At 39.1% G+C, this 71,498-nt stretch overlaps 6 protein-coding genes and 1 long non-coding RNA gene across 7 annotated transcripts in view; 5 read left to right on the top strand and 2 right to left on the bottom strand.

The window, feature by feature from the left end:
- Positions 1–17,480: 17,480 nt before the first annotated feature.
- LOC116249505 (growth-regulating factor 6-like) lies at positions 17,481–21,220 on the top strand. Its single transcript, XM_031622620.2, has 4 exons — positions 17,481–18,157; positions 18,772–18,996; positions 19,191–19,548; positions 19,954–21,220. Exons 1-4 carry the CDS (start codon positions 17,782–17,784, stop codon positions 20,762–20,764), a joined length of 1,770 nt encoding a protein of 589 aa, XP_031478480.1. The 5' UTR covers positions 17,481–17,781; the 3' UTR covers positions 20,765–21,220.
- Positions 21,221–24,690: 3,470 nt separating this feature from the next.
- On the bottom strand, positions 24,691–31,371 carry LOC116251418 (zinc finger protein GIS2-like). The gene is made up of 5 exons (XM_031625677.2): positions 31,217–31,371; positions 30,589–30,817; positions 25,711–25,803; positions 25,040–25,615; positions 24,691–24,954 (listed from the first exon to the last, which is right to left on the bottom strand). Exons 2-4 carry the CDS (start codon positions 30,693–30,695, stop codon positions 25,069–25,071), a joined length of 747 nt encoding a protein of 248 aa, XP_031481537.1. The 5' UTR covers positions 30,696–30,817; positions 31,217–31,371; the 3' UTR covers positions 24,691–24,954; positions 25,040–25,068.
- A 3,860-nt stretch (positions 31,372–35,231) lies between these two features.
- LOC116250423 (putative leucine-rich repeat receptor-like serine/threonine-protein kinase At2g24130) lies at positions 35,232–39,648 on the top strand. Its single transcript, XM_031624048.2, has 2 exons — positions 35,232–38,213; positions 38,818–39,648. Exons 1-2 carry the CDS (start codon positions 35,627–35,629, stop codon positions 39,279–39,281), a joined length of 3,051 nt encoding a protein of 1,016 aa, XP_031479908.1. The 5' UTR covers positions 35,232–35,626; the 3' UTR covers positions 39,282–39,648.
- A 3,218-nt stretch (positions 39,649–42,866) lies between these two features.
- On the bottom strand, positions 42,867–43,983 carry LOC116251417 (EPIDERMAL PATTERNING FACTOR-like protein 4). Its single transcript, XM_031625676.2, has 3 exons — positions 43,701–43,983; positions 43,542–43,585; positions 42,867–43,425 (listed from the first exon to the last, which is right to left on the bottom strand). Exons 1-3 carry the CDS (start codon positions 43,816–43,818, stop codon positions 43,198–43,200), a joined length of 390 nt encoding a protein of 129 aa, XP_031481536.1. The 5' UTR covers positions 43,819–43,983; the 3' UTR covers positions 42,867–43,197.
- Positions 43,984–56,015: 12,032 nt separating this feature from the next.
- Positions 56,016–56,839, top strand: LOC116251055 (bZIP transcription factor 2-like). Its single transcript, XM_031625117.2, has one exon. The coding sequence runs from the start codon at positions 56,166–56,168 to the stop codon at positions 56,637–56,639; it is 474 nt and encodes a 157-aa protein (XP_031480977.1). The 5' UTR covers positions 56,016–56,165; the 3' UTR covers positions 56,640–56,839.
- Positions 56,840–65,775: 8,936 nt separating this feature from the next.
- On the top strand, positions 65,776–68,706 carry LOC116250199 (uncharacterized). Its single transcript, XR_004171347.1, has 2 exons — positions 65,776–65,986; positions 68,490–68,706. It is a non-coding gene; the product is annotated as an uncharacterized LOC116250199 (long non-coding RNA).
- Positions 68,707–70,731: 2,025 nt separating this feature from the next.
- The window catches only part of LOC116250198 (probable xyloglucan endotransglucosylase/hydrolase protein 23), a 1,682-nt gene continuing 915 nt past the window's right edge, over positions 70,732–71,498 (top strand). The window contains exon 1 of the mRNA XM_031623685.2: positions 70,732–71,096. Coding sequence (XP_031479545.1) covers positions 70,803–71,096 — 294 coding nt within the window. The 5' untranslated portion in view covers positions 70,732–70,802. The remainder of the gene's footprint in view (positions 71,097–71,498) is intronic.

Genomic DNA, 71,498 nt, shown 5'->3' with positions numbered 1-71,498 from the left:
ATGAATTAATAGTCATTGCTAACTTGGAACTTGTATGCATCCCCTGGAGTCATTGGTAACGACAACCATTCAATTCATGATGTAAAGGATTCCTTTAATTCGAATCATCTTGCACATTCTTGTACTTTGAGTCAGTATAATAGTTTAGTTGAGAGTATAATCAATGCGAGATTCAGATACACGAGCGATTCGCTCCGTAAGATCTTAAACATTTATTTATTCTTTTTCGTGCATTTTAGAAGAAAATGACGTTCCAATCTATGTAAGAGCCTTCATCTGTGTCCACGAAGATGAGAAGGTGATATCCGTTTATTTTGTGTGTACAAATTGTGCTTAATGAGCACGACCGTCAGCAACAGGTTCTATTGTCTTTTCGCTGCGAACATCATTGCAAATGCAATATATATGCAGCAGTTTGTGGACAAATATGCCAAATGCAGACAACTCTGAATGCACTTACTGAACCAAGGATGTGAGGAGCTCAGTCTGTCTTTAAATCAAAGTTTGAGCTCATAAGGGCATCAAGCCAACCGAGCCAATCCAGATTTGACTCATTTAATTTACAGCTAGCTTAAATATTCGACTGGATTGTCCAAGATTGATTTGGAACTGAGAAGCCAAAATGACAAAAGATGAGCTACAAGCGATTCATAAAGCATTTACAAGTGATCGAGCTTGTTAATACACCCATTTTGCTGGCAGCAAAGATCCTTTTTAGTTTGTTCTTTTCTTCTTGTAATTATACTTTAAGATGCTTCAATTCACCTGCATGCATGATGTCTCTCTCCGAAACAGAAATTCAGCATCTTTTAGCCTATGTAGGGAACTTCAGATCTTCGCTTATTTTCCTCTTCAAACGAACATGTGGGCAAGTTCTAGTTGCTAATAGAACCAAAAGTTTCACTGGTTGGTTGAGGAATATTATATCATCAGAAATTACGACTGTTTGGTTCATATCTGGATCTAGCCGACCCCTTACATGCAGTTTCACATATATATATATATATATATATATATATATATATATATATATATATATATATATATATATATCACAGTTGGTAGGTCCACCCTTGCGTGGCCTTGAAGCAGGACAAAATGACAAGCATAAAAGGACATGGACCCCTCCACCGCCTTCTCCATGTGCCATCCTTTCTTTCATCAACACCGAGGAAACGGTGGGTCGGAACGAATTTAAGCGGGACGCCGTCTTCCCAGCTTTGTCTCCCGCTACTGAACAGTGACCAATTATATGAGAGAGACAGAAAGGGAAACCGAACGGAAAGGACTCGAGTTGGGATAGAAATTCTTATATGAGGTTGGCTCGTGATCAGATATATGTATATATCATTGGGAAAAGGTATGATAGGTTCAATGAGTTGAGTTGTTGCGAGGGCAGCACACAATGTGAATGTAGCGAGAAAGCGTGAAGTCATTCGGCGGATGATATGTATCATCATCATGTTACGAGCTGGACCATCGTCTCTCCAATCACATCGGAATGGTGCTGAGACGTGAAGTCCTGTCGTCCTGTGGCTCATCGTCCTCCCTCACCAGCCAGGCCTTGACATGACCCATCAGCATCCACCTATATATATCTCGACTTCCTGCTTCCTGTGGCAAATCGCACCTGTTTATTGCCTGACTTGTAACGGCTGCATTTTGGGGGCGCTGCTCTCCATTAATGCTCTCCCTTTCCCCAACCCTTCTGCAAAGCAATTCATCCTGTTCAAGCAAGGCCAGTGATCAACCTCTGTCAATCACTTCCCATCACGCACACGCGACCGCGTTACCACCTTTGTTTTCTTTTTGCCTTTTTAGAGTTCACCATCTGTCTTTCATCCATTTTTCTTCCTGGTGACTCAAAAACGGAGATGCCAATCTACTTTACTGAGAATCCACACGAGTTCCTCCTGCTGCACAGAGAGAGAGAGAGAAAGGCGGCTGGTAATTGCCCATGGTTCCGGGTTGTGGCTGCCTCGGGGACAAACGTTTACGGAACTAGCAGAAGCAAAGCCAAAAATAAACAGGAGAAGCGGTACTGCCACTGGAAGAGAGCCAGTGACGGAAAGCAGCAAGTGTCGAAAAACGAGCTGAGCGATTGGCGAAATACTTCGAGAGGCCACGCTAAGACTTTGTAAAAGTTTTCATAGGAAACGAGAAGCCACCTTTCCTTTGCTTTCCTTTGCTTGCCTTCATGGAAATTCAAATTCTATACGCCTGCCAGTCCCATCAGTTAGTAAACGTTATTTAACAATGAAATGAAAGGAAACGGTTATCAAGAGCTGGTTAAGTTGATGAGTGGAGACCTATCTTATATCAAAGTCTTAAATTGCGTTTGATAGCTTAAGATGTTATATTCCATGCTGTATAAAAAATATTTTCGAGAAGAAGCTCTGTGCGAGAAGAAACTCAATAGCATGAATTTAAAATTCATGTTACATGTTAAAAACCATAGATCTAAAGTCACATGAGGTGGTGGTTTGTTTTTAAATGCATGGATCTAAGTTCCTAAGATCTCACATCACCGTGGATCTAGGCGGTGAAACAAACACAATCTTACAGTATTGTTTCTGTAAGACTTTGTGATTTACTGAATAATGAAATAAAAGGAAAAAGTTATAAGAGGTTAAGTTGATTGGAGACCTCAGATAAAAGTATACTACAGTAGCTTTTTGTAAGACTGTGATTGGAGCCCAGACTTAGTTGGACAAAAAAAAAATTGATTCAAAGAACTTCATTAATAAGAAACGATTCAGATGCAGACAGTGGGATTTGACTCATGTGGAATGTAAACTCATCACTCACGATTTGAGATCCCCCCTTCTCCTTCCGAGACAATCCCCATTTATTCCCCCAAATAGGGCTTGGATCCACGGGCCTGGAGTTTTTAATAACAATAAAAACTCCATATATTTTTTGTTAAGTTTTCTTTCATTTAATTGCATTTTTGACTTGATAGAAGGGCAAGTCCTATTTTCCTTTTGATTAGTCTAGCCAATGGTAGATTTATTTGTTAATTAATTTGTAAACAGCAGTAAAGGATTATTGGATTGGATCCAAAACTTGGATCCATGCTTTTTACCATGTAATGCCTATTTGACATCCACACAGCTGAAATGCAGTATTTGTTTACAGAGTGGTTTCCATCGGACGTGGGTTTTTCATTACAATCAAATATGAGATATAAAATCAAAGCTTATCAAACACCAACATAGAGCCGGAATGGTAAGTCCATCGGGTTTTGGCAGACCTGGCGAGATAGATGGATCAACTCAGCCATAATTCTGCTATACGCAGAAAAAAATAAAGGCAGTTTTCTATTATATTTTGGAAGACGAGAAGGTGGATATATATATATATATATATATATATATATATATATATAGACACACACACACAACTGATAAACATAATTTGTAAAAGGGGATTTTAAAATTTTTCCATATATATATATACATATCATATGGATTAGTCTTTTTTATAAAGAACATATAAAAATTTTACATTTAGTTTTCCAATGATGTCTATCTTTCGATTTATGTTCAGAGTTGTACTTATAAAATTAAAGGTAAGAATATTTTTTAGTAAAATTAATAGTTCCTACTATTTAGACTAACTTTTACCTTAAGGGTTAGTTCATTCACTAAGAAGGGTATATTTTGGTTTTTTAGCTGCACAAAAACATGGTTCAAATATGAAATTGCAGGCTTTCATCCTTGCAAATCAATCTCAAGGACAAACCCAAAAGAAAAAAAGAAAAGTGAACCGCAAAAAAGTAACAACTTATCAATGCAGTGAGGAAGAAGGTACATATTACTAATTCATCTTATGTTGAGTGAACAAGAGAAGTATAAACCGTTACCCATCCTAGCAATCTCTTGAGGAACAGAGTACCTCGGGTTAAGCACATCTGCTATCCTTCAACTTGCATGTCAGTGTTTCCCTTTTACAACACATGAAGTTGATGTCCGAAAAATAGAAACAAAGTTTGGCCACCTACCAGCTTTCACCCTGTCAGTTGTGCCAACCCTTTTAGGATTTCTTAGTACATTTTTATGACGAAAAGGATGCTACAATCTAACAGACTGCGTAACTTAAATCAAACCTGACGTAGTCATATATGATCGTTTAAACTAGTGTTGTCGTGGGAATAAAATGAAGAAATCATCAGTGAACTAATCTTTTACCATTATCTGATTTACAACGTTACGGTACAAAGAGGCAAAAATTTATCTTTTTATATATTTGATAGGCCAAGTTAGACAGTGTTCATGGTAACTTAAATATCACAAATACATAGTGTATGTACAACTATTTTCTCCAAATTAATTTAACTTTATAAGGATCAATACCAGGATTGCTCAATTAAGATGTACAATTGAGTGTTTACCAAGAATCTGCATTAACAATTGGTGCCTTTTCATCCAAAGAAATAAGTTCGCTTTCCAATATCAATTTCACAACTATTTGCCATCATTTTTTAATCAGTTTTTGCCATAATAATTTCAATAGAAGTGGGTGTCTATCCTACCTCACAAGTTAGACAGTGTTCATTATTTGCCTTTTGTTTTAGTTTTCGATCCCCTGCCCAAGCCACTTCCTATATTGAATCCCATGATCACAAATCACCTTTGGGACAGAAATTGGATCATCGCAAACTCTATGACCTCTTCTATTCAAATCTAAAGTCTGTCTTTCTAAAGGGGTTTTATGAATCACGTAATCCAGGTGTTCTTTTAATTTTTTCTCCAATTTCTGGCCCATTTTAAATTTAATTCCAATAAAGTCAAATTCAATGAATTTCAAATGATTTTCAAATTTAAGTCCATAAATTGCCAACGCTTTCCAAAACCAAGTTCAACAGATTTTCCATTGACTCTCGTATCAATTTCAAGGGATTTTCATGTCAACCTCAACAGCCAAATTTTTTAATAGATTGAACGCATTTTTGCCTCGATTTCTTGACTTCTATATGATAAAACTTCTCTCGTTTTTTGAAATAATTTCAAGTAAATCCCATGAATTTTTCTCTTGAAATTCAAGTTTAATTCAAAGCAACTTCCTCAGCTTAACTTCATTCCTATCTTGAACCCAATTAAATTTCATCAGATCTGAAATCAGCGTCCTTTGAATTTCATCGAATTCTAGGTGAGTTCAAAATCAATTTAGATTCACCTGAATTTCACATAAATCTCTTTTGAAGTTTTGATGCCCCAAAATCTCATTTCATTTGATACTTTTCCTCTCAAATGTCCGAAAATCTCTTTTCTTGTTCACCAAACCAAACACTTCCATAGGTAGACCTTCAGCTTTATATATTATAATTAAATCACCACGGTGACAAACGTTACGGAATTACCGCATGCAACAGCCAAATAAATGGAAGAAGCAGGCGGTACAGGCGAGGTAGATGGATCGACTCTGATTCGATGTAAATGACGATACTTTTTCAGACGGGGCAAGAGAGGAATCTGAAAAGACGAAGTAAATAAATCTGCAACGAAACGTATTTTATTCTGTGGTGGTGTGTTCCAACTTCCCATCCCGAAAGCAGAGTCAAAAACATGGAAGGTACATGAGAAACGACCAGGAAGCAAACAAGCATGTGATTTCAATCCAAGACGCATCGGAAACCGCACTTCCCATGGAAAAGGAACCATTATTTTGAAGTGTTTAAGACGCAATCGTCGAGCTTTCATCTTTCTTTTACGTTATTTTCTTTCATTCATTCACATGTTGGAGACTCACTAAAAAAACCATGTTTGCTTCTTCTTCTCGAGTTGGTTGCTGGTTTTCTCACCCTTGATCTTTTGAAACTGTACAAAGGGGACGAATCTCCTGGTTGACTTCGATCTCCAACACTTACCGACGTTGACAGCACGGAAGTGGAAGTGGTGCTCCTTCTTCAACAGTTGCGATCTAAACCCGATCGAGAACGCAGGAATATTGAGAACCGGGAAGATGGCAGCGGCGCAAACAGTAGCAGTGATGCCATTGGCGGAATTCCTGACCCGGAGAAGATCAAAGTGTGAGTGTGTGAGACTAGATCGAGCATCCCCAAAAAAAGAAAAGAAAAAAAAGGAGATCTTGCAGTACAGTATATCGATATTTACACAGCATTCCACTGTTTGTACACGATCACATTGGAGGGTGTGCATGGAATGCTGGTGAGGAGGCCCGAAGAAGACAAATGTATTACTCCAACGCTCCAGTGGGACGAAGGTAAGAAGTCTGCCGGCGCGGCAAGAGGAAGACGACAAGCGAAAAGCTAACCTCTTTAAGGGCGTCACGCCGTCACCGGAATACGGCAAAGAATTTGCAAATAGCACGCTCAAAAAAGTACATTCTTTGGGATCAAACTTTTATTCCAGATGTTCACTTTAGGGTGCTGCTGATGTTCAGCATCAACGATGCTCTTGGATGGTCGATGCCTTTACATAAGAGTATGTTACTATTTTATGAATATGTTTGTTATTGTTTTATTAATCTATCACATCTTTGGGGCTTGAATGGTAAAACACTATAACGCAATTATTTAACCATACCAAACTGTTCTCATTGTGCCCTTTCTAAGGTTACGTCATTTGAATCAGTATTTTGAGTATAAGTTACAGTATCTTAATTGAGTAATTCGAGTACCTTTTCTCTATAGTAACACGGTAATGAGTAATTAGTCCATATTTTTCATCAAAGGAAAAGTACCAAAGTGTATCTATTTTCATTCTTATCTTGAAGGACATTGTAAATAGATTTCTTGAAAAACTAATATTTAGTTTCAGGTAAAAAAAAATGATCATATTTAAGAGAAATAAGGAGTTTTTTACTGGTGAGTCTTGATGCTAATTGTACATATTGTGTACGTGGTTAGGTAGATCAACTTCAGGCAGCTAGTGCCCTAAGAGAAGTTTACAGTTCAATAATCAGATTATGGACTCCCCACAATGTTCATCGTAAAGAAAGTGCTGGCCTTACACATGCCTCATAAGTCAAACATTTAATAGTTCTTTTTTTTTTCTTTTCAATTTGGAACATTAATACAAGTGTACATTTATAGTCAAACGCCGTAAATTTGATCCGGAATAAGATAATTTGAACACTTAAAATATTGGCATTTCACAATGATCTAAAATAATGACTCACACATTTGATATTTTCAAATGTAAATGAATGATTAGTGCATAAATATTGGTATTTCAGTGCGATCTAAAACAATAACACAATTGGTATTTTGAAATGTAATTGAGTACTTCCACTCATGTTAATAGGGTAGGACCCGTATACCGGTTGATAGTTGACGTGGATTAGGGCTCACTTGACACTAGGCACCATTGCGGCCCTGGACCTTAGGACCAGAAGGGCTTCAACTCTTGCCTGGGTAGCGGGATACAAGTCTTGCTCAACCAGAAATTACATATTTTTTTCACAATTATTATGGTCCTCGTCTTCATTCTCCATTTATTGTGCACTTTGTGCAAATTTAAAAGTAGGGAAAAGTTGTCTCATAAGGAAGGGACAGATATTATGGCTTTCACTTTTTTATCAATGGAGAACTAAAATGAGGATGATGAGCATCTAGATTTTGTTGATCAAGTACTCAGAATACTGGAAAGGTTGTTTAGCTTTCCATATTTGGTTAGAGTTATGCTATCTTCACATTTCTAATAATCCTTCACATCAGGCATAGCATTAAATAAACCGGATTTAAGTTTTCTAATTGTTCTAATAAATGAAAGTTGTGCTCCAAGAAAAGAGAAAGGAAAGTTATTGGTGCCACGTTCAGGTTCTTTTTGGATGACATAAACCTGTTGTATGGAAAGTTGCTAACCCGCATGAAATGCAAAACTAACCAATCGACAGATTATAGCCTTAAAAGCACGAACAATATACTCCTTACAAGATGAAGAAAGTAAAGTCAACTGAAATCACCTGCAGGTTGTCTTTAGATTACAGAAACTCATTGTACGAGACGCATATTGATTACGATGATTAGCTGCTAATGAAAGAAATTGTTAAGCAACCGTTTAAATACATTTGCCTTCAAAGGACAAACATTCAAAATATATGCAGGATGCCGGATGCATAAAATTTTGAATTTATTGCTAAAAACAGTCATTACATTGACATCAATCTGGTGCAGAGATGGTTTATGGTAGTTTTAGCAATGATTTATGTTTTTCTTACCAAGAACTTTTAGATGTTAGCCATCTGACAGACCATATATATATTTATATATATATGAAAACTGATAAAACCCCAACTTTCATTTGATAGATAGATTATTGATTCGAAAGAGATCAAACAATGGAGGTTCACATGAAGAAATGAGATTCATGCTGTTATTTTAAGGAGGAGGAAATACACCTCAAAGGAAGGAGAGATTTTCATGAAGGGAAACTCATTTATCTCTCTCACTCTCCCAAGGAAACTTACTCGTTGCAGTCGCATCGTTTGGGCTCACATCATCTTCAACCATCAACGGAAAGAGATCCACAGCCTACCCTCACTCTTAACGTACCCAACAATTAAAATGCTCCCAGTAACAAAATTTCTCACAAGCATTTCATCAAACATCTGGCGCGCTTCTGAGTTCAGAAAGCCTGCGGGCATGCTTAATTAGATCTACTTCATTTGAAAGTGACATACATTTGATTGTTTCGGATTTAAGATGAGAAGCAGCAAGATAACAAAATCGAAATGATCAAATCCTTTCCTCTAAAGATGAATGAATAGAGTTGCATGCTTGTTAGACCTCACGACTTTAAATTCATGAACCTCCAGTTTGAGACTGCCACTCCAACTTTAGTTGAAAAATATAAGCTATTGAAAGAATGAACTTAAGGTGTGCGCAGCCAGGATCGGGGTTCATAAAAGCCCTCTTAATTGTTCTTCCGACCCAGGCCATTTTGGTGCAACCACAGGGGTTAGGCCGTTGAGATATATAAATGCGAAGAAAGGATGAGAATAATGCTTGCTAAGTCTGAGTTGACAGTGAGAAAAATAAATAAAAGAGGGGCCCATCCTCGTCGATATGTCCAACCTAATCTGAAAGCAAATTAAAAAGCGTTTTTATGTTACTGAAATAAAAAATATTTTATATATGCATATATTTTTATGTTACTAAAATAAAAAATATTTTATATATACATATAATAGAGTAAGTGATGACTTTGGCTATCCAGAATCACTCAGCCATCTAATAAGGGTCATTCATATGTTAAATACAACGAAAAAAGCAAGTATGACCCGATACTAAATGATGAAAATGTCCATCGTATTTTTTTTTATCAGACAGCCTTGATAAAGATAACTTAGTGACTCGAATATATATATATATATATATATATATCAACACACCCACACATAGAGATAAGTTGTTGAAAGAGAGAAATGGATCAGTAGGTGATAGATCTAGCAGGGATAATGTCAACCATTGAAACTGAAAACAGAAAAAATCATAAACCAATGTTAAATGACCAAAATGTTCACCTTCTCTCCATGTCAACTCTAGTCATGTTATTATATAACTAATACAATGCACACACAAGTTGATATTATATAACTGAACATGCATTTAGTTAAAATAGTTCCTTAAATGAATAATATATTATGGAAGGATAAACTATGAACATATGCCTACATCAACCTTTAAATATCAATTCATGAAGAATAATCACAGCCGTTGAAAGTATCCACATTTATGATTAAGATAACAAGAGTTGAACACTTAATTGCCACTACCAATTTTTGAGGAGCTAAAATCTGTTCGGCCACCATCGGAAGGTCTGTTCAATAGCAACTGCTTAATGCATTGAATCGAACGGGTTTGATTACGCCTCTTTAGCAGCATGACTTGCACAAAAACATGTTGATCGTTGGTCTTTGCAAGATAAAATGGTGAGATCAAATCAAAGAGAAAAATGAGATAAAATATTTTTTAGTTTTTTTAATATTAATTAATGAGTTTTTTCCTTGATTTTCTTTCAGTCTTTCATCTTGAAATGTATAACTAAGCACGAAGAGCAGCACTGCAATTTTGTCAATGCAGGATATCAGGTGTCAGGATGCCCAAAAAATCTTCAAAGGCAAAACCCCGAATCATAGATTTGTCAACAAAGAATGAGTTGGATCCGCTCAAAAGCAAAACCAGCGTTGAAAATATTCGTCTGATTGGCTGGAGGTTTAATGAGATCCGTACTGGCATAAAAAAAAATTGTTTTTTTTTTAATTTTTTTTTATTTATCGAAAACAAATTTTATTATGAGAAAGTATGATTGTCAAGATTATCCTTTCTTGTTCTATAATTTGAAGATAGAGTTGATTGAACCAAGTTGTTTGTTATGACTTTTTTATACACAATGGTGAAAGACAGTGACATGCCGTCAAGTAGTTGGAGTTTTTTCATCGCAGGTGAAAGAGCATAACACAAGTCACCCTCAAAAGTTCATTAATTTGAAAAAACTGAAAATATTAGTCTTGATGTCTTTTTTTTTTTCCAGTTATTGGCTGCTACTAAAAAATTACGTTTTTTTTTTCCAGTTATTCGCATTCAAGTTTACGGATATACACTTTAAGCCTTTATTTGACAGTTGTTACATAAAAGAAAAGCACGACTCCTTTAAAAGATCATAAATAAACAATTTTCAAAATCACAAGCGTAAAGGCAAACCGAATAAGAGAAATAGATAAAGAATTTTCAGCTGTGACAGGGACGTGATAAATATACCCAACATTGATTACTTTCTTATTTTCGAAAATGCCTTTCTGCCCTTTTAAAGTACAAAAATTATAGAAAAACGCATGTGACGCCCTATGTACACTACAACTCGCTATTAGTGGCAGGCCATTAAGAGCTTGGGGATGGAAGGGGCAGATCAATCGAATTTAATTTCAAAAACCAAAATAAATGAGAGAAACTAAATTCAATACTGATATGATATCAAGAAGAATTTCAAACAATTCATTCATGTGCATTAAAAAGAAAAGAGAAAAAAAAGCGAGATGCAAAAAAATTGGGCGAGGGTGGCCACGAGATAAATGAGGAATGTGGGGGGTGAGGTGAATTAAAATTGGGCTTTAAAGTGGAATATTTATAACAGAAGTGAATGTTGGCTTAATTAAATGGGAGGGAGTGAGCGAGTAGTTGTAAGCCGCCCAGTGCTCACACCGGGATTCGAACGGTGGTCCAGTGTGATTGACCGCTAGCTAAGTTTCCCGGTCATTTATTGCCGTCAATTCAAGTGCCCACCACCTAATTTTCCAAAAACTTAGTTGGGCACAATAAAAGCTTGGTTCACCATATTCAGGTTTTTTTTTTTTTTTTTAAAAAAAAAAAGAAATTCACATGCTATTTCACTTGGATTTGGAACTCGGGTCACGATACAAATGGATTTGGAGCGGTTCCGATTGGCCTGCATCATTTAAGCAACTATTTATCCAAGTGGGTCAAGTGGGCTCGGTTCGGGATCACAAGACTCCCACCAACAACGATGGTCAGTCAATGGCCATCTCGCTTGAAGACGACAGTACAAAAGCAAGTAGTTCACAGCGCTGGGTTTAGACCATTTCTTGAGGCGAAAGATGGGAAGATAATAATGCATGGAAGAGCTTTGGTCCCGCATGGTCAGGCCAAGTTGCCGGAGTCTTGATCAGCTTTATGATGATGTAGTTGTAGTTGTACCACATACAAGGTGGATGTGGACCTCCCCCTGTGTCGGTGGAAGAGGAACACCAACGCCATCTCTCTTCCTCTCTCACAGGTCCATGAATTGCATCCGCATCAAAAGGTTAGGCTGGGCGCGCAGGCAGAAAGAGTGCATTGAGTTGGAGTCTCTCCGACAGGGGAAGGTGTTCGCATTCATGCAATAAGCCAGGAATTTTTTTAAGGACGGGCCGAACCATCCCCGGGTCGGGCCAAGAGGAGCGACGGTAGGGCCAAGAAGAGCGACGGGTGGGCCAAACTAAAAAAATTTGATTTTTTACATATAATTTTTTTTTTTTTTTTTGAGCTCACCCGGGCCCCCCCTCCCTCCGCCCCTGATAAGGGCGGACGCAGAATTTCCGGCAACGGAAATGCAATTAGAGTGATGCGTAAGACATCTTGTGAATTTAGAGCTGCATGGACCACCACTGAGGGGTTGGATCCAAGTTGCGGGAGTACGGCGTTGCATCTACTGGGGCAAGATGTTGTGAAATGGACGTCTCCAAGCACCCATTTACCTCCAACCTACAACGGGGGACACCATTTGGAGCTGCCACCCTTTATGAGGGAAGGAATCAATTTAAGATTCATAACCCAACATGGTACGAACCATGGACCTACTTCTGTCCTCACAATATCCGGCACTAGGAAAATTAAAAGCAGCCGGCCACCGGATGCTGCCGGATGACCAAATATTTGAAATCTGTCGTCAAAAACCCTTGTTTCATCATAAACCCCCTCGTTAATATTTCCTAGTTAAAGTTTTTTAGAAGATGAATTTTGAAAATTTAATCAATCGGCAGGGCGGCCGGAAAAGTAGTGTGAATGGGGCGGGCGTATGGAGAGGGGACTGTGCTTAAATTAAAGGAAGTTGTTGGATGCAATGTGGGAAACTTGAGTCAATGTCTCCCGCCGTACAACGCATGTGGGGGGATTCATTTAGGAGAGTGAATGGGTTGGAGATGATATTTATTGTCATTGATGTGTTCTTCCACATTTCTCCCCGTACAAATTATTCATCCATATTCACAAGGTATCACATACATTCTCTCTCTCTCTCTCTCTCTTCAATCAAATCAATATCTACTATACAATTTTGTCACTAGACATCATAATTTTGAGCTTTTTGCAAAATGGTGCACGTTTTAGTGAGGTATATTGCAAAAGAAATCCAATCCTACTATTTCATGTTTCAACCAAACCAGGCAAAAAGAGATTAACTGCCATCCAGCTTTATAGTTGTACCTTATGGGGTCGTTCGGAAATGGTAACATTATGTTATTGTCTAATACATCTAACATTGAGTCACAACAAATCACTTGCTCTTTGTGTATGCGTAGTTATGTGGTTAGTCATTGTCTGACGTAGATATCAATCGGTTTGGATTCCAGATAAAGTATGTGAAAGCACATTTATTTAGTTTTTGGCAGATGCCTAAATTCTGCAGTGGCTAAAATGATCTGCAGAATGTTACTTGATGATTTTAGTTCAAATCGAATGACTTTATTGCACAAGACTTAAATATGATCAACAAATTTTTCCCTGCAACTACACCAGCAACGCTACAAGGAAGTACATGAACATAAAGCGAGTCATTCAAAACTCTGAGAAGATTCGCCTTAGTACAATGAACAATTATTTTGTTTAATAGCTGCTTTATTTCTGTGAACATTGATTAATCTAGCTAGGGTTCAGGAGCGTCGATGAATTAGTGAGAAGTTTATTAAATGGTAGAATCCTAATCCCTTGTAGTTTGAAACGGATTGCATATTGCCTAAATAATATGAGGGGTGGGACTGGCATTGAAACTATGGTGGGTGATATTTAAATAGCATTGCCAATCAGTACCTATTTCTTCTAGATCTATGCATAAAGATAAGAAAGTGGAAATTAAGATGCATGGTTAATTCTGGTATCTAATTTGTTAAATTGCATGAGATCACGAAGTGGGTTGGGTTGGTTTTCATGGCGATCTATCCTGAAGGTCTTTTTGGAATGGTACAGTAAACTTGGCTGGATTCAATTGCCATCAATTGGACACTTTACTTGCATTAATGGAGTTCTTGGCCTTTTCTTAACCTAATTAGATCATTTTTGTACACGCAATGACAAAGAAATAAGTATTTAGTAACGTCAACTTTTTTTAGCTAACCATTCAATATGTAAAAATTCAAAACACAATTGGTTGGTAGTGTTTGACTTTATTCATTTCTGCACTAATGAACACGTTGATAGGATTAACGGCCTTAGAGAAAGTAGCCTAGCAAATAATATGGTTCTATGCACATGTTTTCTTGTGTGCAAGTGTGTGTGATATAAGTAGATAATAACCACATATATGGAAGTGTGGTGTGAACAAGAAGGTAGAGAACTATACTACGTAAGAAAATTTAAGAAACTAACAAGCACTTTTTTATGTAATAAATGGATAAACCCTTCCAGATCATTCGGCAGCAGGAACACTCACTAAGTGTCCCATAAAACTGCTTCAAATATTAATATTGAGGCAAATTCATGGAATTTTAGAACTAGTGTTCCATGAATTTGCTTCAATTTTTGGGACAGCTTCATGAAACACTTAGTGAGTGTCTATGCTACCAAACGACCCATTCAAATTGCAGTTTAGGTGCACCACTTGATCATAGTTCACTTTATACCTTGCTATTGTTTTGCACCCCAACTCAACCATGAACAAAGATTTGTACAGATGAATATGAGCTCAGCATTCTCTTCAAGTTAATTTCTCAGCTATATATGTACTTCTCTTACTCTCAAATCCATTCAATACACGGGATGTTGATCAATTCTCCAGTCCTATCTTATACCCAACACTAACTATCATGTACTTTGATTATGTTGTGATTTTGCAACAATGAATTGAGCACAGTAACAAGGAGAACTCACTCCCTCACTCCCTCACTATCTATTTTAGTCACGTATTGAAGATTGTGATGCTTATGAATGGGGTTATTGAAGTGGTTCGTTGTCTTGGTTCTTATCTTTTTTCAAGCTGAAATCAAAACTACTGAGGATGGGTTGAAATCTGCCAAATGAAGGACCTGAATTCGAGAGTGGGTCAGATCGATATACTTTCTTTCTCTCTCCCATAGTCATAACATCTCATATTTAGTAGTTCTCATATTCATGCGTCCAAACATAGTTAGTTTAGCTCTGGGGGCACGTGTTTCCCCTAATTTTAAGTTCTTTCCCACAAATATAATTGCGTAAGTGAATGCAACATATTAAAAATATAGGATTCAAAATAAAAATTGAACATTAATTTGATGCATAGATTGGTCGTTGTAATGACTTTTACTAGTTGGTCTTAGTTTTGTTGGCTCATAAAAATTTATCTGAATATAGCGTATACTTTAATTTTTTGTTATTAGTCTGCAGCCTTTATGCAGGTAGATATTTTAGAAGAAAGGAGAAAAACTTAAACCTATGAGACGTGGTAGATAAATGGGGTATATGTATGTGCATGCATGTGTGTGGAGATATTTTATAATTAGAGATGTTCAAGAGTAAAGCTAAGTTGGGTTGTACTCGAAATTCTTCAACTCGAGCTTGACTTATTCAATAAACAAGTTGAGTTCGAATTAAGAAATGAAATTGCTTGTTGTAACGAGTCAAGTCAAGGGCAGACTCGACTGAATTAAACTCGATTAGACTCGCAGAAAAAAGAATAGATGTAAAATATACTTCACAATATTTGCATCACATGTGGAAGACGGTTTGCAACTTGGATGTTTAGGGTTCTGAGCATCTCCACTAATATAAAAAAGAATTTTTAAATAGCCGGCTCGAGTTTAACCGAGGAGCTAATATATGCTCTTGTTTCAATAGATATTAGCAGTCAAATGGTCGACGTCATTATGATTTCTGTCTTGGAAAGACCAAGTTTTGTGTAGTTTATGATCCCTTTCTTTCTAAAGAAGTCTTCCCGGAAAAGAAATATACAAGTTTGGATCGCCACAGCCGGCATTTGCATCACTGCCATCTGCATGCCGTTTCTTTGATCCCAAAAAACAATTCTTAAATGCATCACTATCATGTAATAAATAATCAAGCATGACAACACTTGCGTATATTATAACTAAACATGCTGCTTAAAAATCTTAGGGGCACGTGAAAAGAGCTCATAGAGAGAGAGACAGAGGAAGAGAGAGGCGTTGGTGTTGGGAAAGTGTGCTGTTTTTAAGTCAATGTATCACAAGGTCAGTTGTTTCATTTACTACGTACATATCTATTTATAATCATCCTGCTTTACACAAGTATCAGTTAAGATGTTGATTATGTGAAACTCATGGTGGCCGTATAAGTTTCCTGTTGATTTGTAACTTGTTTTATATCAGTTTCTCATTAGGAGCTCGATTTATATACGCATGTTACTCTTTTGGTTTATCTTCTGTGCGTGATTATGATCATACTGTTCTTTCCTGTCCTACAAACATCAGACAAAAGTGGCTTGGCTCCACAAAGTACCCGGTAGAAGCAAAGATCTAGCGAAGAAGCTACCCATCGTGACTCTTTGTTTTCATTTGGCAAGAAAAGAATAATCATCTCCTCAACCGCGTTCTCCCGGTCTTGCTAGCTTCCAATTGCATTATATATATTTTACAAGCGACTCTGATACATAATTTCCAAAGAGTAGGTATAAGAACCGAATAAGAAATCTGCACAAGGAATCGTTGAAGGAAGTGGGGATGCAAGAAATGTTGCTTGACCGAAGAGGAAGACCGCAGGGAATACGATTCAGATCGAAATGGCGATTAAAAAAAAAAAAAAAAGGGTGGCTGCGCAGGTTGTGGTGAGTCGATGAGCATATCATCGGAAGCGAAGAAGGGAAGTGGGGCGGTAGAAACCTTCTCCTTGGGGGGTTCGTCCGGCACGCAGGAAGAGTCAGAGTTTTTGAGAAATGGTTTTTTGTAATTATTATGGGCCATTTTTTTATTGTTTCTTGCCGTTAAAGTTGATGCGGAGAAACCTGCAGAAACTATATTCATCTCGATATTCCACATGGGAAAAGAGAGGTCTATGAGGATTTCTTGGGTTATTAGGGCACCTTAGGTGCAGATGTGCCTTTGCGTCACGTGGCATTGCACCTTATTCTTTGTCCATGCACAACCACTCAAATTTAAGAGAGAGAGAGAGAGAAACCCTAGGTTTTTCTAAGAAAGTAGCAGAAAACCCCTCAAATCTTCTTACTATTTCAACTTTACACAACTTTTTTCTCCATGGCGCCCTAAGTTCAGCTGCACATGGATCATTATACTCAAATCAGGCACAGTTCTAGACCTAACAAAGTCAGGTCATCATCTTCAGACTGGATATTAGTGAATCCCCTGATCACCAGACTGTTCTGTAGGCCAACTTCAGCTACTTTTCCTGTCTCCCAACAGAAAGGCCAAATCGTAGTTGGTTCAAGTGGATCACAAGCAACGGATGGTCCACTCACCAATTCATTGTGTACCAAGATAGGAAGGAGTAATCCCCAAAAGTCTTTTGTCCTTGGAGCATCTTAAACATGCTAATCTTTGCTTTCCTGATAAATTTATGGAAGTTAAAAGAGAGGTGGAGGAAATCAGAACATCGTGTTTGTGGAAGTACCTCCCCAAAAAGAACCAGGCCCATCTCTAATAAATCTCTAGAGTTATCTGTCTGAACAACAGCTCGCTCCCAAGCCCAGCTTTTCTGTGTATGTCTGAACTCTAAACCATCGCAAGGCATTTTCCAAAGATAGGGAGAAAGAGATAAGGATTTCTATAGGGAGAGAGGAGAGAGAGAGAGAGAGAGAGAGTATATAAGAGTGGGTTGTCCAGTCTTCGGTTCACCTCCCATCAAACTTTCCTATTGTAAGCACATCATACCGCTTATTCCCTTCTCAACCTCATAAAAGGAAGAGGAACGGAAGGTGCAGAGAGAGAGAGGGAGAGAGAAAGGGAAAGCTGCTGTGGTTTTTATGGTCCTTCTGCGTTTCAGGAATGAGCTCTTGTTGCTTCTCCTCTTCCAAAACCACCAGCCAGAGTTATGAACACATTTATGTATTTCTGGTGGCATTTTAGAGTGGTCTTGTGGTGATGGATTTCACTGTAGGCTTGGATGGTCTGTGCTACTTTGGTGGCTCAGATGCTGGGGTTTCTGAACAAAAGAGTTATGGATCTGTTGGGTGCCTCACCAAGCAAGGGAGGCCTGGTGGATTTCTGGATGATGACCCCAAAAACCTTCAAGCGGGAACCATTAGCAGCTCCAAAATGCTAAAGAGGGACGATCCTTTGGGCTCAAAGCCAATGCTGTTCCAGACAAGGCCTACCATCCTCAGATCCAATTCCTTGTTCCCTGATGGGCATCTTGGGTTCTCATCTGTCACTAAGCCTGATGGTTTGCTCAACTCCCATGACCCTCTGCAGACTGCATCAGTCCCTTCTTTTCAGTCTACCTACTCCAAAACTTCAGGTATAATGCTCCCCCCTGCAAACGGGGGTTCTCAATATGTGTGCTTGTTTAGCAGTTGAAGTTTCTCAGTTTTAGTGAAAAGCTCTTGTTTTTCGCTTTCCCTTGTTCCTAGTTAGGGACGAAGATGAGAAAAAGATCTCTCTTTCTCTCTTGAGTTTTCTGCTTTTCTTTTTGTTCCTTTCGATGTTGCGATTCTAGCCAAAGGTTCGATGATTTTCATCTTTTCCATGTCTTCTTTTCCTTTACTTTTTTTTTTTTTAATTTTCAAGAGGATAGTTCACAGGGTCTTGTCATCAAATCATCCCCGTTTGGTCTTGTCAAACAAAAAGGTTTGCCAAAGAAGAAAAAGGAGAGAAACAGCGATGGTGTGTGCGGCTTATTGTATGCGGGACACTGAGAAATGGTCTCATGTTTATTGCGATTTTACAAAAAAGAGTCAACCAATGTCATGGGGAGTGGAAAACTGTGAGAAAATAGAAAGAGGGGAGATTTGGTGGTGAGTGGTGACCAGCATTTTTCTCTAACGACCTGTCTCTTTCTCTTCCACTGTTGGTTCACATAATGGCTCTGCTCTAGGCCGACATGTTCATTTTGCGTCTTTCGTTTCAATGAAGGTCCGAATTCGACAAGCTTGAATGGAGATATGCATGGGGTTTTAGCTGGAGTCAGAGGGCCTTTCACACCTTCTCAGTGGTTGGAACTGGAACATCAAGCCTTGATCTTCAAATACATCAGCGCTGGAGTGCCCGTCCCTCCAAATCTGCTCTTGCCCATCAGGAAAGCCCTCAACGTCACTCCTCTTTCTGCATTTCCTGCTGGTTCCCTGAGACCCAATGGCTGTAAGTATATTTGAAGCTTCTCTGAGATCTTTCTCTTACTATGTCTGTCTGTTGGTTTAGTTTTTTCTCCTGTCCCGTTAGTGTGTTTTGGCTCGAAATAATTTGTGTTAATTCTTTGTGGGATTCCGTTGTGGGTTGTAATAGATTTTTTTCCATTCTTTCAACATTGACCCGTGCTTCATTTTCTGGTTCAGTTGGGTGGGGATCATTTCACCTCGGATTTTCCGGCAACCCGGATCCTGAACCGGGCCGTTGCCGGAGAACAGACGGGAAGAAATGGCGGTGCTCCAGGGACGCCGTTGCCGATCAGAAGTACTGCGAGCGTCACATGAACAGGGGCCGCCATCGTTCAAGAAAGCCTGTGGAAGGCCAAACTGGCCAGACCACTGCCGGCACCGGTGCTGCCTCCGCCTCCAAGGCGGTGCCCGTCGCTGCTCCCTCGTCGGCGGCGTCGGTTGCCAGCAGTGCGTCAGACTCTCTAGCCATCACTCAGCACCAGATCAAGACCTTCCAGCCATCTGCGGATCCCTCCACTACGTCCAACTTCAGCAGGTAAAAAACTGTTTTGAGGCCTATTCCCACCGACTTTGCAGCTTCATGTTACTTGTTGCTTGTCTCCTTCTCTTGAAAAATCCCGCGCCGTTTGTACAGCGATCCTCCCTAAAAATGACTCCTTGAGAGGGACCCATCGTGTAGCTACTGTAGGCTTATCTTTTTTCAAAAGGAATCTAGCTCTTTATGTGCTTGGATTATACTTGTTGGTTTTTCTCTCATGGAACTAAGAATTAGGAGTGTTTTCTCAATCTACTGTGGTATTCTTTTTTGGTTGGCAGTGGTGAAATTGACTTATCAATCTACTGTGGTGTTCTTTTTTCAGGAATTAGTTAAAAATTTATCTAACGTTCAATTGTTTATGATCTTTCTGCTCTTTTTTTTTTTGGTCCTTGCTGGGCTCAGGTTTTTTATCAACAAGACCAATCTGGAAGACCGAATGCTCAATCTGCAGCACGACTCTTTTCTGTCCTCTGTAAACCTCAAGGAGAAAGAGTCGTTTCTGGCACCGAAGCATCCATATTCATATCAGGAATCATCTCGAACAACTGGGTTTGGCTTAATCTCATCCGACTCTCTGCTTAATGATGCTCAGAGGAACTCATACCTACAGAACAAGCACTTTGGCCTTTCCTCAGACCTGAGCACAAGAGAACACCAGCAAGCTCAGTCTCTCCGCCATTTCATGGACGATTGGCCCAAGGAAGACATCCAACCGGAAAGAACCCAACTCTCCATCTCCATCCCTGTTGCTTCCTCGGGTTTTTCCTTGTCTCCCTCGTCGTCTCCAAACCAGGAGAAGCTCGTGCTCTCGCCCTTGAAATTGGCGCGAGAAATGGACCTGATCCCCATGGGTTTAGGTGTGGGAACTTTGAATGATTCAACACAAAGACAATCAAACTGGGTGCCTGTGTCCTGGGAGACCTCTCTGGGAGGTCCTCTTGCAGAGGTCTTACATTCCACGAGTACAACCACTCCTTGCAGAGAGCGCAAGACTGCCTCTGCGCTCAATCTCATGGGCCAAACTTGGGATGCTAGTTCGCCACTTGAATCCTCCCCAACTGGTGTATTACAGAAGACAGCATTCGGATCCCTCTCCAACAGCAGCGCAGGAAGCAGCCCAAGAGCTGAAACCCACAAGGCCAACGAAAATGGTCTTTCTGATGATCCCCTTGGTTCCACTCTTATAAACTCTGCTTCTGTCATGCAATCTTAGGGAGCCATCGTCGATTGCAGAGTCGACGTCTGCGAGCATACCAAATACTGACGGCGTTGTGAAAGGACAGCCCAAGGTATCTCTTTTCTCGGAGGATGGAAACAAGGGAAAAGAAAATCAAAACTGAAATCTTCCTCCATTGCCTCTATTTCATGTCAGGTGTTTTTCATTCTCTTTTGATGTTCTGTTAGGACTTTTTCCTGTTCATTTTTCGTAGGCAAAATCTCAAATCCAAGATCAGTCATTTTGGTTTGTAGATTGGCAACCAACTTATCTATGATCACTATCGACTGCTAAGAATGGATCTTATGGTCCACACTGTGCTGTCTTAACTGCTACCATGTTCTTATCTGCCATGTTTATGCATGTTACCTGTTGGACATTAACAAGGCATGTATCTATGTCAGCCTCTTGCTTTAATGAATGTCTCTGTTCGAAGAGGTCGATTTCTCTACACCGCCGCTGGAATAATGGCCGTAGAAAGAGAGTCCATTCGTTCATTTGGTTACAGGAAAAAACAATCATTTGTACACATCGTCATGAGTGCTTGTACAGTTTTCTTTCTTTCCAACGTGGGATATAAGGGGAGGGTTTGCCTTACCTATGGCCTACATAGTGAACATGACATCCATGGTGGTTGAAGTTCAACCTTTGGAGTGGAAGTTACTTCCTTGCAGACACCAGCTGTTCTTCAAAGGAAAAGCATGATGTCTGCTCATCATTTTCCTGCGTGTACACTGCATCTGAAAGCTTTGAGTTGATGCCTTCTCTGCTAACTTGGGACGGAGGTCGGATGTGGGGACGGGCCCATTCGAACCCCATAGTTTTCAAGCTGGAGATCAGTGGCCGTCTCCCAGTATAATGGTTTGCTGTTTTTGCTGATATATCCAAATCATCCCTCATATTTCACCAGTAGCCTCGTTGATTTTCTCACCAGTAGCCTCGACCCCAAAAGGGAAGAGAACCAAATCGAATCTTTAGCACAAATTACCCTTTTTTGAGGACCAGCGGCCAGCGGCTGGTTCGAATCAAAGAAAGGAAGAGAAACTCACAGTAGACTTTGAAAATCCTCACCAAAACAAGATGTCCATTACTCTTCAACGTAAGGTCTGAGATGTCCTATCTCGGGATTTCATTTCCTTGCGTTTATATTTTCAAAACGATTTCAAGAACGTGTGTTCGAAGTCACCTCGTATCTCATAAACAGGTTGCCAAACTCAGGGGAATACAATCCCAAGCCATTGAAATGTTAGATTGGATTAGAAATGTCAATATATTCAATTTGGATTGGATGTCCAGCAAACAGTTTTGAAAAAAATCACATATGAAAAAAAATTATCATCCGATTAAGAAATTGAATCAAATTCAGATTTAGAAAACTACATTAGACCAGATTTGGATTTCGGTATACATAAATATCCAATAGGATTCAGATTTGGGTTGGATTTAATTTTAAATAACATTTTGAAAGTTGGCCGGCTCAAAATTGGATTCGATATAAATATAAAAATCAGAATCCGATTGCATTTGGGTTGTGGATCTTGGATTCAGATTTAGATTCAGATTTAACCTTTTTTTAAAAAAAAAAAAATTGTATTTGAATCTGAGTTCAAATATGAATGCGTAAATATCTGAAAAAATGGATAGAATTAATGGCTCACGAAGCTGTTCGAGGTGGAGTGGAGCGGGGTGCTTGAAAGAATCCGTCTATTGCCTGTTTTTGATATGGAGCATCCATTAGACGGAGGGATCAGATTGGGGGAGTAGAACAACAAGCAACTATATCTAATTCTAATCAGATCTGCTGACATCCCTAGATTGAATCATCATTGTACGTTGTTGTCTGGATCGGATCCCTTCAAGTTTGTTGGCTCAAGTCTAATGCTTTGGATTCTTGTACTTGGTGTTGTATATAATATAAAAGCTCACCCTCCTTACTATCTTTAATTCTTCAAAATGTGATTTCAAAGAAAGCTGTAACAAAGAGAATTGTAGCTCATAAATATGTGACCTGGAGAAAAAAAAATAAAAAACACGAACTCTTAAGTCTGCCTTGTATCCATCAAAAGTCCCACTTAGAGCACGCTCGGTCGCATGGATATTTATTTCACGTTTAGAATCCACAAGAAGTTTGGATGTTCAGTTAAATCTCTTTAAGGCGTTGAAAATCTTGAAAATCCATACATTCCTATCCAGAGTCTTTTAGCAATTTTTGGATAGATTCTTGCGCAATGCAGACTCTTCAACTTCATAGACGACTTGTCCAAGCAATCAAACTCGTTCTTTAGAAAAAAAAACCGAAGCTCATACCTAACGGCTTCAAGTGCTTCTTGCCAGCTTTCGTCGCCAAAGATTTCAGGTCCCAAAGGTTTCTAGGTGAAAGCTCAAAGAGAGATATCATCCAGAGGCAAGGGTGAAGTTAGAATTTTTTCATGAAAGGAGCCGAATCACAGTTTCAAAATTTTGATTTGAGCTGAAATAACATTCTTTAAGATTTTTATATAAGATACATATTTTTTTAAAAATTTATATGTAATTTTTTTTTTCGAGGAGGGCTTACAGCTCCTCCCGGCCTCCCATTGGCTCCGCTTCTGTGAAAATGTTGCAGCTCCTCCCTTTTTTCTCTTTGCCTGTGTTTCTTTTAGGATCAATTAGTCTGTAATTCTTGGTTAAAAACATGGATGGATCGAAGTTCTGTGAAACTTTTTACTTAGCTCAGCCTTCTCTTGGCCCGTAGAAAAAGCTACGAAGTAGAAAAAAGTTAATAGTGGTAATCCCACCAGCAGGTTCTTGTGGGAAATTTCACAAAAAAGAAACCTTACTTTCATATAAACCAGACTAAACACTAGAAGAGCTTAGGTTTAGGGGCCTAACCGCCTAGCAGCCGTTCTTAGGAAACACTAGAAAAGCCACTACTTCCTTTCATAATGCACCCTTTTTCTTATTTTGTGCAAAAATGTGAGAATCATGCAAAAGCACAATCGTGGAGAATCTTAACCAGTTACAGCCAGCATGATCAGAGATTTCGTTTGCTTGGATTTTGTCAAAGAATTTTCGCATCTGATTTCAGAAAGATCTTTACAGGCTTTAGTCATTAAAAATAATCAGAACTTTCAGGCTTCCATCAGTAAAGCTTTTTTCCGATTTTTTTGGCATAATGATTTTTTTTAAAACACTTTTCAAAATATAAAAATGATAGATAAAATTGTGAAATTAAGATTTCTCTAAGGTTGCGTTTGTTTCACCTCAAGGTCGGACTCCTTCCATAGTTTTTACAAGTAGCATAGAGTTAAGATCTATGTTATTAGGACCACCAATTTGTTGAAAACGAAGATTTCTCAAAGCACACATTTTAATGCAGCCTCCAATCCCATGCTATCAGACACAACTTAACTAATTTATTAACAAACATATATTAAAAAGACATTTTTTATCTTTTTAAATAAAAAAAAGCAGAAAACCCCACCGAAAATACATTAGAAAAGGTATCTAAAAAGAAAAAAGAAAATACCACACAGCATCAAAATACTCTTGCAACAAATACATTTGGTGACATTTGAGGCTATCGCTAGATTTTCTCGGAAGAAGTTTTAAAGGATTTACGAATGCGTTATTTTCATTTATTATTGACATAAGTTAGCGGGCTTAGTGCAAAGGGAAATTTATTCGACGAATCTGCTGGAGTGTGCAACTGTTTGCCTTTTTTCTTCCTTGTTTACGGTTCTGACACATCCCCAGCACATGGCACCGGAACGACGGAACAACAATCAGGAGATCGAGCTTCTTCTCTTTCGTTTGGGGCTGATCTAAGGGATAGCCCTTCTGGACTCAAACGCATGTGTGATACCTGCAAGGTTTTACTTTTCAATCACCAGGTAAAATTTACCATACAACGAAGCAGCATCCGGCAAAAGATCTCATGCAACTTGTCCAAGCAAACAAGAACAGAAATCCTGACATCAACTCACTGAAACATTTTCCAGTTACAGGAGGAAATTTCCCTATTATGCAAGTACCAAGATATTTCATCTCTGCGGAAATACAGTTTATGCAGTAAAACAACATTCAACCTGAAACTAAAAGGATATTCTCGTAGAATAGTCTTCAGAGCATTTAGATGCACGAATCAAAAGCCAGAGGGACTAAAATCTGAATAGGTTAACTCTCAAAATGCCTGCTTTGCCCTGAATCTGCATGAGAACAAAATGCACCTTTAACCACAAACAGCAATGGAACATAATATCTAACCACCCATAACATATTTCAGAATGGTACCTTCCCAATCCTTTATGGCCTTTCATTGATCAGTACCTCCGTAGTCCTCGATCACTAAACCTACCTGAAGGACATTCGTATGCTGCATGGCCACGGCCACCACAATTATGACATATCATCATGGGTGCTATGCATTCCCTGCTCATATGGCCTACTTGATTACAGTTTCTGCAGACTACATCACGGAAGGTACTGCCTCGCCCCATGCCACCAAAGCCACCAGCCCGCTCTCCGATGGTATCAGCCTTAGGGCAGTCCCTAGCAACATGTCCTGAAATGTTGCACAAGTTACAAACAGGCTCATTTGCACAATCACGTGCAAGATGACCTGTCTTCCGGCAGTTATTGCATGCCTTCTCATTTGTACAATCAGCAGCTACATGACCTTGCTTGTAACAGTTGTTACAGAGCCTCAGATCACCAGGTGGAAGTGGTGGAGCTGAACATTCTCTAGCAAGATGACCCACTTTACCACAAGTATGACAGACGGCTTGATTAGGGCACTCACTAGCAATATGACCTGGTTCCCTGCAATTCCAACACAAAGACTTGGTGCTGCATTCAGAAGCAATGTGCCTGCACAAGGCAAAATAAAACTAAATTAGGGAACACGTAGATCAAATGGTACAGAGGTTGGCAAAAAAGGGAAACTGGTCCTTTAGCAGCATTACCCAGGAAGGCCACAGTTGTTGCAGATGGACACATTTGGGCAGTCTCTAGCATAATGTCCAGGACGCTTACAGTTATTACATAAATTGCTTGGCCTGCAAGAATTGAAGACAAGTTGATTACAGCTCCATAAGATACTCAGATGAATGGAGCAATGGACCAATGCCTTCACAACTGAACTAAGACTTATATAAATGTAAGAGAAGATGGATGTTAATCTAAAAATTAACAGTAAAAAAGTGCTGAGGACATCCAACATCTCTGAATTGCAAACACTAGCAACAATATATCTGGTTCGTGTAAAGCATATGACATCAATGCTTGATCAATACATGATAGATTTCCCTAATTTCTACGATTTTTCGGTGAGGGCCTTTATGTCATTTTTTTCTCTGCAGGTATGGCCCTAAACTCATGTTTATGAGGGCGCTGTTTTAGCTTGTATTCTGTATTCTTCTGTAATAATAAGACAAAACTGCTGTGTGGTGGCCATGGACATAGGAGAACATTGTCTCTGAATATTTGTGTCTTCCTCTTTCTCTTCTTCTGTTTCCTTCTTCTCTTGATGCGTTAAGAGAGTGTGAGAGAGCCACGTTCCTAACAAGTAACAACCAATGCCATCTATGTGTATATAGTTCGCTCTGCAACAATGCAGACTGAACATTCAGTAGATGATGCAATGAATTATTGCACCACACCATAAACTACTCTACTGTTCCTGTTGCACGTGCTCTTAAGCCAATCAAACAGAAAGGACAATCATGTTAACATATAAAAGCCAAATACCATGTGGTTCGAGAATATTGTGCATATTTGAGAGAGAAATCCTAGACAAGAACAAATACACACATGCTACGCCATCATTGGTTTCGAATTCCACTAGTTTTCCCAGTAGAACAGGGTTGATGGACATGAATCTTCCCAATGCGAACAAATAAAATTAGTGAGCAAGCATTTCATTGTTCAGAACCACAACAAGGTGACTATTTTAGTTCAACACTTCATGCTATAAATATACCACTAAGACCTGGAACTAGACCAAACAACCCATTTTTCCATGACATGACCCATGAAGAAACCAAACAAGAGAGTCACAAGGAAAGAAGGCCAGCTAAAATGCAAATGCTGTGATAAGTTTTAACTAAAAGAAACTCAAGGACAGATACAGGTTACAGAAAAAATTGGAAAAAGGTAAATCTTCACAAAAGTAGAGAGTTCAAATGTTTGTATTGTAGGGTTACAACTTACAACTGATAATAATTAAATCCAGCAAATGCAATTATAAATCATGGAATTCATCCAATATGCCATCCATCAACAGGAAGCCCCTTAATCAGACTTCCGATTTAAAATCTGTATCTACTCATTGTAGCTAACAATGGCAGAGTTTCTATAACCACCAATGAAGTAGCAACACAACATATCCACCACGGCAACCATCTTGGTCAACCCTACTTGATGACTGAACTAAATTGCTACACATAAGGCACAACTGCTTTATGTAGTAAACATTTGCACCTTTGTTCACCTTTTTTCTTGCAAAATGGTGTCCCAAAATCAAAGAGAGGTGTCTACAAACCCCATGAGATCTTTGCTCTTCAACACTAAATAATATCCTATTGGTTTTGTAACCTACATGGCAAAACCAATTCCAACAACTTTAACATAAATGTTTTCGGTAGATTACCCGATCATAACTACAATGGGGCAGTTTCTCTTTTCTTTTTTCTTTTTTTAACTGTTGGCTGAAATGTTGTGCTTGTGCTTCTTAGACCACAGAAAGTTTCCTTATAGTTGATTACAGAAAGTGATGGCACTGTAATTTGGGAAATACAGAATAAATTCTAATAACACTGATGTTCTCATACAATTTGGCACCTATATCACAGCCTTATCTCTTGGCCATTTAGCAAGGCAGTTTTCAATCAAAGAAAGGCACAAAGAGACACTTTCGAAGCCCATCTCGCAAGATTTTATTTTTACGGTTGATATTCTTTTCTTAGTATCTGTCAAATATAAAAGTATACTCCAGATATACAATCACAGACAGTGTTGTACGTATCGTACGATACAGGTTGTTTTGTACAATATATACCATCTCGTTTTAAATTTACGATACGATACACCACCTGTATCGCAAATAGGTGGTGTATCGTATGTGTATCGCATGTATCATGCGATACACCCTGTATCACATGATACATGTTTTATTTTGAAAAACATGGGGTTAAAACCATCCTTTTTCAAACTAATTTTTAAAACTTGCCTCCCTCTTCATTTCTGAACATATCTATTAGTTGAAGAAGGGGGAGATTGTGACAATTTTCAAAAGGAATAATCAGTTTCACCATGAAATCGTCAATTTGAGGGCAGATTTATGCATGGATGATTGATTCTTGTTCAGATAAAGAGTGTTTATATCTTCTATGAAAGATGAAAATGAGAATGATATAAATTTATAATAAAGATTATGAATGAAGCTGTTTTCATTTGTTATTTGCATTGTCTTGTGATGTGATGTACAGTGTAGGTAAAACTTGGTTTTTGATGTGTTATGGATCTTATGACTTACTTATGAGTTATTACATAGATCATCTTATAAATTATGTTTCTTGATGTCTTAGTTCATGTTCTGTTGCTATATGATATTATGACCACTTATTAATGTTTGTGAAGTAACTTCATACCTATAATAAGCATGCCATTATGTATAACATGTTTTTTCATTAAAAAAAACATAATTTTTATTTTTCTTGATTTATCTGATTTTTCTATATTTTTCTCTTTTTTTTATCGTTTGAATTAAAAATTTAAATTTTCGATACACATAAGATACTTTACGATACAACATAGCTATTGGCCTGACCGATACGGCTTAAGATACGCTTTTTACAACATTTTCACAGATATTTTGCATCCTTCTTCATGAAACACACATAATAACGAGGGCACCACAAGGGTCTATTGATATCACCAACCACCATGCAAGCTTTACTTTGTCTTACAGGTCGTCTTCTAGGTTTCATCTTCAAAATGCTTATATGGTACTAAAACGTCAATCAGCAATTCAATAATTGTCCCAGAAATATCAATATTAAGAAAGCAGAATCAATCTAGGTTGAAATCTAGTTGAAGTCACAATTGTCAATGCACCAGCATATTAATTGGAAGTTTGGACTAGAATCACTGAGTACCCACAATCAAAGCAGCTATTTTTTATCACCTTTTCCCACAAGCTCCATAAATTTCTTCTTGATTTCCTTATCCTTTAACAATGTACTTTGAATATAAGCAAGAGCTATGAAATGGTGAATCTCAAATTTGATGATACCAATCATATTGGCCTTTCAGCAAGCAGGTTTTTGTCCCTCTTTAAAAATTTGAAATTAGTCTAAAGATGCTTTAAATCAGCCCTTTGCTCAGATTGAAATGAAGACTTGATCCCTACTAATAAGAGAAACACTTCACAAGCATTCACCAACACCATTCATTGGTTAACGATCAAAGGTGGACGTCCACAATGCTTGACAGCTTTTGTCATGAAGTTTGTTATTTTCCAACCTATGTTTCTTAATTGCCTGCAGCGTCATCATACATAAAAATTTGGCTGTATATACTTAGTTTACAAAATCAAGTGGGATAAAACTGCAAGTGTACACTTTATGCACCTGTGAGTTCTGATTCCTAGTAGTTTTAACTTAGTGTCCTTTGTTACTCATCAACTTCTTTATTAATAACTCTTTTGGATGAAGAGAAAAGCCTAAGTCAAAGTTAAATGCATTTATAAAAGAAAATATTTATTGGCTTAATAAAAAAAGATGAAGCTCAAACAGGCCCAAGTTACCATCAACAGTCTGTACCGGTTCACTAGACATATCCATCAAAATAAGTTTTATCTAACAGCAAAGAACTAGGATGAGGTCACTGCCTGTTGCACACCCAAGCAATATGTACCACATATTTGGTCTTGTCAACTTTCTCAATGTATTTATGATGGCACATTCGCATGTACAGAAGGCGAGAGACCAAATCTCCACTCAATAAAAGCCACAAAGCTAAGTTACAATGGAATTACATCCACCAATTTTTTCTCCTAACTGTTGATACATCTGGTCCAGGTAAACAGTGATCTACCAAGGTAAAAATCATTGTCTATGTTCTCCCTAATAAAATGTGTTTCATTACAAGAATGACCTAAGGACAGTATACAAGAATAACCTACAGACTGTAGTGACCGTGATCCAAATTAAACATGTTCAACAGGGTCTGCCGATGATAGACCACTTGTAGGATTTGAACATTATCGATATCCCTTTTATCCTACTCATTGTATCTAGAATGTAGATACTTTCTTGAACCTAAAAAGTTCAGACAGTACTCATCATCACAGAGCTTTACTAGCCACTTAAACAAATATTTTATACCAAACATTAATAACATAAAGCTGCAAATTTAACAGTACGACTCAGTAGCTGACAGAATGAAGAATAAGAGTCTTCAGGGGCACAAATATATGTTTCTCAAATCAAACATGTCCCAATGCTTTTTTCTCGCTACATCTAATCAATGATTACACAAAAGCCCGAAATAGAAAAGACAGCCACAGAAAAAGAAAGGATGAAGTTTTTGCAGGCTCGTTCTCAACATTCCCAGGTGCTATCCTAAAACTTCGTTTTCTCAAGTTATGCAAACAATCGAACATGAACATGCAATAAGAAGGTTTCAAACCGTTTACAACCTACATCATGTTCACTATGCATCAGAGAGAGAAGGTATATCCCCATCCAAGTGGGGTAGCAAATATTAAATCAGATGCCAATTGCAGACCTCAACCAGGGCCAAGCACATAAAGCAACAAATGATAGACAAGCATATAAAACCTGGAACTCCCACGAAAATCCCGTCTGTAAGGAGCATCACGATACGAGTAACGATCACCTCCACGGCTACGGTGAACTCTTGGCGGGCTTCTGCTCCTCGAACCCATTCTTCCAACTCAAGCAAAATATCAATATCAAACAGCTACACCACCAAGAAAAAACCACCACCAACAACAACAACTCCACCGACAGACCACCACCACCACCAGTTCTTCCTTCTCCACCTCCTCTGCACATTCATAACCATGCAACCCCTCCATAAGTCCATACACACGTAGATACGCATCCTATCCATCTCCACTCCGTCTCTCCGCACACACCCTCCCAATCCCCCCGCCTCAAATCACATCTTCATTAGAAAAAACACCAAAAGCCATCAACCTCTCCACCCCACCCCCAACTTTCAAGGAACTTGGCAATATGAAAACATAAATAGTCCATTCATTAATAATCCAAACACTAACCAATGATCCACAAAACCCAACACACGGAATTAAGGGAATCGCAGATCTTGGAGTATCATCGCCACCCAGTATGAATCGAAGACGACAATCTTGAGAAAATTTACATAGGGAACAAAAATTACATGAGAGAGAGAGAAAGAGCCTGAGAGAGAGAGAGAGAGAACCTGGTGGATGTCTCCGTTAACGGCTGTACTGACGCTGCTGGGAACGAAGCGGACGCCGATAAGAGGAAAGCGCATGGATTGGCCCCCTCACCCGTGCTAGGTTTTAGCGTGCTAGGTTTTAGCGGACCGTTGTTTTATTTTGCGGGAACAGCATTCTAACTTTCTATCGCAGTTGAAAATCAAGTAAGATGGCGAAGAGCTGCCACTTGTACAGGGGAAGGCCAGTAAACCGATGTCAATACATCATTTCTCAATTGGATATTCGATCAACTCATCGCAAAAAAAGAAAATCAGATGTCAAAAAAGATTTAATAACCAAATGGATCCAATTTACATTTACATTTAAGAACTGGCAATCGAATCAGACATATACAAGTATTCGATTAGATTCCAATTAGATTTAGTTTTAAATAAATATCATATATTCATTACCTTTACATTTTGTAAAGTTAAAGAGGATTCGGAAAATTCAGATTCAAATTCGGATGTGAATCCAAATATCTCATTCACATTTTTGGTTTCTGTTTAAATCTGAATTTCAATATATATGAACATCTCAAAAAATGGATATGATTAAGAATATGTTCAATTCAAATCCTATCCATTGACATCTGTAATGGAACAATGGTAGACTCGTTTTAGTTTTTGTTAATTTAAAAAGAAATGAATTAGTTCATAATACTTTTTAAAAATGGCTACTCTGCTTTTTGGTTGATTTAGATAAGACTGAATTAAAGTACATCCAGCTTGCATTTCGATTCAAAAGATATATTGAAAACTTGAACATTTCTAAGAAATTCAATGAATATAATAGAATTATTCAGAAAAATGCTGCATTTTATGAAAAATGAAGTATAATAACGATTTATTAGATTCGATCGGTCGAACTTATTTGTGTAAAGGAAATGTAAAAGTAATTTTAACGTAACTTTTTTATTAGGATTAATTTCAGATAAACTAAAGTACTTGGCGCCGAAGGCTTAGAATTTGAAGGAGAAGAAAGACAAAGCCTTGGCCAACTCGATACAATCTAAGTAACTCCAAGAACAGAAGTGAAACAAATTCACCATTAGATCCAAGTCCCACCTATTCCTAATCTCATTATATATAAAAATGCAACTCATCTTTCAAATTAAAGCGTAAAGAAAATCCCTTTTTTTCTTCTGTTGTGCCAGCTTCGATGCCTCGAACTTCGAATACGAACATCCTAATTCATGCCAAATGTTGGGTATTTGACCAATATGCGAGAAAACCTTAGGCTGATTTAATGAACGAAGTTACTGCCACCTTCCTAGCTAGGTTAAGATGAAACTTTGCTGCTTTAATATCTAGGAAGTATGAATGTTCACAAGCCGAGTTCGAGCCCACCGGAGCTGTAGGTGAATGAAATTTTTCTGCTTCTAATTGCTATTTAGGATTTTTCAGGGCCCGAGTTGGAGACAAGATGAACTTAGCTAGGTCAATGAAACTTTTCTACTCCTTGATATTTAACGCCTTTTGCTCCTTGATACTCAGAGTTGTTCACAAGTCAAGTTTAACAAGATCAGCTAGGCCAAGTCTAAAGTGGCCCTATCACTTGATATTTAGGGGTGTTCACTAGCTCATGAGTTTGATCCTCAAACTACAGTCAATCTCAACTTCAATATTACCATGAGCTTGGCTCAGCCGAGCCTCGGTGAGGTCCAGGTTAGCGGAATCGAGTACAAAGATGTCTCTTTTTCTATCTCAAAGGTGAATTGATGCCAAAGAAGTTCGAGACAAGGACCCGGGAGCTCCTAATGCACCAGCATCTCTCTATGTAAAATATTGTTAAATACCTTCCAGATGTGTGCTTGAAATGAGCCTAACAGAGCTCAAGAGACCAGAGCTAGCTCGCCCGACTCAAATTTGATATATGAGTTTACTTTTTGGCTCGAACTCGACTCGTTTATTAATAGGTCTCCCACCCTGATGCACCCAGAAGATACCGAGCAAGGTCCTTGCAGCCACTCTGTGGTGGCAGATTCTTTGTCTGAATAAAATGACATTAGAATCAGTTTGCTCTGGCAAACAGCCAATGTTTTCTAGAACTAGTGAGTCTACTATTTGAAATCTGAAAATTCCAGTCTTTTAAATTGGATCCGACTTAGTTTAGGTTACAAGTGAGGGCCTGCCCATTTGTAGTTGCACTGGATCTGTGGTGTCTCAAGAATCGAGTTACATTTTTTGGTTTGCTTCGCCGTTAAATTTTGGTTAATATTGTGCCATCAACAATGATTATTTGGAAGCAAGAGGGAGAAGAATTGCTATTGGAGTGAAAGGAGAAGGGAACGCATAATTGGATCATTGACACTGTGGTTACAGCTTCTGAAGTTCAACAAAAAGAGTCAACTCATGGATCCATAAGGAACAACGTGCTTTGATAATCTCCGCGCTGTTGCCATCAACCAAAAGCTGAATTGAAGGCCATTCCACAGTGAGCAACTGTGGTGACATAGAACATAAGTGCCTTGACTAGGAACTGCCGCAGGAACGACAATATATATTTTCCCGTCGCAGAATTTTTCCGACGGGTCAATCAGTCCCAAAATAATGTTGCTGAAATCTGCATTAATTTCAGGTATTCCTACCTGGAGAGGTAGTTTTCAATTATTTCAACAGTATCGCTATGTACATTCAATCTATTTTCAGGAAAATTTTGTCGAAATCTACATTTGCAGAAGAAATGGTGAGGTTTTTGTTTGTTTTCTTCATAGAAGTGGCAAGAAAAGACATACCAACATTGGTTAACCAGCTATTTTGCCATTGGTGATAGTGTAAACCTCTGAATTGAAGGTTAAAACTCTGACGTAAAGGCCCTTCCAACTTCCAACTATGCAAAGTTCCACGAAAAGAAACATCATAATCTCCGCCAAAGTTTTGAACTCGGAACTATTTGCATGTCTGAATGTGTAGAAGTTCTGCAGGTCTTTCATTACATACCTCATGATATGAACCTTCATTTCTTCTTAGGAAACTGTCACATTGCCATCTCAAGAATCTCTTCTGGCAGTTCTTAAGCATGAAACATGGAATGTCTAGACCCAGGATTCAAGTTGGAATCTTAGTTTATTTTGCTAGGAGATCATTGCTAAACTTACAGACATGTGACCCATCTGGGGACGTTCTTTCTATCGATTGTTTATTAGTATTACTTTGTAAAGGGTACCTAACACATTAGCTGTTTAAAAAAGTGTTATATGTGATTTAATATGAATTCATGAAGGAGCTGCCTAACTAATCAACTGTTCATATAAAAAGTGGCCGGCCGTTTCTCCTATTCCAAGTGCTTTGCACTGCATGGATTGTATTTCGAAGTCATTAATTGGTTGCCCTTTGGGAATTGCCTTTTCATGATTAAACTCCAAAATTGTTTTCTTAAACAGTCTTAATTTTAAGGTAAGCATTTGACAGTAATTCCAAATGCAGGCTTTATAGTTATGGATTTTCCTGACAAAAGAGCTGAAAATTTTCTGGATATTGACAAAGAGTCACCCCATACTGATGATAGGAATTTTGATGCTGCAAGCTTTCATTCATGTCTATATAACTCCCAAAAAAGGAGGAAGGAGTTATTTTCACTTGTCTTCATTTAACAGATTTTCAAATGAAAACTTTATGGAAAAGAAGATCAACGTCTGGCGGTATGACAAAAAAAAGCTTAAGTTTACATTTCTTTCATTTATCGGTTTTAAGTTGCCCACTAAACAGTGGTCTGTTAAACATAAAAACTAAAACTTAATAAGTGCGTTTTTGTTGTACCACCAAAAATTGTGCGTGTTGTTGAAAATACATCGCTTTTGAAATGGAAAACTGTGTGACTCGATCGGCATACAGAATTAGTATATGGATAATCCGATCACCTTTGCAACAATAGTTTCTAGAAAACTCGAAGCATGTACCAGGACATATATTGGAGAATGTGAGACTGTTTTTAAGGATTAAAGAGAGAAAGTTTGAATTGAATGAAATTTATTTCACAAGAAAGGGCACAATTTAGACTGGCAACAGATGAAACGGCACGCTCAAATACGACGGTTCAACTGTTGCTCAGCTTTATCTGAACAGTAGACAAGTTAGGCACTTTTTTCTTTTTCTTTTTTTTAATCTTTTCCACAGGAAAAAAAAAAACGTTTTCACGTTCTGGACACCAGCAGAATAGAGCGAAGTGCTACACTTTGTACCAAATGCAATGAGACTAGGAAAAGAAAAGAGCAAAATCATTCCATCTTTTCTATCTTTATCGACAGCAGCCACCATTCATCTTCCCACTTAATCCTCAATGACTTCCTACTTGAAAAGAGAAGCTCCACAATGTCAGTCTCCATATAAAGATCTCAACATTTTTCAGTTTTCGTGCTCACTCATTCATGGCTCTTACCAAGATCAGCAATGCCTCTTACACTCATCATAAGCCATTTGCTTCTCCTCCTTTCCTTCCACCACTTTACATTCTCTCTGGGCTACTGTCAAAACCACCACTGCAGCCACCATGATGATCTGTTTACCGATAGAGCAGCTCTCCTTGCATTCAAGGCCAGCACCTTCTCTGAAACAAACGTTTTGTCCAATTGGACATTCACAGATGACCAAGATGCTTCATCAATCTGTAATTGGATTGGTGTCACTTGTCAGGACATCATGCTTCGGAAAAGAGTTGTTAACCTCACACTGAATCGCAAAGGTCTGCGGGGCACCATCTCGCCCTTGATCTCCAACCTCTCTGCCCTTGTCACCCTTGTTCTCTCTGAGAATGAACTTCATGGCGTCATCCCTTACCCCATGTCTGACCTCAAAAGTCTGAAGCAACTTAGCCTTGAAGGCAACCAGCTCCAGCACCGAGTTCCTGATCTCTCCAGCCTGTCTGGCCTCACCTACATATCTCTGGCTAACAACCATTTCTCAGGGGAGATACCCCGATTTCTGTTTCGTAATTGCACTCGCTTGCAGTATTTAGACCTCTCAGGAAACAAATTCCATGGCACCATCCCGCCGGAAATTGGGAACAGCTTACCGGTGTTGGCGAATCTCAATTTGTATGACAACCTCTTAACTGGAGAACTTCCTGCCTCCTTGAGGAATTGTACTTGTCTCAATGGGTTGGATATTGAGAACAATGACTTCTGTGGGGAGTTGTCAGCAGATATGTTCTGTAGAGCTAGGAGCCTTGAATATCTGCATCTGTCTTACAACAATTTTAGAAGCAGCGAGAAAAATACCAATCTCGCTCCGTTCTTTACCGGACTCAGGAAGTGCGTCAACCTCAGAGAATTGGAGCTAACTGGCATCGGATTCCGGGGCGAACTTCCGGCTACTATTGGTCTCCTTCTTCCAATTTCTCTAACTCAACTCCAGCTAGGCGAGAACCAGTTGACAGGAGAGCTGTCTCCTAGCATATCAATGCTCACCAACCTGACACTGTTGAACTTGTCAAGTAACCTGCTTCATGGAGCGATTCCTAAAGAAATTGGCGCAATGGAAAACCTAGAAAGGCTGCTTTTGTCTGACAATAACTTCACTGGCACAATTCCGGAGACAATGGGAGCGATGAAACATCTTGGCCTGCTGGATTTGTCTAGAAACATGCTTACGGGGGAGATTCCAGAAGCTCTGTCAAATCTAACACAGTTAAGGATGCTCTACCTTCATGGGAATCAACTGTCAGGACCAATACCTGCAACTCTTGGCAAGTGTGTGAACTTGGAGACCTTGGACTTGTCCCGTAACAGGCTTACTGGAGGGATTCCACTGGAGGTTCGAGGATTGAACGAGCTAAAGATATACTTAAATCTCTCCCACAACCTTCTGGACGGGCCTATTCCTGTTGAGATCAGCAAGATGGACAAGGTCCAAGAGATTGATCTATCATACAATAATCTCTCCGGCAATATAATTTCACAGTTGGCGTACTGTGTAGGAGCTCAATCAATCAATTTTTCTCACAATTTGCTAGATGGTCCAATCCCAGCGTCTATCGGCACAATGCAGAATCTCCTCTCCTTAGATCTGTCTTTCAATCTCTTGACCGGTGACATACCAGTTTCTCTACAGAAGTGCACAAGCCTACGGCTATTGAATGTCTCCTATAACAACCTCACAAACATGGTGCCAAGCGGTGGTCCGTTTGAATCACTAGATATTACCTCATTTCTTCACAACCCTCTGCTCTGTGGATCGATCTCAGGGCTACTGCGTTGCCCAAAGAACAAACGACAGGATTTCCCCTTTCTCAGCAAGAAAATTTTTGCTCTAATGCTGGCCACATCTGCTTCTGCAACGTTCTTCGTGACGACAATTTGTTGTTCTGTTTGCTGTTCTTTGCTGAAGAAGGCTGTCTTCATAGCAAGAGACAGAATTGAAGTCGGGTGTAACTTACCACAGCCACTGGAGTCAAAATATCCAAGAATTACTTATGCTGAAATTTTAGAAGCAACCAGCTCCTTTGATTCAAGGAGATTGATTGGAACAGGGAGTTATGGAGAGGTTTACAGAGCAGAGTTGAAGGATGGAAGAGAAGTAGCTATAAAGGTCTTGAAGACGCAAGGTAAGAACTCGAGCAAGAGTTTTAACAGGGAGTGCCAAGTCCTAAGGAATATCAGACACAGGAATCTGATGAGGATAATTACAGCTTGTAGCCAGCCTGATTTCAAGGCTTTGGTTCTTCCCTTCATGGCTAAAGGGAATTTGGAGAGTCATCTGCATCCAAGCTCAGACTTGAGCTTGATACAGAGAGTGAATATATGCAGTGACGTAGCAGAGGGCATAGCCTACTTGCACCATCATTCCCCTGTTAAGGTCATCCACTGTGACCTGAAGCCCAGCAACATCCTTCTCAACGATGAAATGACTGCCCTTGTATCTGATTTTGGCATCGCTAGGTTGATCACGAGCATCGGAGAAGGAGCCGCCACCACATCAGATACCTTGCCGAATTCCACAGCCAATTTTGTCATAGGCTCTCTTGGCTATATTCCCCCAGGTACTTCAGGTTTCCTTTTCTTGTCGCTTCGTTAGATTCACATTATAAATAGACATGCTTATCAGGACAGGCGGATATCAATTAAGAAAATACTAAACGACCAAACACAGATACACCGTCTTAGTGTGTGCATCTGCACTGTTATTCTGAACTACGTTACTCGATGGTGATAAACAGCTTCCTGTTTTATTGGTCTTCCTGTTAAAATGTAGGAAAATTATCCTTTCTGTTATCTATTTGTTATCTATCTGGATTTAATGATCTCTAATATGTCAGAGGATTCAATTTTCAAATAAGACAATCCTTTCGCAAGTAGTATATATCATATTCTTGTCATCTGTACCATACGAATCCGGAGCAAATAATTACTGAAATCAGAAGCTCTTTTGACCCTTTCAGATCATATCCATGTAAAATCAAGCCTACCAGTCTGAGTAATGATCTCTAAATCGTCATTCTCAAAACATCTGAAAAAAATAAAATCCAGTACTGGCGGCCGGCCTTCTTTTCATAATTCTTCGGTTAGTTTTTAGTCTTATTACCTTTGCATGCAGCAACTGTAAAAATTGGAGAACTGAGATTTACTGACCATGTCAACGGGCAGAGTATGGTATGGGCAAGGGTGCGGCCACGAAGGGGGATGTGTTCAGCTTCGGGATCTTGGTGCTGGAGGTGGTGACCAGAAGGAAGCCCACGGACGAGATGTTCTCCGGCGGGCTGAGCCTTCAAGAGTGGGTGAAGCGGCACCACTACCACGGCCTCATCGAGGACGTGCTGGACCCAGCACTACTGTCAACAGGAGGGTTCGAGAGTCTGCACGGGCACCATCATGGTGACCCCCAGCAACGAAAAGCCCACAATTGCAGGAGGACGTGGGAATGTGGCGTTATGGAGCTGATGGAGCTAGGCCTCCTCTGCACCCAACATTCTCCAGCAGCTCGCCCCACCATGATGGACGCCGCCGACGATCTGGAGCGGCTCAAGCGCTATCTTGCTGGAGACGCCAGCATCAGCTTCGCCTCTTCCCACTGCATCTCCTCCACCTCCTCCTCCTCCACCATCTGCTAGAAAGGGTCCGGAGGGGGACAGTCCTTTTGTAGTTCTGTTGTTGTTGGAAGTGGTGGGCACAATGCATATTTTTAGAAATGCTCATCGAACATTAATCGGATTTCGTTCTGTAGATCACTTTCCGATGTGGGTCTTCTTCCATCTCCGTGATTCTTGTCTCGTTGGCTTTTGCATTGGGTACGTAGCAAAAGTGCCGGGCTCGCTTGGTTTCTTCCTGTACTGAATCTGAGTTGACCTTCGTATACAAAAGTGGCTAGGCAGAGGGAGTGCACGTTGCGAGAGAATAGCTTTGAACACTGTTGCAGTGACCTTGTGGCTGAAAAGCGAAATCTAACAAATATGTTTGTCTCATTAGATTTGCTTCCTCAACAGAGTAATGACCGCTTGTTGAAGCTCTGTTCCTGCACATGCTCTTTCGTGCCGGGCAACCTCTCTAAGACCAAACGAAAATGTCTTGCAGGAAAAGAAGCGGCTTTCTTTCATTAGAGGCAGTCCAACCACAGTAAAAAGTTAAAGACATTTGATATTTACATGGTTGAAATGATTTCAAGGATTTTCTTTTATTAAGGACAACTCGTACATATATCTGTCATCTAGTGCCTGATGGTGAATCTACCTAACCAGCATTGTTAAGTAGTTGATATGATTCAGCAAACATGCATGACATTTGAGGTGATGCACATTTTGAAAACAAACATCTAAAATCAATACCCGCAGCCACCCAAAAGTTTCTGATTGAAGATCTTTGTAGATTCTACTGAAGTACGTAGCCCTATCATTGGTGTGTTTTTTAACCACTTACAAGGATGTGGGTGCCTGCATTTTCAAGATGAATAACATCTAAAAACCGATGAATTAATAGACGATCTGCAGATCAATGTGCTACAACACCAATCTCGCCACCGCTATGCAGAAATGGTGCCGCTTCGGCAAAATTTTTCATATGGAGAACATAATTTTCCATGTATATCCCACCTATTTTTCTACGAGAGTCAGCCAACACGTAAAAAGAGAAAGAATGAGACCTTTCGGCAAAAAGCCTGAAGCTTAGCATGTTACCCTCGTACGAATTTACGAACAATATTAACGTCTTTACTGCAACAGTATAAATTTATTAATTCGATGGATTTTCAAGTCCAACATGCATGATGGACTGTAACGTACCGCAGGCCTGCTCAATGACAATGATATTTCTATTTGTTTAACACGGATGACTCGAACATTAATTTATGATTCAGGAGTACGGTGAGACAAGTTTAATACGTGAGGAAAATAGCAATGGAGAATGTCAGCGATCGAGAAAGTGGATTGTCTGTTGCCCACCTTGTTGTTGGCAAGGTATACGCGGAAAAAAAAAATTCAGGCAACATCATACCATTTAAAATGGCTGGTAAATTACAGTTCTCTTTGGCATCCTATTCCAGAAAGAAAATTAACAACCACATGTCAGTTGTTATAGATTTCATGTTTGGATGGTTAAGTGGCTATGGATCAACATCTACTGCCGACATGAAATACAGTATAGCATGCATTACAGAGAGAGGAAAAGACAACGATCTCTTGCAACTTGAGAAAAAACGTTTAATGATGCGAACAGAGTAAATGCTGGTCTCAATGTACATGCATGTGCTGCTGCTGGCATGTGGGTCCTTTCAGATGAACTGCATAGTATATAGAAGTAGATTATTCCACTGAATGAACAACTAGAAGTGGCCAAATCATCCTCAAATGAAACGACAAATCAAAGTGAAGAAGAAGTCAAGATTCTGAAAGTGGGTCTTATAGTTGCTAACTAATTGCCAGTCAAAGCAATGAGTCTAAGTATATGGTCTGAGACCGGAAGCCAATGGGGTTGGAGTTGGAGGGGCCAGAGGCTGACCCGATCGTACCTGCACCTTTGAATCTGACCAATGCATTTCTTGCTTGGACCCCAGCGAGAAGGGTGTCCTTTTTTAATATTTCGATCTGCCTTTTCAGCCATTGTCAGATCCGGAATCAGTACGTAGTTGTGCGAGGAGACTTATTTTCTGGAGTCTGCCCCTCCACCCTTTTATTTTCAAGATCCGATTTACCTTGATCCGGGATACAATGCCAACACCCCACCTTGCTAGATCCAGATCCATTTTTTGCTTCATTGGATCGTATGTAGGGTCCAGTTGAATGAGGCAGCTAGCTGGCTAGCTTTGCCCTTGAAGGAAATTGAAATTCAAGAAGCCTGCTCCAAATGGGATGCCCTGATCAGTTCTTGAATTTGGGAGTAGAGAAGGCTATTGATGTCTCACTTCAACGTCAAGTCTCACATGAGGCCCTAGATACATGTACTCGTAGAGAGATCTCTATCAGGGTACAAAGGGACCACCGCCATTAAAGATTCCTTGCATGCAGAACTAAGCATGTGAACCTTTTCTTTCCAAAATCAGTACCCATGGCTCACCACCTTACTCCCCAACTCATGGTGTTGAAAGGGGCAAAAACTGCAGGGCCACAAGGAGTAGATAATGCAAGACAGAATAAGATTAACGAATCTTAACCCATCTACATTCACAACTAAACTATAAAAAGAAACTATGTTTAAAACTAACTACAACTCAAGCAAATGACAAGACTAAAAGAAGAACACAAGAAAACTAACAAGAAGCTTGTATTTCTTTTCAACTTTTTCAACCATTTTCAAAATGAACCTACGTCTCTTTATATAAAGAAAGAGATGGATGTCGATCTGGATCCATTCACAAGCATTTAAACTTGTTTAGATCCAATTACAAGATTTGGGTCTACTTTCGCTCTGCATCAGTAGATCTATGGATGCATTATGCTTCCACAAGGTACTTCCACTCGCATATCACAAGGCATGATGTCCCCATTGATCTTTAGTTTGTCTGCTACCAATTGTATTAATTCGGCATTTATCATAAAATAATTCCTTGCTCTGCAGGAAAAAGAAGAACACCTGTCACTAATGCACTTCTCCTTTTTTCTTTTCACGATTATTAGTGTGGCGCCAGCTATACAACTTTCACATCTTATGATTTAGAGTTGATGCTGTCACCACAGGTTTTTTTTGACAATATGACAACAAGAAAACATTAATGCCTGCAGGTTCACATTGTTGGGCTTCAAAGACTGATATATTACCTTAATGTGGGGTGGAATTCTATTCTTTCAATTACCGATCGTAAAGCGTAATGATAGCCTTGTCAGTGAGTCGAGCAACCAAGAGGACATAATTATTATTTGCAGCCAAATGGAATTTCCCCCATGGAGTGGCCTTTGCCAGACAAAAAGAATCCAATGATGTACATGACTACTTCAATCATCTTCTGATGCACAATGAACTTTATCCACGTTGGAGAAACTGATAAACAAAATACTAACTTACTAAGTAACAGTGCTTACGCGAAATTCACATGAATCAGATTTTTGAGCAATATAGTTCTGCTGTCTTTCATTTTTAGCATATTAACCAGGTACCGTGTCAAAGACTTAACTTGTACTAGATGAATTACATTGAGCAACATCATCTGATCATGGTCGATAATAGAGCAGACACGAACTGCCTCAAATGACTCGGTCTCGGTGGAGAAGTAGGGAAAACTTTTCCGGTACTCAACATTTACAGATACAAGGAGTAGAATGGTATTCCCCTGAAACTACAATCTAAAAAGTTTAATTCGGGGGAACTTGTAAACTCTTTTCCCAGATGATACAGAAGTCACCCACTCAAAAAAGAAAAGAAAAAAATCCTTGTACAAGATTTTAATAGTTCTACATATCTCAATTAGCATATATCTCACACCAAAACGAAAAGAAGAAAATCAGCAATTTAGTCAGTCATTTCCTCCTAATGGAGTCTACATCAGGTGCGTTGGATAAGATTAGCAGAAGTTATCTCCGACAGATTTGAGAAGAATGGAGACTAAGGCATGTATAGTTTGTTGCCACACTTGCATCGCCAAGCCTCAGGATAGTATTCTGTGGTCACAGGTGTGCCTGGTGGAACAGCAACATGAACAGGCTTACATGGTGAGCAGTTCCCACATCTTGATGTGCAACGAGGGGGAAAAGACCCCGGTCCACTCAAGCTTCTTCTTTCGCTGCTCAAAGAAACTTCTACGTCTTCATTCTCCTGCAATCCGATCTCATCCTACATCATTATGATCATTTTCAGATTACATGAGGAAAATCTCGAAATATACTGAGAAGAAAAAAAAAACAGAAAGCAGAACTGAAGGAGCGATAGGGAAAAATGATAAGGCAAACCATGGAATAACAGTCATTCTTCCTCCCAGCAGCACTGTTTGAATCTGAAAGATAATAACGGAAACGCAATACCAACATGAGAAATCTCAATCATATGAGAAAGCAAGAGATGAAAGAAAGGAACTGAAGTAAAGAGCACGAAGCATTCAAGATTCTCACCTGTGCAATGACATTTATCAGAACAAAGCAACGCAACGGCGAAGACGAAGATGGGGATGGAGAACAAGAGTGGGTGTTTTGCCTTTGAGCTCAATTTCTTCCTTATCATCAGATCCATGGGGAAGAGTGGCTGGAAGCCGACCTTCTGTCAAGAAAGACTGTGGTCTGATGGGATTGAGTGTATGGGAGAGTTGCTCAGATTGATATCGCATGTAGTACAGTGAAGAAGGATATAGGAGACCATGTTTGCCATTTTCTCTCTTCGTGTCTGATAAGCACTTTTAGCAAATTTAGTTAAGATGGTTAAAAAGGAAAAAGGTGAACTGAAAATAAAGTAAAAGAATGCGATGACAAGAGAATTTTGTGCACCACCGCGTGGGAGAATGTGATCCGGTTGGAATTTATTATTGTTTCCTCCTAATTTCTCCTTCCAGGAGACACTAGCGTACTGTTGCCTCCTGCACATTAGACCCCACGAAAACAGTTTGGTTCTGATAACTCAGACGATGACGCAGAGGAGTAAAAAAAATTAACGTTTCTCCTCTTTCATGCATTAAATGGCCGTTGGTTATCCAATTTCATACGGATTACTGTTCCACAAACTTACAGCACCATCCATCCTTCTAACTCTGGAAAGTGACTCTAAGTAAATTCGGGTTCTCTTTTTCGGTACGTAACATCACAACTTAAGATGGCTTACCTTTGACTGTGCAAAACAGAAAAAGAAAAAATTAATTATCGCTACTTTCATGTGTTGCGCCGTCCAACATAGGCTATTCTCATCTTAATGTTATTGGTTGTCAATGTCTAAAATTCTGAATCTTTAGTTAATCAAGGTGACTAACAGATTAAGCATATATATGTCGGACCGATAATAGACTTTTCCTAAGCAGAGCTTGATGGATGAATCTGATTTTCCTTCTGTTTTTACATTTTTCATTTTAGAACCAAATGTGCGTAATCATGTGTGTGTGTGCGTGTATATATAGTTTACTGACTGTCATTCATGTCCATCTGGTTGTTCATGTACTTGCAGGATGTGAATCAACTGGACCTGTCACCTACTGACGATAACATGGGTTAATTGCACGTTGATGAGTATGGGCCAAAATAAGCAAGGGCATCCCTGAGCCTTCTGATTGCCAAGATGTTTATTCCTTAATTATCTTGGGGAAAGATAAGCTTCATAGAAACAGGCATGGGGATTGAACAGGAAATGGTAAAAGGTTGAGGATGACGGCCAAAGCCCAGATCTCGATGTTACATGACCGCACCGAACGTTGCATACATATATATCCCGTGTATGACAACAGGGCAAAATGTGTTTGTTTCTCATTTTAATTGGTAAAATACCACTGCATTTTCTCCCAATATCATGATGTCGTTCTATCAATTTGTTATGAGAGTTATATATATAGGTCATTTAAATTCAACTAAGCCCAATTAGGAAGAGAACAAGATTCACTTCTGCGGTGATTTGGCTGATGATCAACCGGAGTGGTTGAATAAGTTAGAAAGACAAATCCTTGACAGGCTAGGACACAGAAGGAGGCCCTTGATAGAAGAGACAAGAAGGCTACCCCCACTCCTAGGCTCTTAGTCGGAGGACAAATACGTTTTTCACTTTCCTCTTGAGGAGGATTTGATACAGATTTTTACCATTTATTTACAGCACTTGCAAGTTTCAACTTCTTCGCCTGACAGCCATTGCCTGGGACCAGACAGATCTTTCGTTTCTCTTACACACTTTCTTCTTTCTACAGCCACCACGCAGCTCGATATTTGACCCTTCTTCCCTCCGCTCTCTCCCTCTTCTACCCACCTTTCATTTCAGTCGCTTGTCCTTTGCTGCTCAGCCACTGTCGCGCGGCTGCAGTAGCGTACGAACCAGAAGCACCTTTTTTAAAATATGTATAAGAAACAGCCAAAGCAAAAAAAATGCAGGTATAAAATGCGAACGTACTCTTATCTCCTTCAAAACGCTCTCATTGAAGCCAAAAAGAAATTGCCAATTTGACTCCGCAATGATATATGAAAATTAGATATAACTTCCCAAAGTTCTATACTGTGACTGCTGCAGCTTAGTTAATTTATCTCTCTTCTAACCTTCTTCTCCTATTAAATGTAGACATTTGATGTTTAAACTAAGCAATACTCTTCTCAAGATTGCCTAGGAAGTGTGCATATATATGCTTGATGCTAGAGTTGTCTATCTAGTTGAAATATATTGAATCTAATTCTTAAATTCTTTTCAAAGAATTTAATTTGTTGCCATGTAAAGGAGCGGCTCCTTCATTATACGTATGCGGCTACCCTATTCAATTCTTACGTAATGAACCAGAAAGGCCAATTATCTGCCTTCAATGTTCTGATTCTACCAACAGTTGGTGAGCAGGTGTCATACACGAAGATCTAACGTGTGCTAAATTGGAGATTCTCAATTAATGAAGCTTTAACTTTATCAAGAAAATGGAACATCCAGCAGGAAAGGTGTATCATGTTGATGAGACCAATGTTGTCTATATTGATATCAGCCACGCAAAATTTCAGTTAAAAAATAATTTTGAAATATTTTAAACATATTTAAAAATAAAAAATATAAACCTACCCATAGCCTGCCCAGGTTCCCATGAACCTTATGCTCCGAAGTTGGTTATGTGCACACTTTACTTATAAGCGCCGACCTTTCTTCAATCTTCTCTTCTTCTTTGTCCTCACGCCAAGGGAAAATTATGATGGCTTTGATGCCCTGAATTTTAACCGTTCAGGGATTCAAGAATTTCCCTTCTCTTTAAGAGAAGCACATAGTTTGATTTCACGAATTTGGAAAAAGTTTCTACTTGTCCCAACAGCCCGCCTGCATGTGTACTATTCTTAAATCATTTATCTGTCACCACTTTGATGATAACACCACATATAATGTGCTTGGTTCCAGTGAAACACATGAATCATGCGCGTCGGTAAAGGATATGGAACTTCTTATTATTAAACTTGGATTGAACATCAACCTTTCATTGGTATCCCTGGCAGAATAATAATTGAGAGACACTTCACTTTGTTCCAAGAACCGCTCGAGCATTTGGCACATTATAATTATATATGTATGTTTGGTGACTCTTCTATACATAGTTGCCCAACTCACTCATAAGGGCTGTCTTACTCATCTATCAATGATAGGTGAACAAAGAAAAAAAATCTGTGAACTAATTGTAGGTCATGCCAATCACTTTTTTAACTTTGTTTTCCTCTCAACTGTCCATGGTGACAGGACAACAGGGTTCTAATGAATGAGTTAAGTGATATTGGATAGTCCTATATATATATATATATAAAAGAGATGGAGAGAGAAATTTTGTTAGAAATAAAGGGGAAAAAGAGAAAATCTCACAGACGAGACATCTGATTTTGCAGGATTGTAGTGTGCGTGGATAAAAGTGGAGAGCTTTCTTCCCCATTTTGACATGCCCACTTCTCCTTGCTAAGTATGGGCCTGATAACTCCTCAGTTTCCTTTTGTTTTTCCTTTCTCAGAAGCCTTAAGAATAGAAACTCACAGTTTCTTTCTCCCTCTGTTAGTTGCTTTAACCGCATCACTTCACCTAAGAATAGAAACTCACAGTTTCTTTCTCCCTCTTTAGTTGCTTTAATGGCATCACTTCGCCTGAAGAGTGCTCCTTTCACACCTTAAAGACCTCTTTCTCCCTCCTCCCTCTCTCGCTTCATACCTCGCTCGTCCTTTTTTGTTCCGTAAGGCGACATTTTGCTTCGAATTCCAGAACTTTTACAGTTGAAGAATTCGTTGTTCCAATTATTACGTTTACATTCTGCACTCCACAAGGGCAGCGCAATTTATGCAACATCATGTTACGTCCCTTCTTATGCATGCTGCTTTAGTCGACAAACTGCACTTGCAATACATTTTTGTCGTTTTAGGTGTGCCACCATCAGGACACAGGTTCAATGTGTTCCCAGTGTTGAATCAACGAACATGCATGGTCTAGATTTATGGCTTTGATCATTTATGAGTAACTTCATATAGATTTTGTGTGGCTAATCGTATAGGGTTTCGTCGCCGACTAAAGCAAATCTGTGTTCCGCCGGGAAACTCTTTCGACCTTCTTCCTTAAGAAGGATCTGGGGCTTTGGAGTTTGGCCTATAGACCAAGTTTCCGAATTTGTCATCTGACAGGCCACCATGTAATGTGGAGGGAGAGAGAGAGATGCAGAAATCTAAGTTCTTTTCCTGGATTTGGGATGGTGAAGAAGACAGATAAAGGGCGGTCGTGTAGTCGTAGTCATAGCCATAGGGATTGTTGGTCTGGGAAGTAGGCTCTGTGCCTAAGCTTTAATTTGTTGCTTAGCCATTGTTCACATCTGAGTATTTGGGATCCATGCATATTCCATCCCCTCGCCTGTCATTCCCCTGCCGAGCCGGCCGGCCGGATAGCGACGTGGTTGTGGATCGCGGTGCCGACGCCCGGCCATGCATGCGCCAATTTCAGACCACCATTTTAAGGCTTCTGTACCAAAACGAGGACCACCTCTCCCAAGAGGAAGGAGCTGCATTGCATCAGCGAAGGGGGCCTAACCTAACACCTTGCGTGCTTTATTACTCGTTTCAGCTGCTGGACTTACTTTTGTGGGATTCCCTCAGGGCTGAGCCGCATGTGTGCTTTTGTGGGGCAGTTGCCCTCACAGTTTCATTTCTATTTATTTTCATATTAGACGACTTTAATTATTGGCTTATTTTAATACTGATGTCCCACAGTTGTTTTACTATGTATGTGAGAATTATTCTCGTTAAAGTTAGTCTATGAACTGGCAGAGTTATGGAAGCCCTTCAGTTGTTTTGGTCTTTCGTGTTAAATAAGGGTCGTGTGGAGATGTTACTGTTTTATGAACTTGTCTAAAAGGGCTTAGTAGGGCAAATTTATAGAACACCATAACAAGGTTTTTTATAAATATGCTTTATTTTTAAAGCAGCCAATAACAATAAACGATTATTGCCAAATGGTTTTTTAACTATCCAAGGGGTCCGATTTAAAAGAGAATTGGATATTTTAAACTTGTGAACAGTAGCAGAGCTAACGTGGGGCTGGCGTGGGTGCCTGCCCACGCCAGCGTAAGATAGCTCCACGTTTTTGTCTGCTTAATTTCAAGTTTGTTCGTACTTGTACCGGCTTCGGATTTCGTTTTTCTTTTCATAAAATTAAAATTATGGGCATTCCACACGCATGAGAAAGAAACTCAACTGCTTATAGTAGTAGCGGAGCCAGCGTGGGGCTGGCGTGAGCGTCTGCTCACGCCAGCTCAAGACAGCCCAAGGTATTAATACATAATGCCCCATAACAAAAAATTTGTAGCTCCACCATTACCTGTGAAACAAATGGTCTAAGAACATAATGCTCTCCTTAGTTCCAGAGCCAAAATTTTTTGGCTGAGGAACACTTGAGTTCAAGTTTGATGTGAGCATAACTTGCAATTTTTTAATTTTCATACTTTATTTTCAAGTCATTGAACAGAAATTTTTTTTATGAGCACACCAGCTTTTATGTATGTATGACCAAACCTTGAAAGTAGCACTAGAAGAAAAGCTCCGGCTATACACTTGATTTAGGTATTCAACCTTATACCTTTCTACATTTTTCTCTCGCCGCCTTTGAAAACTGTCAAGGTGTCATCCTCGGCTTCCCTGCCTGTCCGTCTTTTGAAAGCGAATTTCCTTCGTTTTTTCATTTTTGCAAAAACAAAGGGTGGGAGCCTACCTCCTTATAACCAAATCTTTTCATTGGAAAAAAAAAATGCCTATTGTGTTTGCTCCCTTTATTTAAGAGTGAGGAACCGGGCAGCTCCTTATATAATATTTCACATAAAAATATGAAAAAAGGCCATCCACGTACACGCTTAGCTTTCAGAATATGCATGCTAAATTAGTATGAGCACCATATTCACTAACTATTTGGTCATTTAAGATGTACATGCACTAACTATGACTTATTTGATTAACTTAATCGATTAATGTTTTGTATATGAAACTGTTATTTGTTCAACTTAATCGATGATTAATAATCTCATATATATATATATATATATATGTTACCATCTTTTCAAAGTCAAATTTTAATTATTATCCATTTTTTTAGACAAAATTAATTTCAAAACTAACTCGTGTCTATATATATATATAAAAGCGGACAGCGTAAACATATAAAAGTACATTTTCGTAGTTGATTAGAGGGAAAGAATATTTCAGATCAGTCTCATTCAATTGGACAAGGCTCACATGCTTGGAGCCATTGAGTTTGGAGCCTTCAACTTTTCGATGTGGCAGGTGATGGCCGGCCCTATCTGCATGTTGCTGTTGCCTGCGACCAACCCCTCCTCAGTTTGAAGTGTTCGATTAATTTGCAGTCACGCTTTGTTCATCGAAAATGGGATCTGGACTTAATATGCATTTTTTTAAATCCAAATCCAAGTCTAAGTGGAACATATGTTGGGTCCGAACACGCGACCTCCTGCCCTTTTTCGAGCAATTGTGTTCAAGACTGTGCACTAAGTTGAGTCAACTGGAGCCTGATTCAAACTCGCTTGGTTAATTAATCCGACTTCTTGTACAGGATTCGAGAACGAGCTTAACTAAAAACTCAAGCTTATAAATAAGTCAAGTCTGAGTTACATAAATCCGACTCTGTTGAATTTGAGTAAGCTTGTTGTTTAATCTAGGTTATCTGTTTTTTTTTATAATTCCCAACCTTAAAAGCTTAGCCACAAATATGATGATTATCTTGACATGCCTTTCCAGTACTTTCTCCTTCTTCATCCATGTTTGCATGTTCCCAAAGCTAGCACTGATTGCTTCCTTTTGAAGCATCCCAAGACCTTTCCTCCTTTGATCCCAAAATGATAAAGGGAACTTTGAATGGATAGGTGCATAGGGCCAAAGTGCAGACAAGTGGTCGCTGCATTGCTTGGAACTCAAAAAGCATGCAGCAAGAAAAACAAAGCACATGCAGTGGCTGGAGTTTCACCAGAGCAGAAAAAAGGGTCCTCCACACTGGCAAAGGAGTGTTACCAGCTTATAGGAAAGGGTTCTCTCTCCTTTATGTCCATTTATGGCTTGGGACAAGCACAGGTGGCTTATCAAAATATGGGATCATGTGGAACTCTCAGTTTGTCTTTCACAGAAGCCAATTCCATAGGAAGACAAAGTGGTGTTTGTGCAAGCGTGCAAGCTATCAGTTTCTTATTACTTGATTGTTGGTTTGCAAATTTATATCTGTCTAGCAATGACTGGTTGAGATTTTATGTATGACCTTGTGCCTCCATTGGTATAGGAAAAGCAAAGGGTTACTTACTTGTGCAGGATTACCAGAAGGATTTTCTGCTTCTTGTGTATTTGGAATATGGATGAGTATCCTACCTCATTAAATTAACGCAAGTATGATATGCTTACATGTATCTGCACTGGTAATAGGATACCTTTGAGTAAATGGCGGAGGCAGAAATTTTGGCTGGAGGGCCGGCACTAATCCAAAACTTTGATGCTTAGAGGGACACCAATATATATAAACAGTCAAATATAATTTGAAGGCAGCAATCTAAAAATAAAGGTACTGTGGCACCCGACCACATGTGGCTCTTCCACTGGTTTGTGTACTGTAACTTGCTTTCTTGGGTGCTGCTGCCTTCACCTGGTTAGGAGCTTGACCTAGTTAGATCCTTGAGTTGAAGGAGTAATTTAATACTGGTCAGGAGTACATCTCTTAAGTACAATTTTGTATAGATTTTTATCTAAAACTAGCTTGCGGATGAAGGCAAATGCTCAAAAAGCAGATGAAATTAGGTGAGAACTTTCGTGTACGTGTGCTTCCTATGAAATAACTCTCAAACATATAGCAAGAAGTTTCTTCATAAGTTTTCAGACATGAAGATCTGAAGAATTGTCCTAGACGAAGGCCTCGGCCACATCCAATATATATGTGTGTGTGTGTGTGAGAGAGAGAGAGAGAGAGAGAGCATCAAGTGGGGCTCCGCAAGCAGCACTCAGCTCCTTATCATATTTAGGCAAGCTGAGTATGATTAAGAACTAATTCCCAGCTTGATTAGACCCTTGTAGGTGCTTGCCTCAGCTTGACTCAGGGGAAGGAGTTAGAAAATTTTAGTTAAGGGGTACCAGTTATAAATTTTTAATGGGCATCAACATGTAAACCAGAAAAACTGTCTTGAAATATTAACATGAAAATAAACATTTTTTTTTTCTGATTTGTATCGACAAGTGCCCACACCTGCATCCGCTCCTTATGATGCTTAACTAAATTAATTCGCTTAAATATTTTCTACCGTCTTAATATGTGGCCATTTGGCCCCTCCTATAGTTTCTGAAAAAATCATTAATAAACAAACTAAATTTTGTCTGTCTTTTTGTAAATTGTTGTTTTTGGAAAGGAAGAGTATGGAAGCAATGGCTTCCTCAGGGGTTGTGGGGTTAGTGGTTGACAGATTCTCGTTGATTCGATCCCCTTACGCCAGTTTTTGTCGCCCAAGATCCTTGTGGGCCAAGCAAGATCAACCTCTGCCTGCTACAGTCTCACTTTGGTGCTCCACTTCCGTGTTACTTTAGCAACTCTAAAAGTTTTACTTCATCTCTGCATCACAATGATAAAGGCCATAGTCAAGAATTGCAGCAGCCTTTTATATATAGCAGGAATACTGCATTAGTGTTTTATGAATCTTTTCTAATGTCGTGTTCTTATTACCAAATGCCTGCTAACAAAGAATTTAGCAATAGGTTTATACTAACATAATTAATCTTTTATTGATCTGTCATAAAGATTGGACAGACTCATGAAATACTTTGTTAGTGTTCTTGTCGACACGCCCCTGAATATGGCAGCGCTACTGCAAGGGTAAAGTTAATGGATCATTAGCATGTCATGGAGATATGCTGAAATGCAAGACAGAATAAGAAGAAATAGTGATGCACCAGTTACCAAGGATAAATGTGGATCTATCGTTATCGAGAAGAGACCTGATATAGCAAGAGATCCCAGCACTGTAAATGTGAAACCTCCTGCCCTTAATTGTGGTGAAAAATAATGGTTATAGCAACTCCTTGACATGAGGAGCGACAGTCAATATTGTAGAGGCGAATATATAATGAACATCCACACAGGATTGAAACTGAGGTCGACGTCTGTGGACATAGATGAAGATTTCACCGATCATGTTGAACTCCTCGACTTCTCTGAACTTTCATCAAGCTCAATCACACCCCAACGAGTGATTCTATCTTTCTATGTGATCTGTGTGATCTTATCTAAAATCAGGTGATAAGCAATGAGATTACAAAGACAATCTGATATGGATGGTAGCTACATAGCTTCGTTGTTGTTTTTTTTTTTTTTTTTTTGCTATCAATCGATCATTCGAATCAAGTCAAGATCATTTGCGTCTGGAGGAAGTAAAGTGGGATAAATGAAATGGTTGATAAGTTGACTCCAACTCTATCTGATCATCACCAGACTGCACTTCCCAAAAAGGATCCAACAATAAGAAAGGGAGCTTTGGAGTAGGATTTTCTGCTGCAGAAAACCAAAAAAAAAAAACAACGCTCTACGGATACCTGCCTTTTCTCCTTTACTCACTTGCTTCGCAGGCAGATGTCAACCGTCAGCCCTGCTTCCAGAGTCACTTTTCTCATGATTTATGGCATTGAAAGTAATGAATTGCATGTGAGTAAGGATTAAAATATAGGTAGAAAAATTTATCATGCAGGCCAGAAGGACTCCATTAATTGGGTAGGCCGGGCGGCTTTGAGAATAACACCAATTAAGTGACAACACTTCACCACGAACAACTTCAGCGCAGCTGGCAAGTTTGTGACCTAAAGCTGGTTATATGTAGTGGTTTCAATAATGAAAATGTTATTGGAAAGATGAAAAAGAACAAATAATCATTTTCCTAATTGACATATTAAAAAAATTACTTTTTAAAAAAGGCTGTTTCGACTCATCCTATTTCATTCAACAAAAAGGGATGAAACCCTAAATTTATGAAGAAACCTGAGAGTTACTCTTCGCGATTAAGTAAGTGGCTGGCCAAATGTAAATGGGAGGTAAATTCCTTAGCATATTGAGGAAACGAGCACTGAACAAACTAGAAACAAACTTCTCATTCAATGACATAACACCTCATAGTGTGAAGAGAACGCAATTTATAAATAGAGCAAAAAGTAGAAAATGAGAATGATCAATTAGAAGTGCTAATGGGCCCCAAAAAGAAATAAACAGAACGGGAAGTGTGATTTCCTCTTTATGATGCATGCCTCTTTAGCGAAGGAAGCTCGCTTCCGATGGAATCTGAAGCTAATAGCCCATTGATCAAGAGGGAATCGTTTTCATATGCATTTTTTTCAAAATTAATCCTACGTCAGGTTTCATGAGGTAAAACATTGAATTTTTATTACTTTTTCTTAACATTTTAAGTGTAACTATACACTTAAACGTGTAAAGAACAAAAAGCTGTAAAATAATTTGTTAGATGTAATATTGTACACATGCTGCTTATATATATCACGTACATATGTAGTTCTTAATCACCATATGTTGGCCTCCTACTTTTATATTTGCATAACGTTATTGATGATTTCGTGGGGATTTTGTTAAAACTGGACTTAAATGTGCAGACCAAGTCCTTATCGTGGTGCGGGGCAGAAAAAGTTGTTGAGGAAAAGGAGGAAAGAAGAGAAAGGAAAAACAAGAAAAGTCGGTGACGGGACAAGTTGTTCATTGGATTTTCTGAAGGGAAGCTGCTCGATCGCTTTCCTCACCACGTTCATTTTCGCATGTGTTTTTGGGTTTCATTCAACCAGAGGCCGAAATCTTTTTCTGAACTTCAAAATGGTCTGGTGGATCAACATGAATCAAGAAGCAAAAGGAGGAAAACAAACACTGTGTGCAAACCATGCAATATAAATTGAACCAATTCTCCCTTTTTCTGATCCTTCACCAAAACTCATCCTACCTTCCGTATATTAGAGAGAGAGTAAATGGAATCTATGCACTTAATTATGAAGGCTATGTAGCTAGGTAGATTACGTTGCTTAGTTAATTAATTTTGGTAAATGGTTAACAATTTGTCGGCCAGACTTACTTTTTAAATTAAACTAAAGTAAAGTTGATGCTGACCTTTCTGAAAATGTAACTTCGCATTTTATACTTTGTTAATCATTAATTAAATTGATCAAATGGCTTATATCAATCCATATCGTCTTCAGATATATATATATAAGCAAATATGAAGACTATATGGATTGATATAAGCCATTTCTATATATGAAGACTTCTAGAACTCAAGTCTACCAACTATTCTCATGTGCCGAACTCAAGTCTACCATAATCATGCATTGACCCCTTTTCTAGACGCCTCGTTGTTCCTTAGTATCGATTTATTAATGATTCCACTAGTTCAAAATTTCCATGTTATCTTTTTTTATTAAAGATTGAATATTAATAGTCATTTGCTCTACAGATAAGTAGAAGCCGCCCGAAGCCCTCCCCAGTAGTGGAGCCAGTGCTAGCTCAGCAGTGGATTGAATCGAATCAAGTCTATTAGTTGGTCGAGATGCCCTCTGATTTCGAACTCTTGACCTCTGACCGTTTCTGGCACTATCACGAAAGGAAATCGTTGGTCAAGTCATTTTCATACCGACTCATCCCTAAGATGCACCTTTTTCGCACTTCACTTCCAAGAGTTCCTATCAGCCCGCCTCGCTTTATTAAGAAGATGACCAACTCGGAATTGGGCTCTTGTGGTTTAATCAATCTATAGACCAGTCGGGTCGAGAATACGGATCAAATCTCGCTCCATTCGGTTCTTGTGCTACGGGACAACGTTTCGACTGTCTTGTTTTGAACCGCTGTGACCCGGACCCGAATAAAATCAAAAGCTGACTTCCGGAGCCCGGATCCACTGTGTATGGCGAGATGGGTTTGGATCCGGTTGGCCGTCATTGACCAAACAGAACAGTTACTTCGTCGTTAAGCTATCTTCCCCCTTCCTTCTTTTCCCGCAACCCAACGGTGGGACCCACCCCGTTCGGCGTCCATTACCTCAACCATGTGGAAGTGCATGCTGACTCGGCACCGGGGACCACGTGGAGAAACGTGGACCCCACCTCTCTCCTTCTCTAGAGCGAGCGCGGGGGCCCACTTTTTTTTCCTCCGTGTCTAGGAGGTGGGCCCCACACCACCGACCATGCCTCCCCCGCGTTCGCCTACAAATATTCGACCCCCTCGACTCTTCCCTTCCCTTTCCCTCTCCTTCCCTCCTCCGCTCTCTTCTCCCTTCAGTTGTTTTCTTCCCCGTCTCTATAGTAGTCCCCTCCTTTTTGTCCTTTTCGTTTTCTAAAATTTGGCTTGATTTTCGTTGTGGTTCTGGCAACCTTTTTGCTTCCTTCTGGCCGGCGATGTTTCTTCCCGACGACCTTGCCGGCAAACTGCCAGCGGTTTCCCAGGACCAACAGCAACCGGCGAGAGCCAACCTCCATAAGGGCCGACCGGGCCGCGTAGCGGTCGGAAGCGGCCAACCCGTCTCGGAAATCGACGAGCGGAAAAGGCGACGAATGATATCGAATCGGGAATCGGCGAGACGGTCTCGGATGAGGAAGCAGAGGCACCTCGACGAGCTGCGCTGCCTGGTGAACCGGCTCCGCCTGGAGAAGCGGCAGATGGTTAACCGGCTCGGCGTGCTCACCTACCTCCACCACCAGATCCTCCTCGACTCCTGCCGCCTCCGCTCCGAGCACGCCGACCTCTCCCAGAAGCTGGCCGAGCTGCGCCGGATCCTCGCGCTCCGCGACCTCAGTGAATTCTCCTGCAACTCTTCCTGCCATTTCAGCGAGGGGATGCTCAACCAGATTCCCTCCTCATTAATCACTTAAAACAACTGAACTCATCTCTTTCACTCCCACCATCACTTAAAACAACCCCTTATAAACCGAGAAGAGGACTGGAATTGCACCCCTCTCTCTTGCTTATTACTATTACCGTATATTGATTATAATATGTTGGTAGCTCAGCAAGGAGAGAACCTCTTAATCTTATGGTTGAGATGAGAATACACAAGGACTGCTTTTTCCGATCGTTTCTGTCTCTCTGCTAAATTTCGTCTTCTCCTTCTCTCTCGTTTCGAGAATCGGACATCTGAAAGACGCGAGACAAATATTCCGCATTCTGCTGAAAGCTTTCACAACGCACTTGCTTAAAGACTAATTATAATCTCCTTAAAATTATTCCAACTCTTTAATCATGAAGCAAGCACGGAATTATATATCACCCTCTCTAATTGTATCCATAACTTTCAACAAAGAATATTAACTCGGGCATCTGATTTGAGCTAGGAAGGGATGAATTGCAGGAGAAATTAAACGAGAAGAAACACAATTTTTGAGGACACGTAAAGACTTGAGCCGCGCGAGTTAAAGCCTGAACCACAATCGCCGAAAAAAGGGACAGCTGGAAAGTACTTCTAATCACCGTCCATTTGAGAAAATCGATGGTCCCGATCTCTCGCCGCAAGAAATCCGTGGGACCCACCACACCCATGGCTCCACATTAGAGTGGGGCCCGTCAAATACTGGTTGACTGAGTTACAAAGTTGTTAGTTGCTTCCAGCGGCTCACTTGGATTGATTCCAATTTTCAGGCGTATGTGAAATGTGTAAAGACAGCCATTCCATGCAATGCATCTATGTCACAATGACACGGGACACGAGATACGTGCCGTTCTTATGCAAGTGTAACGACACCCATTCCATGCAATGCATCTATGTCACAATGACACGGGACACGAGATACGTGCCGTTCTTATGCAAGTGTAACGACACCCATTCCATGCAATGCATCTATGTCACAATGACACGGGACACGAGATACGGCAACGACACCCATTCCATGCAATGCATCTATGTCACAATGACACGGGACACGAGATACGTGCCGTTCTCATGCAATTTTCCTCCATACTTCGTGACACCGAAAGAAATAGACTGTCATTGTGATCCAGAACACAAAATCTTTATTTTTACCTAGCAAGCTTCATGTGAGTTAGGATCCGCTAAACCGCTATTACACATTAGGGAATTATTTAATAGCAGTAACATTATGTTAATGTTCTATGAACTCTGCTTTAAAAATAAGATAAATTCGTGTGTTTCATACATTTGTTTCAATTTTTAATGCAAATTCATGAGACAATAATAATATTTTGACTAAAAGCCTCCACCTCTATGTTGAACAAGCACTAAAAGGGGAATCTCAAACTCTATGCGATGGTTGAAGAAATGGAAGTGGTAGAACAAAAACCCTTTCTTTTCCTCTTTTCCTTTTGTAACTCTCAGTATATTCTTTTCTTGTTTCAAGATATGCCGCTCGGTTTAGCTTTTGGGCCGATAGTGCTTGTACAGTTAACAGTTAGTTCCAATACCAGGCGCTTGCATGATCTGGTTCTAGATGAACCCAGGTTCATGCTTTTTAGGGGTTTATGGATCTTACTTTTACAGATCATGCTTGGAGCTGTGTTGAGAAAACCTCGATCGTTTGCATGTGCATATTACACTTTGGATCCTCAACTTCCAACTTCTTGACTACTAAATCCAAGTGAACATTTTGGCCCGTGATGGCACAAACTGGATCCAACCAATATAAAATCAAGGATGATCAACATTGAGTCAATTAGCTTTCAGGTAAAGCGAGAGAAAATTCCACCACCCAAATGAATGCCCAAGTCTATATCTTTCTCTCTATTTTCCTATAGTTCATGTCTGCTTTTTGTGTGTTTTGAGGTGGCACCCTCCTTATGCTTAAACTTGCATATTGGTACTCTCTTTTTGCAGTACAAAAAGTTAATGTTACAAAAGTTTGAAACAAATAGAGTCAATTAGCTTGGATTTGAGTCTCTCAAATACAGGTCTAACGTGCTTGGTGACTCTGAATACATAAAATTTTTAACTTCAGATATGATTCCAAATATGTGGATCCATTAGATATGATCTTGGGCAGTGAAGATCGGATTCAGAATCGGCCCTGGTTATTCTCGACCCTGGCCCGGCCCGCAAATCGTCTTGGCCCGACCCTAGAAAAAATCCTAGCTCTACCCTTGATCCAGAATCGGGTCCGACGTGACGCCAAGAGTGGAAGCAAGCACTGAAGAAAGCAAACAAGCATGTCAGATGATCTCCTTTTCTCCTTTCAAATAAATCATCATCAAACCTATCGTCCAAAATATGTAATTGACAGCTCCATTAAAGTTTATGCATTTAAATAAAAAAAGGAAAAGTTGATCCAATGCCTTTGCTGGTGAAGCTTTAGAGTCGTTCACATGGGACCCCAGTAAAGAAGTTAGTAGACAGGATGCAATATAAAAATTAAAAGATGAAAGAATTAAAAAGCAACGAGGGGACAATAAAGCATGGGGTATCGTCACTATTGCAGTTTAGAGTCAAAAGTTAAGTATCTAATATATGCTACAAGCGTAATGCTTGTCACATACAGTTATTAAACGACAAAGAAAAGAAAGGAAAATTGTATCGAAAGAATGTGACACCACCGATAAAATATTTTGCTTTGGAAAAGTTGGGTTATTATGGCAAACTCACAAAAGTTGAGTTTGTAAGGTAAAAGAATAAAAAACAATGCATGCACTCGTAACTTAGTTGAAGTTAATTGATTTTGAACAAAGTAGAGTAAACAATCTTTACAAATTAATACAATTCTTTTCCTCGAACGACGATGCTCGACAGAACTTCAACTCTAATACCAATTTGATGTCAAACCAGGAAGCGACCTTGTCAATTGACAAGCAACATTATATATATATATATATATATATATATATATATATATACGTGTGTGTGTGTGCGTGCTTGTGCGTGTGCGTACCTGTCATTTGGGCTGTATACAATATACTGTAATATTGACGAGCACAAAATTACTGACGGCAAGACATCAGGTCAGTATAAATGACTTTTGTCGACTACAGCACTCCATCAGTAAAAAATACGAACAAAACTATTGTGCCTCACTCGGCCGATTCAGAACCAAGTCAACCGAGTCTCAGGTGAGTTTTGGACTTTTGGTGTGAATCGCTTGATTTATAACTCGTAACCCAGTAACTTAACAGCGAAGATCCTACTGGGAATCTTTGGGTTTACCACTATGATTAGTACCAACAAGAGACATATTTCTTTAAGTATTTTGATTTTTAACCTGTCAATCTAACTAAAAAGTATATTCTGCAGGAACATTTTTCAATATAAAATGATCTTTGGAACTTGTGACTGTAACATGCACGCAGCTTTTCCCATGAATCTCCAATGTGCCAAAGTTTCATAACGACATGAATTACACTGACGTACTTACGGCTCCACACGAGCCGCAAATTTGGCCAGTTCCAGCGCTCAGGTCGAACTCTACTTGACTACACAAAATTGAACTCAATTTGTTTAACTCATTTAACTTGTTTAGCGTTAATTCGTTTAATTCATGTAAACATCAATTCGTGTAGCTTGTTTAACTCGTGTAACTTGTGAAACTGATTTTTATAATATTATATAAAGTACCAGTTTGTGAAACTGATTTTTATAATATTATATAAAGTACCAGTTTGCGAGTTGAGTCGAGTGTAAACGAGTCAAATTCATGAAACTTGATCTCGACTCTTTTATAAAAGAGTCAAGCATTAACCGAGCTTTTTTGAGCGAGTTCGAGTTGAGCCGAGTTGACTCGGCTCGTTGTGGAGCCCTAGAATTAAAAAAAAGAAAGTAAAAGTAAAAGAAAACTATGTGAAGGGAGCGGAGGTGGGAACTAATTCCAATTCCACAAAACCCAACGGTGATCAGATGTAGTACGCTGGAAAGAACAAAATCTTTTAAGTCTAACTCAGACCACTTGCACTTTTGAGTTGAGTGAAAACAAACCCCACGGTAATTTGTTTTATCAAATTCCTGAACTAAAGCGCTACTGAGCATGGCCGTGTCTATATTCGCATATGCAGATTCTCAAAAGACGGCTTAATATATTGTAATACACCAAAAACATGCTTAATTAACTGAACCTAATTCCAAATATCAAAGTATGAGCATGACTTTCTTATTCTTACACGACCTAGCGTCATTTTCTAATACATTTCTAACTACGGTCCCAACCACGGCAACATCCAGCAACACCCAAGACCCAACTCTGATGTGAAATATGATTGATTTAATTTCAATTTCTAACGCAGTGTTTTGCACTCTTGGCAACATAAAACCCTTCTTGTCCTTACCTGTAGGCCAAGCCTATTCCAGTTTGATCAAGTTGAGTTCCTGTAATTTAAACTCGACCCATTCACAAACTCGGATTCTTCACTAACCTCAAGCTCGACTTACTTAATCAAAATGAGTTTGAGTGAAGCTTGACTTGGCTCGACAGATTGAACACCCAGAGACCCACTCTATTCTAGTTTGATCAAGTTGAGTTCCTGTAATTTAAACTCGACTCATTCACAAACTCGGATTCTTCACTAACTCGTTCGAGTGAAGCTTGAGTTGGCTCGACAGATTGCCCACTCTAACTTGAAAGAATGCCTATGCATATGCTAAGAGTCAAACTGCTTTTTGGCAGCCAGCCGAAGCTCAATCCACCACACGTCCCATCCCTTGCACCATATTCTTCATTAGTTCCAGACATTCAAAAGAAGCTCGAAGTAGACAACATTCTTTACTAGAGAAAAAGCTAGAACCCTACGAGACTTCCTCAGGTGTACAAGGCAATTATCTTGTCATGATCTGTTTGGAGCCAGTGGAGAGACCTTTTTTTAAGTTTAAATGTCAAATTTTACCGAGCATTTATATATTAGAAAAAACTAAAAATTATTGAATTTTGTACACGTAAATAAAGTAAATTTAATGGGCTGGTACAGCTACGCATACAATTTCAATTGTCCAATCAAACCTTTTTCTACTTTTTTTCTTTTCTTCTAAACAAAGTAGCTTTAGAAATTGCGAGCACATATTTAAAGTTTTGACAACTACCGGCCGTTCAAGTATCCGGATGGCCGGACGATTTCACATCCTCTTGTTATTGGCAATTGCTACCGACTTTATTTTGCTTTCAATATAACAATTTGAAAAGAAAAGGAAGTTACCAATTTGGGTTCTAAAATCTGGACCACCCAAACGATCGATGACCAAGTTTGACACGGCGATAATATAAAAATCGATATTTCATGTTCAAAGTGGCCTTATCTTGATCTGCATGCAATATGGATTAATTATGCGATTTGTTTATATGAAACTGGGGCCCCTCAATGAATATTTTTTCGTTTGTATATCTCTATTGGAAAAAGAAAATACGCTGCGACATGTCGCCCTTTGACAGATCTCTACTCCTGGGCCCTGGCGGCTCAGTACATCATCCTCATGTTCTATATGCGATTAATTGTTAAGTAAAGTTGATCCATCCACTTAAACAAGTAACATCCTTATATAATATTGTGACCAAATGCTGTGATGTTAAATTTTAATCCATCCACTTAACAAGTAATTGTCCTTAAGAAGATATTGTTGTCAATAGAAAGCTCGGGTGGCCAGAAAATTTTAAGTACTTCGTTATCCATCTACAATTAAGTATTGGCGTATGGATATTGCACCACTATTGTTTGGTGATTTCCGAGCCAAGCAGAAACACCTTGAGAAATAATTGTTACATGAAGATTGTACACATACAAATAAACAAATATATAACTATGCAAAATCATTCAGTCATCTAACCACCAGTATCGTCCATCTCAAATAGACGGATAATCGAAAGAAAAATAAAGAGAAAAAGATGTAAACGAATATAATGACTAAAATACTCATTACTTTTTTTTTTTCTTGTTTTTCTCTTAACTGTTTATCATTATGAACCAAATCGCTTTGATCGGTTACCTAAATGACTCTCTCTCTCTCTCTCTTTATATATATATATATATATATATATATATATATATATATATATATATATAGAGAGAGAGAGAGAGAGAGAGAGAGAGAAGGTAAGAAAAAAAACCTCTCAAGTGGAAATAAACTGTTTCTCCGTTTGAAAAACATATAGAAAGTTGATCAGATTGCTACGTAAACCAATGATATTTTAGAGTACAATTTTTTTAATTTACAAGTTGATGATGGGAAGCCATTTCAAACATCGGCTATACAATGACGGTAGAGGAAACGATAAACTACGTAAATTATTTTAGGTTTGCATGCCCTGTAGTTTGATAATTGAATGATTCTAGAAGAACTGATTGCTAAATTAACAACATTTTCTTCAAAACCGGCAAAGGCAAACTTCTTCAAGCACCAAAAAGCCGGTGGTTTTCAACCCAACACTAACAGGTCAATGTTTCTGTGTAGGTTCTATTTGTGTTGGAAGTGAGACTTGTTTGTTTTTAATGATGAATGACATATCTCTTTGTCCTTTTCACATTGGTGGATGAATAACGTGATGCTGGATGAATAACGTGATGTAACATAGACATGTCTTTTGTTTGATTTTCGTAGATATCATTGTTCTATTGACATCGAACATTTTTCGTAGATGCTATTTTGGCATTGAAAATTGAATAAGGCCAAGTGTTTGTGGTTTAAGTTAACGGGTGTTTGCCCTCTCACCACCCTTTCTCTCTCTTAGCTAACCAGTGTTCTCTCTGTCTCGTCGCGCTTGAGTTTCGGGTCCACCTTTTTACCCCTTGCCATTTTTTCTTTAGTGTTCTTACTTCTTCCTGACCTTTCATTGTTAGTAGTTTTTCTGATCCACCCTTCATTCATCTTTTTTGTCTTTTCTATCATTCTTTCCGCCTGGCGGTTTTCTGGGGTCGTGTCTAGAGATTGTGGCTTATTTCAGCTTGATGGTGCATTTGGAAAGAGCGCAACAATAGCTCGTTTTGTGCAAGGGGATGTTCATTTTGCCATTCGGCTACGACATCATCCTTCGTCTGCGACTGGGTGATTGCGTCGCTCCGTCTCCCCACTCTCTCTGCGCCACTCTTATTTTGTTTTACTTGTACATTGTATTGTATATTTTGTTTCTTTGCTTATGTTTTGCAGTTGTTATTGTATTGAGGGACTTCTTGTCCTCAAATTTTGGTATAAATTTTCATTTTATCGGCTCTCTCCTTCTCTAGATATTCAACTCTTTCTTTCCTTCATAGCAAAAAATAAATTTATGGTTTTCTTTCATGACCCGAGAGGTCAAAACTGTATCTTCAAAATACATATAAAGAGATCTTGACGTTCTAATTGTTTAGTCATAAAGCGGTGGCATACGTGTCTGAAAAGTGAAAACGATTGCTCAATGAAGAACAGAACAATGGAAAGAGATCTTCAGTTTTCTTCCCTTCTGCTTTTACTTGCGAGCCGAATTAGTCTATAGCTAGAACAAGAGAACGGATCTTTCTGGTGATTATTGGTCTGGAAAAACCTGGGTGATTGATTGAACAAATTTGTAGACAGAAGAAATGAGAAAAGTAAAGGAATGAAAGATCATAATTTGGTTTTAACAGGTTTTTTTTAAGATGATGTATGCATGGAATCAGAGCGAGGCTTAATCATGGAAGTTGATTGACTACTACCAACATAGTTGTTAATGAGGACATGGTTTTGGAAAATTTTTGGCAATTTTAGCTGACCAGAATTAGACCAAATTCGATTTTGTTGTCATCATATATAAATGGATTCCACTGCTAAAGTAAGATTGAAGATTAGTCAAATCAAGTAGCACATTCGTAAAAGCGAAAATAAAAGTGGATCATAGAAGTATTTATTCCACATCTGCTTGTAATCCCTAACGCAGACATAATATCCTTGGTAATGCGGTTTATGAACATGACATCTTTTTGATCGATTTCTTTTGTTAGGTTTGTCCATATCTAAAAAGCTATAAACCTGTAATGGCTTCCAACTTTCGATTGAACTTTTTAAAACGACTTTTTTTTGCTCACATTTGATCTTGAAAATCTTCCTTTTAAGATTTGATCATTACATCTCCTACCGTGCTCTTTCACTTTTCTTGGTCTTCAAAATTTTCTTTGAACATCAAGCCAACTGAAACATCTGCTTCATGTACCTACCCAATCTTAATTTTTATTTAAGATCCAAGAAGATCCCATTTGAATCATTGATGACTAACTATGTAAAGTACTCACATATGATGTAAGAACCTGAACTTTTAAAAATCACTAGGCAATACATATTAATATGCATTCTAAATCTGTTAATTCACACATTTAAATACATTAATACCTTAAATTGACATTTTAAACTTTTGTTCTTGTCTCTTTATTAAATATAGAATGTAAATTATAGAGCTCTTCATTCTTTCAACCATGTTCAAGGGGAAAATCGAACACACCAGCAGTTGCATGCTTCAGTATCTGCTTGAAGTTATAAGCAATGGTACTGCAAAACTACTCCTTAATTTCCAATGAAGAGAGAACTGAAGAACTAAATAATATGAGAAATACTTCTAAGTAGTCATTTACAGGTTTAGACCCACCAAACAAGGGCCCATCTTTTGAAACAAAATCTGGATCTTAGTGGCATAAGGTTCCGTATCTATATGCAACTGGGCAGACCTTGATCAGGCTTTGGATGTAGTGCCAGTTCTAAAACCAAATGCGTACTAAATCCAAATCCAATTAAAAATCAAATTGGACTTTCTATCTAACTAAATCTGATGGTTTGATAAGCTAAAAGCCATCCTTTTGCTTCTACTGCCTTGGTCCTGTTCTGGATCTTAATTATTCTAAAACCCCAATAAAAGAAATGGGTCAAATAAAAACTGATCCAGATCCAAACTGATCACTTACACTCCCAACTCTTGCTCAACCTGAATCCAGATCTCATCTATCGGGTTCAGGAAAGGAGAATTGTTTCATTTTCTACGCCACGAACTAATCACCAGATCAAGTCCATACCAATTTTACAGATTGAAACTGCGTTAAAAATTGGTTTAAAATAAGTGGGACGTTAAGAACCAGACCAAAGAAACAAACGGAGAATGAATGATATACCGCGTTATTTCTTCGAGATGAACTGAAAACGTTGCTTCCGGCCGAGCCTAGCAATCAACCAACGACGTTGGTCCGAACCGTCCACGGCCCCTCCCCGAACCCTGACACGCTTACCCAAACCCCGGGAGCGGAAGAGGGAGAGAGAGATGCTGAGAAGAAGCAGATTTTTGAACATCCCGATGGTCATGGGCGCTGTCCTGTAAGATCTAAGGCCTCTCAACCTTTCTTCTTGATGGTGCTTGCTTTTGTTTTCCCTTTTGCGTCTTCTGCTCGGGCTTTTATTCTTCTTATTCTTCTTCTTTTTTACGTTCTTTTTCTTCTTAACTTGGGGCTTCAGACTTTCAATTGCAATATATGCAGCACACCTGTTTGTGACTTGTTGAATTTTGTTCTAATAAACGTATGTTGAAGCCCTAATTTTTATACCCTTTTTCTGTAGTTTGATGTGGGTTTCGATGTCTTCTGGTTTATGAACGTTGGGAAGGAGAGGCACCATCTTTAGTTTCCGATTGTAAGTCATGGAATGTGGAGTTCTTGGTTGGCATGAACTGTTGCTTGCGTGGTGACTCTTGATTCTTGGTGTTGGATTGGCCGTTTTGAGCTTGTAAAACTTTTTAGTTCGATTCCATTGTGGTAATACACGGGAGAGGTTAGTTTGAGTAGGAGACACTCTATTTCTGGTAAAATTGTTGTTAATATGAGGGTTTCTCCCCTGCATGCGCTTCAATGGGATCCTTCGTGGGTAACTATGAGTTTTCGTTTCTGTCCATGTTAGTCCAACTTGGAATAAAACAGTGTTGATGGTGATTGTCTGTTCGTAGTTCTTATCTGGTTTTTTGAAGCAGTAAACTGGATGTTTTGGGTTCAACTTTACATTGCAGCATCCATTTGGGCGATTGTGTTGGTGTGCTCTGGAATATAGAGCCAAGCCAGCTGAGAACTCGTTTTGTTCATCTGATTAGGAGTGACAATCATCCTTTGTTAGTATCTAATACCCTTACCAGTTACCAGTGTCTTGTGCTTCACGTTAGCTTCCTGATCTCAGTATTTTATTTCATTACACGATCTGATGCTTTCTGCCTGCCTTGCTGAGCTGCTTCGTTAGTTAATTACCTCCATTACGACCATTCTGTTGCACAATTCAGTCTTTGATTTTCTATTTCTCGCCCATCCCAACCTCTCCTAACACAACTGAGAACATCTTAGTTCAACACACCAGGCAGGCTGTAACATTCCAGTTTTCAAGCATAGTCAAGTTCTAGGTACACATTTGCACTTTCATGTTTACCTACTGTTATTTCAGACCTACTAGAGGTTTTATTTAAATTTATGTGTTAGCCTTGAGTTTCAGTTACTGGAAACATCTTTTTTCTTTTTTTTTTCTCTGTAATTTTAAATAATTTGATTAGTCATTAGACCATCTCTCTACCAAATACAAGCTGCTGGTTGACTATTCTAAGTTCACAAAAATTTTCTTTCTCGACGTTCTTCTGTTGTTATAGTGAATTAATTCCCACCTATTTCTAATGGTTAGACCAGTTCCACGGAGGATATGGAAACATGGATAAGTTGAAGACTTTCACGCACTTATCCATGGTTGTATCATCATGCTAGAGTGAGGTTGAACAATAATGGGGACCCTTTTTAACTAAATACTCCTTTGAATATATCTGCTGAACGTATTCCTAACTTATGTCATATAGAACTGAAGAATGGGAACATTAGAAACCATCTGAAGTGGTTCAAGGAACAAAGTTGTGTAGCTGATCGAGGAACAAAATATGTCTGGTTGGAATCATGCAATGGAAGATATATCGTGTGATTATGCAATATTGGTCCCACATGCCATGGTGCATGGAAATTTTAAGCATATTGGGTGCATATGCATGTAGCAAGTTTTGGTGTATCCTCTGATCAGATAATGTGGATAGCCCAATATATTCATTGTGGCTGGAGATCTTATAGTCTGTAAGCTACCTACACTGGATTCCTACCCCTATCCAAGGTTGGATGAAAAATTTTCCTTGTGTGAGGAGTTGATGCCCTTGATCATTAAAATTTCTATTTTTTCATGGTTAAACGGGAATAGCATTGATCTGAGTATGGTATATCATTAGTTATAGGACTTTAGCAGAAAATAGCATCGGTTTTCAGAACCAGTGCAAAGGAGAGAGCAAGAATGAGAAATAAAAAGGTAGAGAACGCTGTTGATATGTCTAAAGATGCTTTAAATTCTGTATGCAAATCTGTGATATCTTTGTAAAGATATAGGTTTGTGTGACATGCATGTTGTGGAAGATGAGATGAGAAGAAAATCTTCCGAATCATCAATGTGAGGAAGTCAGGAAAGTATAAAAGGATGATTAGAAGTTGTCAGTAGATTGTCTTGCATTCCAGCTTATAACATTGGAGCCTCCAGGAGATACTTCTTGCACGTGAAAATGCCGTTTATGTTATTCAGCTACAAAAATCAGAGACCATCTAATCCGCACTAAGGATGTCAGCCTGACAGGGCCATGTTATTCATGTTGCTCTGAAACTTGTTGGCCTTCGCCAAACATTGTCTTTTTGGACTCACAAGAAAGTAGATTTTTCATATAATTTTGCTGGCTATGTAAATTTTTATGTTTGATTGTTGCAGTTGTCACCATTTGATTTCCTTTATTACTTGGTTTCATGAGTCATTTTATGATTTCTTGCAGGATTGGAGTTGTCTCTGGCAAGGCAATATTCGGTCCTCCATTGGAAGAGTACTGGAGAAAGAAGCTTGAAGAGGAGGCGAAGACGAATGCTGAAACAAAGTAGCTTAAACTGACTCTTGCTAAGATAAAGTTCACTCTGCTTAATGGCATATCTTTATGCTCTTATAATGTAATTTTATTGTTTCCATTGAAATGAATAAATATGATCTCTCGTCGCTGATGCCGTCTCTTAATTCATATGAACCATCGTTTGAACAGACGACACCAGAGCCAGCAATTTATCCAATTCTGAGCCTAGAACAGCCGCAAATAAATGGTTTTGTCCGTCTGAGTCAGAGATTCTTTCCTTGGAGTTGTCTCTGCATTTTCTTGTTTTATCCTGTGAACATTATGTTCTTGGCTTCCTGTGAACACCAAAAATCATGCTACTGTTTGGTAAAAGTCTTATTTCTTCCAAGAACGCTGAACCCAGCTGGAAGAATTGGATCTTTGCATGTGCTGGGTCTATTTACTCCTACCATGTTTGGCCTCCTACCTGAAACTTGGTACTTTATTTATTTTCTGCAATCTTAGCAACCTTTACATGAATTTGGATCTTAGAAGAAATAATGGGCTACCCAATCAACCGTTGGATTTTCATTGCCTTTTCTCCCCTCATATTTGTTATCATCAAGCAGTGCTAGAAATTTGGAAACTTGAGTTCTGATGTCCATGTATATATTAAAGCACAGTCGACATTCAATGTTAAGGTATCAGGATCTTACTCTAATCTGAAAAATGTTTGTCAGCGAAAGCTAACCATTCATTCGTTTTCAAGTTATAAGCTCGGGATAAGTAGGCATACACCTACCAGCATATTTCTAAAAATACTCATGTAAGACTGTACACAAAATAACAGATATTCATGATGTTTATATTTAAAGTTTGATAAGAAGAAGATGTTAGTGGTAAAACTCTTTTAAGGTAGGTTTATCGCCCCAGGTGCTATACTAGACCCCTGCTCGCTCAAGTGATCATGGGGCAATGAGTTGTGGAGCTGCTCCATATAACTGAACTCAAGCTCATCCAAGTTTAAACACTAAAACTAAACTAACGTTTCAAAGAATGGGTTCTGCCCCACGGTGATCCACCTGCTTCCACCCGTGGAGAAAAGCATGCATACTGGCAAAGCCACAAATGATTCTGCAACTAGTGGTGGTGGATATCTCTCCACCGCAGCATCTTCCTTTTCTATACTGTCGCCAACGTGACAACGTCACTAATTAGGTCTACGAATATTGATGCTTGGATCTAAGAATTACTCAATTGAGCTAGAGAGGCAATAAAGTGCACTATATCTTCAACATATGGCATTCAAGGAATCTCCAACTTTGACATCTTTGCCAACAATATGGCCATGCCTCCATGTGGAGAACTAGAGATGTCAAATTCTAATCAGATATGCTCTTCATCATATCTATTTTTTAGATATCACATACTTGGATTTGAATGTGAGCAAAGAAAAGTTATATTTGAACCTCAATCCAAAATCCGATTTCACAATCTGAATCTAGTTTTGACATTCATATCCAAATCTGAATCCAAATTTCAAACCAAATCTAGACCATTTTAAAAATGTAAGAACATTGAATATAAGACGTTTATTTTAAACTAAATTTGATTCAAATATCAGATATTTATATATATCTGAATCTGATTCCAATCTGATATCAGTTTTTAAATCTGATTCGGATCCAATCTTTTAAGAAAATTTTATTTTTTATTTTTTTAAAATGATCCGATATATCCAATCTAAACCAAACTATTGACATCCCATCAAGAATGATCATATGCAAGAAAAATTTGGTGTGTGTGTGTGTGCAAGTACATGTACAAAATATAAAAGGATATATATATATATATACATATATATTATATGGGGCGGCGCACTAAACCGACCTACGCATCAGCAGCACCAGCACCATAGAAAACTTTTAAGGTCCGCGAAACGCTTTGGCACAATCAAAACTCCCCACCGGCGCATTAGTGGGTCTTGCCTATCAACATCCTGCGCCATCATATTGGAGGCGACTTCCACTACTCAGGTCAGAGCCCTCGACCAATCTCTTTCACTTCCCCCTCACAAGTCACAACCCAAATGCCCCACTATCCTTCTAAGCTTGCTCTTCCACCACATATTCAATCTCCAAACAGTTGGTTTTCTTTTCCCCCGATCTTCGTCTATAAAGACTACACCAACCTACGTTGCCTCCGCACACAACTCTCCGCTTGTCCGAAACCATTTCCTTCTTCGTATTCTGATCCTACAAGGAGATGGGAGACATGCATTCCCTCTCCAACTTCTTCCTTCTTCGATCTCTCGTTTTAGTGGCAGCAGCTTCCTTCTTCTCCTTCCAACCGGCGACGTCCAATTTCTTCAGAGATGTGGACGTCACCTGGGGCGGTGGACGTGCAGTCATTGCCGGAGACGGCCAGCAGCTCAGTCTGTCCATGGACAGGGCTTCCGGCTCCGGCTTCCAGTCCAAAAATGAGTTTCTCTACGGGAAATTCGACGTCACGCTGAAGCTCATTCCGGGAAACTCTGCCGGTACCGTCACAGCATATTATGTGCGTATAATTTAAATTGAAATGTGTCAGCTATCTTTATTTAACGAATGAATTTTTAGGTTTATGCCTGCATGGTTGTTTTTCAGTTTTTGTGTTACTAAAAACTATCACAAAGACAATTGCTTCGACTGCGTTTTTTAGCAATAAAATGTACCTTTTTGCGACGGTTTGTAACATTAATATAAAAGAAAGCTACAAAGATAGCCAGTTTATTTCAATTTTCTTTTATATGTTTTATATAGATTAATTTGCAGCCATTTAAATTTAAGATGGGAGTCCAAAAAACGATGTTGCAAGATTGTACTATAACTCTAAGGATTTCTCCTGGGGTTCCGACTTTATCTTTTTAAACCGAATCCAAATTCAAGTTCTGAATATTGGATTTCAGTTGGATATCAATCA

The sequence above is a fragment of the Nymphaea colorata genome, chromosome 3, assembly GCF_008831285.2.
Source record: "Nymphaea colorata isolate Beijing-Zhang1983 chromosome 3, ASM883128v2, whole genome shotgun sequence".
Classification (NCBI taxonomy): Eukaryota; Viridiplantae; Streptophyta; class Magnoliopsida; order Nymphaeales; family Nymphaeaceae; genus Nymphaea; species Nymphaea colorata.
This window is presented reverse-complemented; position numbering and strand designations above follow the sequence as displayed.

Coding starts and splice junctions, on each gene's coding strand:
- LOC116251055 (XM_031625117.2), top strand. CDS start 56,166: ATGTTTCTTCCCGACGACCTTGCCGGCAAACTGCCAGCGGTTTCCCAG.
- LOC116251418 (XM_031625677.2), bottom strand. CDS start 30,695: ATGGGTTCGAGGAGCAGAAGCCCGCCAAGAGTTCACCGTAGCCGTGGA. Junction 25,804..30,588: donor GATTTTCGTGGGAGTTCCAG/GTTTTATATGCT, acceptor CAATTCTTGCAG/GCCAAGCAATTTATGTAATA. Junction 25,616..25,710: donor AACAACTGTGGCCTTCCTGG/GTAATGCTGCTA, acceptor TGCCTTGTGCAG/GCACATTGCTTCTGAATGCA.
- LOC116250423 (XM_031624048.2), top strand. CDS start 35,627: ATGCCTCTTACACTCATCATAAGCCATTTGCTTCTCCTCCTTTCCTTC. Junction 38,214..38,817: donor TCTTGGCTATATTCCCCCAG/GTACTTCAGGTT, acceptor GTCAACGGGCAG/AGTATGGTATGGGCAAGGGT.
- LOC116251417 (XM_031625676.2), bottom strand. CDS start 43,818: ATGGATCTGATGATAAGGAAGAAATTGAGCTCAAAGGCAAAACACCCA. Junction 43,586..43,700: donor TGATAAATGTCATTGCACAG/GTGAGAATCTTG, acceptor ATTATCTTTCAG/ATTCAAACAGTGCTGCTGGG. Junction 43,426..43,541: donor AGAATGACTGTTATTCCATG/GTTTGCCTTATC, acceptor ATAATGATGTAG/GATGAGATCGGATTGCAGGA.
- LOC116249505 (XM_031622620.2), top strand. CDS start 17,782: ATGGATTTCACTGTAGGCTTGGATGGTCTGTGCTACTTTGGTGGCTCA. Junction 18,158..18,771: donor TACCTACTCCAAAACTTCAG/GTATAATGCTCC, acceptor GTTTCAATGAAG/GTCCGAATTCGACAAGCTTG. Junction 19,549..19,953: donor ACTACGTCCAACTTCAGCAG/GTAAAAAACTGT, acceptor TGCTGGGCTCAG/GTTTTTTATCAACAAGACCA.